General features: G+C 54.0%; 2 long non-coding RNA genes across 4 annotated transcripts; one reads left to right on the top strand and one right to left on the bottom strand.

The window, feature by feature from the left end:
- Nucleotides 1–45162: 45162 nt before the first annotated feature.
- LOC123479879 (uncharacterized) lies at nucleotides 45163–47684 on the top strand. 2 transcript variants are annotated; one of them, XR_008425451.1, is made up of 3 exons: nucleotides 45163–45419; nucleotides 45838–45979; nucleotides 47228–47684. It is a non-coding gene; the product is annotated as an uncharacterized lncRNA (long non-coding RNA). The 2 variants fall into 2 exon arrangements; XR_006655675.2 differs by having other exon boundaries at nucleotides 46988–47684.
- Nucleotides 47685–49515: 1831 nt separating this feature from the next.
- Nucleotides 49516–59902, bottom strand: LOC123479880 (uncharacterized). Of its 2 annotated transcripts, none has more exons than XR_006655679.3 (4): nucleotides 59703–59902; nucleotides 59350–59438; nucleotides 51923–52321; nucleotides 49516–51383 (listed from the first exon to the last, which is right to left on the bottom strand). It is a non-coding gene; the product is annotated as an uncharacterized lncRNA (long non-coding RNA). The 2 variants fall into 2 exon arrangements; XR_006655678.3 differs by having other exon boundaries at nucleotides 52133–52321; nucleotides 59703–59887.
- Nucleotides 59903–70684: the final 10782 nt, after the last annotated feature.

Genomic DNA, 70684 nt, shown 5'->3' with positions numbered 1-70684 from the left:
AAAGTCACTCCTTTGCCTCCATGCTGTTGTGGCCTTGACTTTCTCTGCTACAGATAAAGGCAAAAGGACTACCAAAACGTCGGGGGGTGGGGGGAGCGGTCTGGGGGAGGGGCATCCATCACCCATGTCCAAGGGCTAGTCCAGTCACAGACAATTCACATTCAAGACCACGTTGCATGATAAAGCTATTGCTTCAGCTTCCATTAAATGAAGCAAATATTTATTAACTGCTTGATCTGCTCAAAAATAAATATTGACTCCCTGCGTGAGGCTTATTCCAGCGCCTCGAAGAGCCCAAGACAAGCAAACTCACGTAAGCGAGCGCGAGCAGAGACAGCAAGCTCACAGGCTCCTGCGAAGGTGGGCCGGAGACACACTGTCCAGGCACATGTGGCCACAGCACACCATGGCCCCAAATATCCCAGCTGGCCAGTGGCAATAAGAGCCCCTGTGTGCGTGTCACAAGCCCTGACATGGCAGCGGCCTCCTGGGGAGACCCCGCCGTGGCACCCAGGGGCAGCACCCCCGGGCTGGACTGGAGGGGAGTTTCTGCAGAAGTGAGTGGAGGGGGCTCACCAGGCAGAAAGCGCCCCACAGGAGCAGGGGTGAGAGGAGGGGGTGGGTGGAAGGAAGAGGGGAAGAAAGGATGGTGAGGGCAGCTGTGGAGACCTGAAAGAACCCACTGGAAGCACTGGGCTCTGACCAAACCAGGAATCGAAATCCAAAGCACATTTACCACCTGGCTGAACCCCTGGCCAAACCCAGGGTGTTTGCTCCACTGCACAGAGATTCCTGTAACAACGTCTTTCCTCCGGGCCCTTGTCAGGGGCGCGTGGCAGCCCTGCGAGGCAGAACAGAGACTAGCTGCCGCCGCTCCGGTGGGAAGGCCTCTCCCCGGCCCCCCAGCAGTGGCGCACCGCCAGCATCGCTGTCCTACGCCTCACCTCCTCGCCGCAGGCCCTGCGTCCCCACTTTAAACTGAATCCAAAATTACAGACTTGTGAACCTAAAGAGTATCTAAAATACTGAACTAACATATCGAAACGCTATCCAAACAGAAGATTCCTTTCTGGGAACTTCTACAAAGAAGACCACCAGTAACCCTCTGCCATGGGGGTGGGGGGGACACCCGAGGTCAGCTGGAGGGGGAGCCCCTTGCCGACCAACACACGGGCAGCCCTCCCCGGTGCAGCACCCCCGCTGCCCAAGGCCTTTCTCCAGTGCCAGGGCGTGACATAAATGAGGTCTGCAGGGAGGCAGAGCTTCAGGGTGGCACAGACACACACGCTCAGCCGAGACCTGTCGCCTGTGCAGAACACACACACAGAAGACGCACCCAGGAACTGAGCAGGGCGGACTCAGGGTCCCAGACTGGGGACCTAAAGGAGTGGCAAAGAGTATCTAATCCAAACAGCCCCTTCATTTCGGGAAGGAGAAAACTGAGGCCCACGAAGGTGAAATGACTTTCTCAAGGTCACAGAGCTCATATTCAAGTTCATGGCCAGCCCACTTCTGCCACACTCCAGGCCAGCACCTTCCCTTGCCGGCGGTGAGAAAAGCCAGCTCTCCCTGCTCTCCGCTGTTCCTCTGAGGACAGGAGAAGCACACACCCCAGTCACTGTCCCTGTCCCTGTCCCCAGCAGCCGAGTCAGCCACGAGCTCTCCCCAGGGCTCTGGCATCCAGGGCCGTGGCCACGTCCCACCTTCGGATGAGCAAGGACTGGCAGGTGCGGTAGGAAGCAGGGGTGGGGAGGATGTCGGGGAGGGGCTCCCTGGACAGGTGTCTGAGGAAACTCACTGCGGCAGGGACACCCCGCGTCCTGATCCAGGAGGTGGTTACACGGGTATGTGCAAGTGTCACGGTTTACTGAGCCGTGCATTTTGTATTTGCACGTTTTACTGTGTGGACGCTGTGCCGCAAATAAAATCCGCTGGAAAGCAGAGAACAGGTCAAACAGGAGGTGGTGGCTCTCCTGTCCCTAGAAGTACCGGGCGGAGGCCCTCTGAATGTCAGCAATCCCTACCCTTTTCTTAGTGTCCCAGCGATTTCATTTTTATTTTATTGTATTTTTCCCATTGCCATTCAGTCCCCTTATACCCCCGCCCCCACATTAGCACACTGCTCTCCATGTCCGTGGGTCCTTTTTCTTTTTTGTTCGATCCTTCCACCCCCACCACCCCTCTCAGCTGTCATCTGCTCTCCATGAGTCTGTCTCTGTTTTGCTTGTTAGTTCAGTGTGTTCATTAGATTCCACATATGAGTGAAATTATGTGGTATTTGTCTTTCTCTGACGGGCTTATTTCACTCAGCGTGATGTTCTCCAGGTCCCTCCATGCTGCCGCAAAGGGTAAAATTTCCTTCTTTTTTACAGCCGAGCAGTACTCCCCTGTGCAAATGGCCCATAGCTGTTCTATCTGCTCCTCTTCTGTGTCAGGCCCTTTCAAAGGGGATCTGAGCCTCGGGAGGGGCAGGGGTCACAATGCTACCAAGGATCCCACAGCCAGGCCCTCACAGGGTCCTGCCAACATCGACATCGGTCGAGCTGGGTCTCTCCCTCTACCTCCAGGGGACCGCGGGCATCGCTGCCGTCCTGGGCCGAAGCCTCCATCCCTGCCCCCACCAAGTCACACATGCCCTGTGGCCCCAAGTGGTGCTCCCAGGCTCCTCTCCACCCAGGCCCTGCCTCTTTCCCAGACCTTTCCTGGACCCACAGCCAGTCCACGCCTCCTCTCAACATCCCAGAAGCCCCCTTGTTCCGTGGCCCACCCTCACCCAGGGGAGGGACAGGGGTTCTCTACTGCGGACCCCGAGGCACAGGCCAGCCCACCCCACCCACACCACAGCCCCTCCCCTGGCCTCCTTGGCTCCCAGCCCCTGGCTCAGCCCCAAAGACCCCATGCCTTCTGAGATGAGGCCACACCAGGCTGGACTGACACCCCTACAGGGACCTGCAGGCCTGTCCTGATACCCAGGAGCTCAGATACCCAGTCCACGCTGATAGGACCAATTCTCTGTCTATGGAAACACAAAATTACATGCCCCTCACCCTCCCAAATTCAGCATCTGACCAACTGGCCAAGTGTCCTTGTCCCAGAAAGGAAAGCCATGCCCCATCACTCAATTTGGTGACAGAAGTAAGCATGGGTTCAAAGAATTGAGCCCCAAGGTTGCTCAGTCTGGGCACGTCAGTCACCATGATCAAGGACGCACAGCAATGCAGCTCAGACGGAAGGACTTGGGAAGGACAGATGTGGTGAAAGAGACAAATCAGGAATTAGAGAAGTGACATCAAACACAACAAGGTCAGTCCCTTTAGGAGACCATCCCCATGGACTGGACAAGCCAAGACCCCAGGACCCTGCCAACTCTGAGCACTCCCGAGTGAAGGGGACTTAAATCCCCATTTGCCAGATAAGAAAACTGAGGTGAGACCACCAGAGAGCCACTAAGCAGGGATGCAGAGAACGAGCAGTGCTTGGGGGACCGGTGACTTGGAGGGCATCGCTGTGGACACCTGACCTCATGGAGCATCTTTTAAACGAGCAATCCCAACCCTGTGTGGTCAGTGTGGGAGACCAGAGGAGGACACTTAGGAAAGACTGCCTGGAGGAGGCAACCTTTGAGCCAGGATGAGTGGAGTGAGTTATGGGGACCTTTGTCCAAGACCCATCTCAGCTCCTCTTCCTAATGCCGGTGGGCCTTCCCCAGCAGGCCTCCCCGCTTCCCCAGTCACTTCTGTCACTGGTCAGGGCCCTCTTGGGAAATGACAATGTGTGTAGGAGACAAGGCACAGCCAGAGAGCTGAGGGGTTGGACCCCACACGTGCCCCTTAAGGCTGGCACCCTGCAGGGCCAGGCGGCACAGGGCCCACCGCAGCTCACTTGGACAGGGGTGTGAGCCACCTTCTTATGTTCCCTCACTGAGTCTCACACCAGAGCAGTCGTTCTTAGTCCTGTTTTATTGATGGGGGGAAAAAATGAGACTCGACATGACCCAGCAGGGCCCGAGGTGAGTCAGCACCGAAGCAGGCGAATGGGTCTGTGCCACAGCGCCAAGCACCCAGAACAGGGCGACATGTGTGACACCGAGCTCACCGAGAGGAACACTGGTGATGTGGAGGTGCCACCCTTCCTGGGGAAAAACCCTGCCGTTCTCTTAAATGCCCCCAACTCCGCCCACCTTCCCAGGTCAATGGTTTCCCTCTGAAACCCACACGCTGGCTGCCACGGGCCCTGGGATTCTGAGGAAGCCTGTGAACCTTCCCAGCAACGAACAGCTTGCTTTTCCTCCGAACAGCACGAGCCCGGTGTGTGGAGTGGTAGGCAGCTTGGCAAGACTCGGGGACACAACCGAGGAGCGTTCAACCCACCAGTGGAAGCCAGATTCAGGATCCACACCAGCCTCCGCAGCTGCAACAACCGCCACAGGGAGGGAGGCAGGCCGGCCAGGAGGCTCTGGCGGCAGGGCGCAGGTACGCCCGGGCCGGCTCTGGAAGGAAGCCACTTCCAATGTGCATGTTGAAACAATGCTGCAGTATTTCTTTGTTTCCACTGAATAACAGCTGTCAACAACTCAGGAAGACGGTGGTTTGTTCCAAGCCTTTCTTCTTTGCAAGTGTTCTTCTATAAACACGGGGCTGCTCTTTCCAGCAAGGGGGAGAGAAAGGCACGCACAATTACTCCTGGGGGCAAAATATTTCCGCGTTCTGTCCAAGCCTTTGTTTTGTGCCTGCATGTGAGGGGCCAAAATCCCATGTTAAGACGACAGAGTTCCTAAATATACTGTTGAAGGAAGGAGTTATTTAAAACACCTTCTAGTATCCTGGGGAAGCCTCCTTTGGTCTTTATGAAAGTTTCGGTAGAATAAATGATGCTCGCCAGGGGGTGGGAGGAGGGGGAAGGGGGGAGTATCGAATGGGGACCGAACTTCAGTTTGGATAGAGAAGTTCTGGAGACGCGGGTAGGGGTGGTTGCACAGTAAGGCGCATGTGCTGATTGCCACTGACCTGGATCCTGAAACACGGCTAACAGGCTAGATGTAAGGTAAGGTATACTCTTCCACGATAAAAGTCATGCCAAAAAATGTGTCAATGCAACGTAAACACTGTCGCCATGCCGAAAAGAATCTAAAAGGTTTCACAAGTTTATTCTGATGTCCTGCTATTTAAAATAGCCCTTTTCACTCACTGACCCTGCACTCCAGGCGCCTGATCTGCCGAGCACCCTCGGGAACCGCGGACACCCAGCCCCGGCCAGGCTGTGTCCGAGCCGTCCCACTGCCTGTCTCCCGCAAAGCCCACGGAACTCTCTAGACATTGTCTCATCTGTCCTCTCATCTGGACAACACTACCCACCCCAGAGGGTTCCAGGGACCTGACCTATGAGATCACAGGGAAAGAGTCACGAGCCAGTTCTTAGATCTCTCCGCTCGGCTGGCCAAAGCTTCCGGGGTCGTCCGTCAAGCAGTTCCAGCCAAACGTCCTTGATGAGCACGGGCAGCCAAGCCCAGTGTCTGGACTCAGCTCCACCATCGGCTGCCGCTGGACGATGCCCGAGGGCCCTGCTGTGGGCGCACGTCTCTCACCAGGTGTCCAGAGGAGTGCCCAAGGGCCTCAGCAGCCAGGTGCGTTGTGTGGACAACGAAACAAGAAACCCAAATGTTGCTAGAAGGACCTCTGCTTTCTAGTCCTGACAGCTTTTCGTCTTTCTCCCATGAGCATTTTGAAACAGTTACTTCCGAGTTATCTTTCCATGGGATGAACTATGTTGCCTTTCCAATGCTTTGCCCAGAGACAAACCCCAAAATGATGATAACTACAACTTCCGGTGCCTACCATGTGCCAGGCACCTTACTATAGGTTTCTTACAAAAACCCCAGCAGCCCTGGAAGGATTCTTATCTCCACTGGAGAAGATAGGAAGCTCAGGCTCAGAGATGTTAAGTGACTTTCCCCAGGTCACACAGCCCAGGAGTGGCAGAGCCAGAATCAAACCCAGATTGCCTCTCTCCAAAGCCACATCACCTCCAAAAAGAGGTGAGACGGGAGGACTCCCACCAAGGCCGAGATCATTGGGACGCCATGTGTCCAGATATTTGAAACGCTCTGGGAAGCTGTCTGAAACACTCTATTCCTGGAACAGAGACCGGCCCAACTCTAATACTTCTCAACCCCTGCAGAGGGACTGGCACCCAGGGGCACTCAGGAATGGCAGCCGGTGATAGCACTCAAAGTCAAGTGCTGGTTGTGCTGCTTGGCTGGGCGTGCCCCATTCAGCAATTCTGTGAGCAGGATGGTGAGCCACATGAAAGAAATCAGCTCATCCTCTAGAAAACTGCGTGGCAGAACATGGCAACACCGAGGCATCAGGTTTCCCCTAAAATTAGAGCCACTGCTTGGCACTAATCACACTGTCTGGGCTCAGGCAGAGTGCTGGTTGGGCGCCCCTTCACGGCAGACGTTCCCACAGCCTGCTGGGAGCCACAGGCCCATCCATCCGCAAGGCTCCACGGGAAGTCAGGCCAGAGGACACAGATCGGCACATGCCTGCACACGCCTGCTGCCCAGTGAAGGAAATGGGGATGGGGCAGGGGGTGAAAAGCAAGGCGGGGCCCCAGGGTCCTGGAGCCCTGCTGCTAACTCAAGGCAGCTCACAGGTGTCTATCCCTTTGACGTCCTTGAGAGACGAGGTTTTGAAACATAGTTCCAACTTAGAGGTTCTCCACCTTTGTTTTGCATCGGAATCCCTGGAGGGCATGTGAGGACAGGATGCTGGGCCCCACCCGGAGGGTCCTGGTGCAGGGGCCCTGGGAGGGGCCTGAGACTGTGCATCTCTGCTGAGTTCTTGCTGCTGCTGCTGCTGCTGCTACCAGCCCAGAGGCCACACTTTGAGAACCACTGGTCTAATTATTTAAAGTACACGATTTAAGGGCATGAGAACCTTGCTCTGAATAACCAGGATATTGTCATCGATGCCTCCCATGTGCCACATACTTCACTGCCTTTGTGTGTGTGTGTGAAGTGTGATGTTTACAACACTCCTGCCGAGAAGGAATTAATGTCCCTACGTTACAGACGAGAACTCTGGGTCCCGGGAGTCGGGGGACATGCCCAAAATTGCACAGCTAATAACTGGCAGAGCCAGGGTTTTAACTGAGATCAGCGAGGCTGGAATCCTCCTTCTTTCCACCTTCCTTCTCGTCTCCCCTGGTGACCCCAGGCAGCCACCTGTGGGGCAGGAGGAGACACACAAAGCTGAGGCATTGGACAACGTGCTGGGTACTGACAAAGCCAAGTGCCACCTGAGCGATAGAAAACCCAGCCCACAGATGAGCCAACCCCTTTGAGGGTCTAAGGGTCACGGGCTCTTCAGGTCCCTGAGCACCAACAGAGGCCACAGACTCTGAGCCGGCATGGCCAAAAGAGAGTCAGACAAAAAGTGGACTCTTGAGTCACACCTGTCCTCAAAGAGAGATGGTGCCTCCCGTTTGAATCCGGTCATCAGGTCCCCACTGGACACAGAGGCAGGAGTTCAGACATCAGCCACCAGGCTCTGCTGAGACACCCTGGGCGCCTCTGTGGCACCGCCTCGGCCATATCTTGCCACAGAGTAGTATCCGAGCTGCCCCCTCCCAGACTTCAGCCTTAGCCCTGGAGGGCAAACTGGGCCGGGCCTGCAGGAGTTACCCAGCCAGGTGGTGGAGTCCAGATCCTGCCCTGCTTTGGAGGCGGAGAGGGCCCCCTTATGCTCTGAAACAGCCCACCGGTCCACCACACGGGCATTGACACGTGTCCCGGCGATGACCTTCTGGTCTGAACTTCCACCAGACGGGACCCACAGCAGGAGCAGGAGGTCGGAGACAGCGCTGACACACACCGCGGCTGCTCTCTCCTGCCGCTGTGCTGAGCCTTGGTACCAAGATGTGGTGCGTCTCAGTGTAAATACAATCTAAGGCAGCACACGGCTCACAAGACACCATATACAACTTCACCATGGCACCCGCTGCCCACAGCGCCACTGTGGGGGGACCCGCCTTCCCCCAGCCCCAGTCTGTCGGCTGACCCCACAGATGCGGAAGGGAGGGGGGCACGTGGACCCCAGGGAGACCAGAACCGGCTGCTAAACGAAGTTGAGCATTTGTCCGCAGTGAAACATTGACTTGAAATGAACCTGCTGTTTCTGCAAGAAGAGGTGTTGGGCTGAAGCTGTTTAAAAATAAGATCCAACCGAAATAATCTGTGAAAGAGACACGGGCTATTCTTGAGAACACTGTGGCACAGTAACTTAAATACTCTCTGAACTCATCGTCAGGCAGACCGGATTTCACCGGGCATGAAGCTCGGTGCGGGGAGGAGACAAACGCACAGCGGGAGGTGTCACAGTCCCGCGCTCCCACTGCCACCGAGCGGAACCTTGTCCAGTTGTGAGACTGGCGCCAAGCCTCTCCCAGCGGGGCTGGCCGTCCCGTCCCACCGCTCCTCCCCTGGGCACCCTCTGCCGCGTGCACTGCCCCCAGACGTTGTGTGGGCCTTACTACCACTCACACTCATTAAAATCCTTACTGTGTGCTCCTTCTGGATGGAAATGTCGGCCTCAGTCTGTCAGATCCTCGGGAGCAAGAGGTGCAAGCCTCTTCTCCATATCGTTTGCCTCGTGTCCTCGTGGGTGGGGGGGGGGGGGAGGCGGGGGTGGTCAACCATCATCTAGCCAGGAGAGGAATTAGGAGTGCAGGTGACAAGATCTGGTGGGAGGCAAATGACAGAGATCAGGGACAGGGGCGGGGAGAACACACAGCAAATAGGCAGTGAGGTCAGGAACACAGAGGGCAAAGTCAAGGTCAGATGTGCCTCAGAAGTCAGGATGGAGTGCCACTGAGTAGGTTCTTGGGTGGGACCGAGGGATGGGCTGAGAGCGGGGAAGGGGGCTGTGCCGGGCCGGCCCCTGGCACGGTCGGTGGTCCTGGCTGACAGGCAGACGCTGCACATCAGCCTGGTTCTTCCCTGCAGACCCCTGGAGATGCTGTCGGCTGTGACTGCTGTTCCCACCGCTGCGTCCCTGCATTTGAAAGGGACACAAGTGCCCTGCCATGTGCATTGCAGAACATTCCAGTTCAGCTTTGAAAGCAGCAGGAAGACGGACAAAAACGCAGTGCAGGGCAGTCACCGTGCCTGTGCATCACAGAAGTACCGCACACCCCGTCCCGATGCTGCTCGGCTCCCAGAACCTCCCAGGACGCTGATGCACCCTGCACGGAGGCCACCTGTCCTGTCTGGAGCCTCTCCCCGGTGGTGGGCTGAGCAGAACGGGCGCCAGGCTGCCCCCGGAAGCTGAGAAGGGTGACTGACCCCCGAAGGGAAATGTTTTCTGAGGTCTTGCTCTGCGTGGCTGGCCAGCACCACCAGGAGACTCCAGGGAAAGGGACCTGCCCCGATCCCTGTGGCTGAGACAGCGCCACACTCACAAACACGAAATCTGCAGCCTCCCGGCCGCTCCCCCGGCCCCTTGGGCGCTCGGGCTGCCCAGCCCACCACCGGGGTGAGGCTCCAGACAGGACAGTTGGCCTCTGCCCAGGGTTACAAGAAGAAATCATTTTCTTTCAAATTATATACAAAAGAACTAATTTTATGTTGACATATACTTTTACATGTTTGATTAAAACAGATTCAAATTTTACCTACTCTAATATACTCCCATTTCTTTAATTCTTCAGCTTATTACACTCACTAGAACAAAATTATGTGAAAATGTTCACCTTAACAACAGAATTTACGATCACCCTGAAATGCAAGCAAAAGTTCACTTAAGCAAATAAATACAAAATAATTATAGATTAGATATGTCTTCATTTTTTTCATCCTTCAACCAGAACAAGGGAACATTTAAACATGTGCAATAGTAATTAATTCAGTCATCTTTGACGTCTGCCAACTTTTGGTCATGTAAAAATTATAGCTTTACACATTTTTCAGTTTTGTCTTTATGAATATTTTTAAGAGAACAGAGTATATTTGTGTTAACCATTTTGAGGCTTGATTTCCATTCTTAAATATTTGAACAAATGATGCTCCCCTTTGTACCCCAGCCTAGGCTCTGCAAATTTTGGAGGCTGACCCACAATTTAAAGAGAATTCGACCACCCAAACTTACAAGTCAGGACCCACTGTCCATTTTCCCTTAAGTAACCACCCTGAGCGACCTTCACGCCCCTTCCCCTTTATCTACAGGACTTCCTGTTGCCTTCCTATCAGCCGTCACGCCGTGGTCGGCGTGCCCAGCATCTGACACACGGACAGTCCATGAGTGTTTACTGACCGACTGTGTTTACAAACCAGGGACTGTGCTCCTGCACCCGCCCCTCCACTGCCCAGCTCTTCATCCATCGCTTGTGGGAGGAGCCCAGAAAGCTCAGCAGATTGTGGGTGAAGCCTGGATGGTTTAGCCAAGAGCTATAAGTCCCCCCAAAGGAATGATCCACAGGTCACTCCTATGTCACAATTCAACAGCTACCGCCAGCTGCAGCTGCCACCCTCAGGCACCGGCGGTGCTGTCTCTCCAGAACCAGGGGCCCGCACCATCTCCCGTGACCTCCGTGGGCTGGCGTGCATCACAGGACAGCGAAGCCGTAGCCTGGCCTCCGCTGCGGAAGGAGAAGGGCCTGCCGTGCGTGCAGCAATGCATCGCAGACTCAGTCCGGGGTGCATTTTGTTCTTGTTGCAGTTCTCTGCGGAAAACGCGCCCTATTTTGCCCGCCCCGGAGGAAGAGGACCCCGCAGCCCCACGGCGCCCTCCCCGCCATTGAGGCTGTGTTCATTGGAATGCCTCTCCCCGTCTTCTGAATCTGGGACAGCTGGCCAGTCAGCTCCCTCCTGTGAGGAGGTGGGGGTCACTGAAAGGCAGCAAAGCCCATTGTCCCCTACGCTTCCCCTAACCAGCCAATTTACATACAGGTGATACACTCTGGAAGGCAAAAGCGAAAATCGAAAATCACGTGTCGCTTCCGGTTCCCCCCCCACACCCCGCCCAGAGCTGTGCCCTGGAGCGCTGCAGAATGCCTACCTCCGTGCCAAGTCTGTGCTCCACTTAACCCTGTGGACCCAGGGGGCGGCTCTGAGGGCTGCCTCTCGGATGGAAAACAGACTCAGAGAGATGCAGTGAATTGCCCGCAGCCTCACAGCTAACCAGGGGCAGGACTCTGCGGCCCAGCAGCTGGTTTAGCTCTGAACCTCCCTGGCCTAGGCACTGGGGGTGAAGCAGCAAACTTCTAACCCTCAAGAAAAATTATGTTTATCAAGTTTACTGGGTTCTCCCCCATATGGGAGAGATAAGAGCAGCAAACAGAACTAAGACTGGCAAGAAAGGCTGGCGCCTGCACCACCAGGCACAAAAAACGACATGGGAAGGGGGCATGGGCAGTGCCAGGGCGTCCTTCTCACAAACACTCGCTGAGCACCCTGCTTGCACCAGACACCCCTGATGCCACAGCAGAAACCTTCTTCCTCTGTCCCAGACGGGTCATCCAAGGCAAATATCAGTGGGAGGATGCTGGGGCACACGTGGCCTGGGCTGGGCCTCGGAGGACCATCTGGGAGGCAGAAAAGAACCCATCCAGTGACAGGCTTCCTCCTCGAGAATTCGTCTCCATCAGGGATGCACTTGGCTCTGCAGTTGGCCAGCCCCTGACTCACAATGCTGGCTGGACGGTTTTGCATCAGACTATGGTCCTGATCTAACTTACTTCCTCAGCTGCTCTCACCCAAAAGCACAGCCACTTCCAGAAACACTGGCAGCTGCTCAAGTGCAAGGTCATGAACTTCTAAGATTCTCTGATGTATCAGGCTGTCAGAGTTCCCAGACCATCCTCATGACCACAAGGTCCACGGTCCCTGGACAGCCATACCTTCCAGCAATTGGAACCTTGAGCTTTGGGAGGTCCCACTTGTAAGGTCAAGTCCAGGTTGGCCTCTAGCACAGCCTCCTCCCACAACAGCCTTGGCAGGAAGGCTGTCAGTCCTTCGTGACCAGGTCTGTGCGTGGAAAGTCGTATAGAAAACCAAGGCTGTTGCCTGGGTGAATGCCGGAGAGAATAGCCCACAGGGGATTCTTGGGGATTTTTTTGCTCCCCCTTCAAATGATCCGTCTGGTAACCACGGTTCCGTCTCTCCCTTGCAGAGGCCTAGCCTGGGCTGCTGAGGGATTTTACGTCCCCACCATTCAAAACTCTTTGTAGACACCAGGGCCCCACGAAGGGGCCTCCATGGGAAAGAGGAAGGGCCCCATCTGTCCCTGCCTTCTATGTCCCACAAGTGCCCACTCAGGCCACACTCTGTGCCAGCGGTCTCACCCTTGATCAGCCTAAGATTCACTTTCTGCAAAATCAGCCCTTCCTTGGCCAGAGCCCTTGGCAACCTCCTGTAGCACCCGTGACCCAGGAAAAAGTCCTTCCCATTGGCCGTCCGTGGAGCCCATCCTGCGGGCTGGCTCTAGAGGTGGACAGAGATGGTCCTTGGAGCATCTCCTCATCCTGCCGCTGGGAATCGGCTCCTTTGAAGAGATTGCTCTGTGCCCACCAGCGTGCTGCTGCCAGTGGACTCCCTGGGGAAACTGAGGCTCAGAGAGTAGAAATGACTCATCCAGGGTCACTCAAGCCGCAACCCAGCCCCATGCCACCATGTCCGTCGGTCACATTTGCGTCATCGGTTCAACCCATCATTAGATGTGCCCAGAGTATGGCTTCTACCTGCAGCCTTGACGGCTCCTAGAGCGCCTCCTAACACCCCTCTCCCCTGGTTTCCTCTCGCCTCTAGTCTTGTCAGTGGCTCTCAGTCGCCTCACAGTCTCTTTCCACATCGCAGTCACCCAACAGTTACTGAAACTCGCCGAGTGCCCGGTGCCGCGGAACCCTTGCCAGGCAGGCTCCGTGAACCGTCTACGAAGAAACGCCTCATTTCTGCCTCGCCGCGTTTCCCCTGACCCAAATCTCCCCACCCTTCCAGGCTGGCGCAGGGTCCCCCAGCGCCGTGCTGCCCAGCATGGCAGCCACTCCCCACAGGTGGCCATGACGCGCTGAGATGCACAAGTCACACCAGATTCCCAAGGTCCCATTTCTAGTGACAAGTTTTAAAATTACTTGCGGAGACAACATCTGAGTACATAGGGTTAAATGAGACACATAAAATTAATATCCCCAGTTTCCTTTTGCATTTTTTAACGTGGCTACTGGAAAATTTGAGTGTGGCTTGCATTATATTTCTATTGGACACAGATGCTTGAGGAAGAGAAAGTATTTTTACTTTCTCTGGAGAGAAAGTAAAGTGCAGGAGAAGCAGAGAATCATTCTTTATTCCCCAAAAATGTATTGAGCTGACGTTCATGAGGTACATGGAGAATAAGGCGGAGTGCTGTGTGGCTGGTTATGTTGAGAGGTGCACATTTATTAAGACGGGTGCCTGCTCCCCAGGGGCTGTCTTGTCCTGGACCAGAAGTTCATTCAAATCTCTCGGTTCCAAAGCAGAGCCGAAAGACGGCTCGGATTGTGGCAACAATCACGCCGTTCGGGGATATGGAGGAAGAGGCAGGTGGGGAGGGTTCCGCAGAGGACGGTGAGTGTTTAGGAGATCAGACTGGGTTCTCTAACAAAAACCAAAATCACAGTAGCTTAAAAAGAGAGGGAGGACCGTGGCGTCCTCTCGGATCATTGCTTAAACATCAGAGTCCAGGGCCGATGGGCCGGCGGCACCTTCTCAAGGACCCAGGTGCCTTCCACCTTACTGTTTGTTCTGCCAAGAGACCAAGTGCACGCGCCTGCCAGTTCCTGGCCGCCCAGGCACTTACATTCAAGGAAGGCTGGGAGACATTTTGCCATTAGCCACGTGCCCAGCTCCACCTCAGGGGTTCTGTGACCGCCAGAATGAGGGGAGGCGGACACAGGGGACAGCTCTCATTCTTGGCCACAGGGGAGCATCTGAGCCGAACCTAGACGAATGGCTCAGTAGGTGGAGGAGATAGGAGGCTGAAGAAACAGCGTGAACACCATAGCGTGAAAGCATCTGACAAGTGTGAGGATGACTCAGTGAGACAGGAAGAAGATGCCTGGGTCTGGCACGGAGCGGCAGAACTCTCTGGAATGTCCTCCTTGCAGCCAAAAGCGCCAGCTCATTTCCTGGGTCGTTTCTCAAGAAAAGCTGGATGTTTCTATGGAAGCTCCAGGAACATCCTTTGCCTGGAAGAGGAGCACAGCAGAAGCCGGGGTGCCAGAGCCATCGAGCTCACCAGGCCGGGCGGGCACGGGCCCAACAAGAAGAGAAGACCCAAGCAAGGACCTCGAGTGTGGGCACCAGCAGTCATCCTACTAGGAAAACGCTGACTGGGACGATGAACATCGACTTCCTACGTCACCAGCTCCCTCAGCTGGGCGAGGTCCACTTCGGAATCTCCCTAATGAACCTGTCATCAACCCGCCATCTGTCTGCTGTGTCCTCGCACAGAAGATGGGATCCCCAGGGGCCAGAGCTTTGTTGACTGTGGTGTCTTCAGCACGTAGGACAAAGCAGGTACCCAACGGATATCTGCTAAGAAGAATGGATGAAGAAGTAAATCCTCTGCACCTACGGTGAAGCAATTTGGTCCCACCAGGAAGAGACCCGAAAACACTGTGCTCTGGTGACTTGTTCCCAGAAGCACTGTGGTCACAGTCATAGTAACTGTCGCTTAATAATTTACTGTTAGCCAGCGTTCTTGCCTGGTCTTCCCAACAGCCCTCTGGGAAAGGCATCAATCCCATTTCCAAACAAAGACACTGAGACTCAGCAAATCCCAGTGTCCTGCTGGAGGCCCCTCGGGTAGGAAGAGGCAAAGCTAGGACTCTAACTGAAGTCTTGCAGCTTTGTGACTGCCGTGTTTTCTAGCTGTTTCTCTCCCGGCACAGCATTCGCTAGACTCTCGATCAATTTCTCAACGACTGATAAACCCACAGGAAGGCTTCGGAGTGAACGCCCGCGGACGTGGACAACCACGGCACTCCTCGGTGCGCGCCAGGTGCTATGCTGGCCGCTTTCTACACCGCGTCTCCTTCGATCTCGCGACTGCCCCCTGAGGTCGGGGCTACCATTTACTTCCTTCGGGGGAGTTAGTAGAATTCTGAAATTGCCTTTGCTTTTTCTCTGGGCTCCGAATCCCTGAGCCACTGAGTGGGAATAAGGTAATCCCAGTATTTCAAGCTGGTGAGCAGTTTTGCCAAAGTATGTCTGAGCAGCTGGGAAAAGTGTTAGGAGACATGCATTCCAGCCAAGGGAAAACTCCTGGGGTTGGTAAATAATGCAGGATCTTTACGGCGGGTTCCAAGGGGGGACTTCATTTCACCCCATGCATCTTCTGTGGAGTGCCGCGGAGCACTCCAATCACAGCACCGCAGCGCACGTGTTGTGCTGACATCTGAAAGCATCTAGCAGCGCTACACGCAGTTAAGGAGCGCGCCCAAATCATCGCACGCAAGTGCGGGGCTCATCCGGACTCCCAGCAGCACCCCTCAAGAGGGAGCAACACGAAGGTCCTGACTACATTGCCTCCTTTGTAGCCAAAACCAACGTGGAGGGTTTGGGTGGCTACGCCTGCAAAGGACCGGGCATCCTGGTCTCCAGCCTGTTTCCCTCAGACAGGCTTGATGGGATCCGGCAGAAACCAGGCTCTCAGACTGAAGGGACAGGGCAGGGGCCTGGACAGGCTGGCAGAAGCCCAGTCCAGGGTCCAAAGGCAAATGCTACATGAATGGGGTGGAGGTCAGCAGAGGTCAGAACTGAACAGGCAGCACCAAGCACCAGGCCTGAGGAGGCAGGGGCCAAGCCATGAACTGGGCTCAGCAGGAGCTCGGTGGCTGGGTGGTCAGAAGCGGGCTGGAGGCACAACAAATCACAGTCAGGGCCGTGGCTGAGGCTGCAGCACAGGAGTAGGTCCCTCCCCTGCACAGGTGCTAATGGAGCAGGCTGCACAGACCCACCAACTTAATGTCCAGACGGGGCTAGACATGCCCACACATATACCTTCACCACAGCCCGCTGGCCCTTCTTCCCTGCTGGGCTAGACCAGCCCCTTCCCCTCTGTTTGCAAAACCAGTCTGCTTCCCCCTGGCCGCTGGAGGCCCAAGCTTCATTCCAAGCGTCATTCGCTCCCTGCTCCTGCCAACCCAACGTGGCTCGCCCACTATCTCCATTTGTAATGGGGGTGTCAGAGTCTTGGGAACACTCCGGTGGCCTGGGGTCACCGAAAAGTCCCACCAAAGAGCATATGTCCCCAAGCAAAGTGGAAAGCCGCCCTCTTCCAGCCCTCTCTCCCTGGCATTTGCTCTTCGGTTTCATAGGAAAATGTTGGGACACTGGATACATACTCCGCGTGTCCCTTAACTGCAAAACTAAACGCACACCCCTCCCCAGACTCACTCTTCTTTCTGAGTTGTTCCCAACTCAGGGATTAACTTGGTTCACTCAAAGCCAGCAGCCCAGGGCCATCCAACTCCTCCTCCCCGCCTGTCCCCCCAAATCAAACAAACCCCAAGTCCAGTGACTTTTTTTGTCCTAAGAACTCTTCACAGCTGGCCCTCCTACCTTTATGTCTCTACCTTCTCTCAAACAATTATTACAATAGCCTCCAAGTTGGACTTCTAGCCTCTAATACTTCTGGAACGATCTTCCTAAAACATGAGTTGGAGCGTGAGCTTCTCCTTGGACACCTTCGCTGACTTTCCGTGGGTGATGGATGATCTTCTGTCCTCATTAGGAATACAAGGCCCTGGGAAGCATGGGCCCCGGCATCCCCCCAGACTCGCTCCCCTCCCTCCCTCCTGGCCTTAACCTCCAGATGGAAGGGACCTAACCAAGCTGTGCGGCGCGGCTGCGAAGCCCATGAACCACCAGGATGAAATGAAAGTGCCAGGCGTGTGTATGTTTTCCAGAGAGACTTCCGGTCGCTCTCAAATGCCTCTCAAGAGTCCCTGACTCAACCAGAAGTTAAGAAGCCCTTCCCCCCAGGCGTCGCTCCGTCACAAGCCAGCCTCCACTCCCCAGGCACATCCCCTGTCAGAAGCACTGTAACATCTGTGGCCGTGACCATGGTGACAAGGACGTTGTACTTACACGCACAACAGAACCAGATTTTCACAAAGCAACTCACTCTCACTACATCACATGCACTCTAACCTTCCCTGCTTTAGGTATTTCTTTTTCATTTAATTCCTTTCTATTTCATTTTTGATATATTTTAATTAAATTTATTGGGGTGGCATTGGTTAATAAAATTAGGTAGGTTTCGAGTGTACAATCCGTGATCCACCATGTGCATGCTGCATTGTGAGTTTACCTCCCAAAGCCACATCTTCTGTCGCCGTGTACTTGACCCCCTTTACCCTTTACCACCCCGCCTCCCTCCCTCCCTCCCCTCTGGCAGCCGCCATACTGTTGCCCGTGTCTATGAGTTTTTGTCTGTTTGTTTTTCTTGTTTGTTCGTTGTCGCTTTCAGTCTCATATCCCACATATGGGTGAAATCACATGGTTCTTGATTTTTTTCTCTAACTTACTTCACTTGATATTCTCAAGACCCATCCTTGTTGTCACGTGTTAATCTTTTCTTCCGCCTGAGTAGCTCTCTATGGCATCTGCGGCCCACGCCTTTATCCAGCATCTATCGAAGGGCACGTCGGTGGTTCCGTTCTGGCAACCTCGAATAATGCTGCAATGGCCATAGGGGCGCATACATCTTCGCGGATGAATGTTTTCAAATTGTTCGGGTAGACGCCCAGAAGAGGGATCGCTGGGTCACATGCTAACTCTATTCTTTATTTCTCAAGGAACTGCAATACGTTTTCCGTAGTGGCCGTGCCAGTTTACATTCCCACCGGTAGTGAATGAGGACTCCTTTCTCTCCTCAATGTCTCCAACACTGATTACCTGTCTCGTTGATGATGGTCATTCCAACAGGTGTGAGGCGGTGTCTCATTGCAGTTTTGATTTGCCTTTCCCTAATGCTAGTGAAGTTGAGCATCTTTTCATATATCTGTTGGCCACTTGTATGTGTTCTTGAGAGAAGTGTCTGTCCAGGTTCCCTGCCCATTTTTTAATTGGATTGTTTGGTGCTGGATTGTAATTTGTTTCCTTTTTTAATGCTGATGTTGACCCATTAAACTAATTTTACAACCCAATCACCAGGTGATTCCAACCTGCAGGTTGAAACTTAGGTCTTCATGCTGTGTGGTCTTTGTAGTTCTCCGCTGGTCTTTGTCTTGACTCCCAGCTGGACTGCAAGCTCCTTGGGGACAGGGGTGATGACTCACACGTTTTTGGGGTGGCCCATGGCACGGAGTCAGTGCCTTAGAGGCATGAGAGAATGGCTGGAGCAAATGTGGGAAGACACCAGAGAAATTGCCAACTACTCCAAGCACGGAGATGGGAAGATAATGACTTGATGGGAAAGGATTCCCTGGGTCGCACATGGGGGTAAATGGGGTCCCCCATAAATGAGGGCTCAGTGCAGTCGCTGCCCACACAAGACCACCCCTAGAACAGAGATACACAGACTTAGGCAGCAGGAAATACATTGGCCCACAAATAGTGCAGCAGAACAATAAACCTAAATACTTCCAGGTCTCCCAGTAGATATGAGAGAAAATAATGTTATTAATGTGGAAAAAATGCTGCTTTGCAATGACACGATCAAGGGGAGAAAGCACCTTTTTTTGTTATTAACTCTATCGATGGGTCTCTGAGAACGTGTTGTTTTCTGCAGCGGGAGCTGCACCCTGAGCGCTCCCCTCCAGAGCGTGAGCAAGCAGCTCACAGGTGGAAATGGTCAGACTGTGGGGTGAACGCAAAGGGGAAGGTTGAGGGAGGGAGACCTCCTGCTCGAAGGAGGTCACTTCTTCGGTCTAAGTTCCCAGGGCTCCAGTGCTATTGTCCCCACACAGACAATGTCACAGGAAACCGGGGGCCAGATAAGCTTGGGGACCTTTGTCAACCACAGTGGCTGCTCCCGATGGCAAAGAGGCTAGAGGCAAGTCACTCAACAGCTACAACCTCCTTCTCCTCCTCCATGACTGAGAAAGCACCCTGTCTTTCACGCATGTTGGCAACGGGGCGTCCTGAGACCTTGTGTGCTCAGGACTCAGGACGTGGTATGTGCTCAATAAATGGCAGTCGCTGTGGCTTCAGATTCTGTCCAGGACATCAACTGGCTCGCGGTATGTATGCTCCTGCGTTTGCCTCTCTGGCAGGCTGTGTAGTGTAAGGGCTCAGAGGGAAACTGAGGCAACTGAATGAATAACCCCAGCCCTGCGTGCTCAGCACAGTGCCACACCCTCTGTGAGCTGCAGCCCATGGAGAGGTGGCCGTGGCTGAGGCAGGAAGAGTCCCAGGACCAGGACAGAGCGCTTGGGACAGCGAGTTGAACCGGCACCAGCAGCTCAGATTCAAGGGTGATTTGGCTGAGTCAACAGCACAGTGAACTTCTCTACCAGAAGCTCCTGCTTCACCTCGCCCCTCCTGCCCCCCCGCACTGACCCCTCAGAGATGAGGTGATTCACCCTCTACCAGAGGTGTCCAACCTTTTGGCGTCTCTGGGCCACACTGGAAGAAGAAGAGTTGTCTTGGGCCACACATCAAATACACAAACACTAACGAAAACTGACAAGCAAAAAATAAAGGTTTTAAATAAATGTACGATTTTGTGTTGGGCCGCATTCGTAGCCAGCCTGGGCCGCACGTGGCCCGCGGGCCGCAGGGTGGACACCCCTGTGAGACAGGGCACCAGTTGTCCCTTGGCCACACCCTGCTGGTGTGCTGTTCAGAGGCAAATTTCTGTTCTGTGTTCTCAAGTCCAAACGCATGGAAACAGGGGAAGTGTTCAGCTGGGCAGACGTGAGTAACACCAAAAACACAGCAGTTACGCAGTTACGCAGTTACGGAGCTGGGCTCCGGGGCACAGTCCCCACCTAGACACACCCCCACGAGAATCATGCTTTGAAAAGGGGGATTCTCACCTTTAAATGCAGACTTTCCATCACACACAGGAGGAAGGGCCGGACGAGCACCATGAAGAGCCCCGACCCGCCGCAGGGACAGACACCGCCCCTGCCTCTCTCAGATGCCAGGACGAAGACCACGTTCCAACCCGCTTGGGCATGAGTTCGAGGTGGTAGAACAGACCAGAAGTGTCCTGGGGCTGCACTTTTTGTCTCTCCTTTGTCCCCTTGTCCTTCCTGCTGCCTGAAATGTGGGTCGACCCTCTGGGACCATGAGGACGGGGATCGCTCCCTAGGGAGGACAGAGTGGTGAGCTGGGGGGGCCTGGGCCGCCAGGGACTCTGAATTACTTCTCTCCGGATTCAGTTCACATGAGGGAGGAAAATAGTTCTCAGCATCGGCTCGTGGGAACTAAGTGGAAACGCTGACACACAGCCCACGGCCCACGGGCAGACTCACTGCCCTGCCCCGGCGCGCGGCCTTGGGGGTGGTGCCCTGGGTGGTTCGCAGGGTCCCTGTGCCCCTGAGACTTCCTGGTCTCTTTTGTCCTTCTGATTTGTCAGTGGAGGATGTCTTAGTCAGCTCAGGCCACCATAACAAAACACCCCAGGCTCGGAGGCTCAAAGAGCAATGTGGATTTCTCACGGGTCTGGAGGCTGGAAGTTCAAGAGCAAGGTGCTGGCCCTTCAGGTTCCCAGTGAGGCCTCTCTGCTGGCTGACAGACGGAGCCTTCCCTCTGTGCCCCCACACAGCGGGGGTGGGGTGAGCGGAGAGGAGAGACAAGGAGTTGTCTGAGATGTCTCTTCTCACGGGACACTAACCCCATCGGATCGGGGCCCCACCCTTATGACTCCGTTCAACCTTAATTACCCCATAAAGGCCCTCTCTCCAAGTACAGTCGCATTGGGGTTGGGGTTCAACACATGAATTTGGGGGATGCATTCAGTCCACAACCAGTGAGAGGACTATTGTCACTGCGATCCCCTGTCCATTCTTTGATGAGAACTGAGGACTGCCCGCTCCTGTCGCCTGCCTTTGGCCCCTGACTCCTATCTCCTCCTTGGTGCCCGATGACATCCTTGGTGCCACCAGCCTCTGCTGGCAAAGGGCCTCCCTGCAGCTGAGGAGGCTGAGGGCTGAGGCAGGCAGGTATGGTGGGAAAGGCCCAGGTCACTGGGTACAGGCAGCAGCGGGGTGGGGGGCTCAGACTGTGATGACCACCAAGACCCGGTCCAGTTCTGACCCTTCTGGACCCGGGACAGTCCCTTCAGGGGCTGCTGTGGGAACGCCATTCCAGGACCCTAAACCGGGCACCAAGCGCCCGGAGCATGACAGCCGTCACACGGGAACGTCATTCAGCGTCGGTCACATTGCGTGCCCACAATGGGGAATGTTTGACTTGGCTCCGAGCGTGATCTCACCGGCTGCACTTCCTCTGTACTGAGCTAGTGTTGTTCAGCGGGGCCGTTGGATTGTTCGGCAGATAAGCACATATTTGGAAAGGGGAGGGGTTTGTGTGAGTTGATTACATTGGCCAGCTTCCTTTACTTTTTCTGGGAAATGCTTCTTCCCGTGAGTCTCGATGACAGGTCCCACAGAACCACACAAAGTGCATGGCGTGTGAGACCCTCACCCTCGGCAGCTTCGGGGGTCCTGCCCAGGGGTCCCAGGAGGCCACAGACCAGGGGCAGGAGCTGAGTCAGTGGCACCTCGAAAGGCAGCACTCAGAGAAAGCCATCGGTGTGAGCTGGCCTGCCTGCTTTCGTACTGGAGACCGGGAACTCGGATATCACCTTCCAAGTGCAGTTTCGAGGCCTGGGTCACTGCGGCTGGCCGGTGTCTACAGCCCTCCCTCCCTTCCTTGCGCTGCCCCCGCCCTCCTCTGGGAGGCCTTTCCTCTCTCCCTGGAGGGCGGCCTTCAGTGGAAGAATGGCCATTGTTCCTTCTGGGAAATTGAGGCCTCCATCCGCTCTGTTCTTCTCACATCCTGCTCCTGGTTCCTCAGTCCCACTTAGGCCACCAAGGCATCCGCCCACCTGAGCGCCTGCCCTACTGCTGCAGACAACTCCCCCTCCACCGCCCCTGCCCGCACCACCCAGCCCTCCCGTCCCCTCTCCCCCACCTCTGGCTCCTGCCTTCTCCTCTCCTGCCTCTGGCCCTGTGTGGTCCTCCCTTGTGTCTCCCCACTTTTAGCCTCTGTCCCTCATGCAACACGTTGGCCCAGGACCTAGTTTGGAAAAACACCAGCATCCTCTGTCCTCTCAGCAGCCTCACCTGGCATGCAGACTGCAGAAAGCTTGGTGACCTGACTGGGTGGGAGGTGACTGTCCCCCATGTCTTCACGGCAGAACCAAGTGGGGAGGCCATGTTCTGTCTCAGACTCACGAGGTCACAGCTTGCTCACCAGACCCCACTTCCTGAGCAGCCATTTCTTTTGGCAGATTAACACCTAAGGATGGGCCCAAGGGACACCTGGGGACAGGCGGTGTCCTGTCCCGCCCTCAGGTCCCATGGAAGCAGTGCTGGCTGGTTGGAAGTCACATCCTGTGTAACTTTCAGCCACACGTTCTGTTGACCATCTGGAAGCTCGGTTCCTCCTGAGCCCTGAGGGTGGTTAAGACGATCCTTCCGCACCAGGACGTGTGTGACCACAGGCACGGAACCCAAGAGCCTCAACCTGAAAGCATCACCACTGCGGATCACCCTGGGTCCATGGCCCTGCTCTCCGACCCTCCACCTGCTCAGCTCTCTGCCCCGGGCCAGCACGGACGGCCGGAGGGTGATGGGAACGCCTCCTTTGCACGTGGCCTCCTGGTCTCCACCTCTTGTGTCCCCATCCTCTTTGCCAGAAGAGAGAGAGAAATGTGCTTTGCGGGTTTTGTCGTCGAGTTTTCTGGGCATTATGAAATACCCTAACAAGCCCACACGTTACCCAACTTCAAAGGAAAGTCGGTGTCTGTGTACCTGCTGTAGTGGGTGGAGCTCCCTGCTCAGGTCCCCCGACCACGGCTGCCACCTTGCTCTCTGGCCTGGCCTGTTGGTCTCACCTCCAGCTGTTCTGCTTTTGGCTGGGCTCGGCCATTCTGCCCCCCCAGAGGGTCCCTGACCTAACACATGCAGCTCTTTCCTGCTCAGCCCCCATCTGGCTTCTTGCCACCACTGCAGTCACCGCTCACACCAGCTCCTACACCCACCCAAAGTGTGCCCAGAGCCAGGCTGCTCCAGCTTCTCAAAGTGACGAAGGTCCAGGGCAGACACGCCTGCCTTGGCCAGGGGATAGCCCCTACCTCCACCTGTCCCCATACCTGCCACAGCTCAGGGGGGATCCTGTTGTCCTGGGGGCCCCTCCACAGACGGGGACCTGGTTAGGTGACACCATCTCCCCAAGACAGGACCATGCTGGGCAGCAGGGACACAAGGCAGTGGCCATGCAAACTGCCCGAGGTCCCCCCTTACACCTTCAGGGACAATGTGTCAATTTGTATCAGGAGGCCACTGGGTCCCTTCCACTAACACTGGGACACACACACGCACAGGACCCTCAGCCTCACTCCTGCAGTGAGTCATCGGGGTGACACTCGGGTGACATGGTCTTTACAAGTCCCAGTGTCCAAGGCGCCTGTGCCCGGGCTGGTCCCCAGGACCGGTGCACGCCAGGAGCTCCTCCCAGAACCTGCCACACATGGAGCCCACACCAGTAAATGGAGGCTCGCCATTGCTTCTGTCCAGCCTCTGGTGTGACAGCAGCCTCTACCAGCCAGGGCTGCCGGGAGGACTAGATGAGAGGATGGGCCGAAAACGCCAGAGCCCCGAGCACTCACAGGTGTGTACTAGCTGTGGTTGCCATGCTGGCCCTCCAGGCTGACGCAGGTACAGATGTGTGGGCTGACCACACAGCCCACAAAAGCCCCTGAATGCTCAGCCCTGTGTCTCTCAGGCCACGGCCGGCCTAACCCGGAGAGGTGACCCAGAGAGGTAACCCAGAGAGGTTCGATGGGTCCACTGCCTCTGAACGAATGTCCGCATCTTGCTGAGTTCCTGAATCTACCTTACTAGGTGAGGCCTTTCTCTTAAAGAGCGGACTCCCAAGTGGGACAGTCAGTGGTCAGCTCCTTTGTTAGGGTTATCCGTATGAATTATCTGTGCCCTCTGCATGCTGACCCTCCTGGCCCGAGAAGTCTTGAAGAGCTAATTGTCTGGCTCTTCCTCCAGATCTGGGCCCCTGAGGGCCTCCTCTCCCCAGCCACCCATGTCCCATCTCCCTTCCTCCCCGGGGGACCCACCCATCCCTGACCTGCACAAGACACAGGCTGTCAGGTCGACTGAAGCCAGGGGTCTTGGCATCCAGCCACAGGTCAGAAACTGCACTGGCCAGAATATCTCTTAGACCCAGAAGAGCTGGTGGCCTCTCTGTGACGTAAGGGTCAGCGGGGAGCAGCATGCAGATTGACGGGCTGTGGGTCAGAGGTTTCACCCCATCCACAGGGGCGCATGAGCAGCCGGGAAATACGCCATGTGGGTGCTAGGCAAGGCTATAGTTTCCAAGCACCACGGGATCTGCTGGTGACATTCTGAAAGTGGAGCCTGGGGGGGGGGGGGGGGGGATGGGTAAGGGGCAGTGGACCAGCGGGGGGCTCAGCACTGACTTGTCCTAGTGATTCGGTTCCTCAGTAAGATTACAAACAAAGGTTACCTCTGCATTGTTTTCCAGAATTGTCTGGTCCGATCTCCTTGGGTTTCTTTCCTTTCATTTTAAATTTGTCTGTTTAGCTTCATTTTCTGACCCCCAGATGAGGACGTCCCTGTTCCTTTCCTTCAAAATGTCTACGGCCACTTAGATTTTGATCATCAAGCTCATGGAAACAGTAGACACGTCTCTGCCTCTGCACTGTAAACAGTCACCCAGGACCTCGCACCTGCAGCTGGTTTTCAAACGTGATCTGCAGCTCACGGGCAGAGACGACTCTGGTAAGCGGTTTGCTCCGAGCAGTGGGGGCAGGAACGCCCACCTGCCAGAGCTCCGACATTCCCAGGTGAGCCAGGGCATTCTGAGGCTCTCCAGTGCCTACAGGGTCCATGACACTAAAAGCCCACCTTAGTTTGACATCAGGAAAACAGTGGCCCTATTTCCTTACTGGTTAAGGGAGCGAGAGGCCTGGAGAGAAGCCCAGGGTTAACCCAACCAGGAGTCACGGCTGGAAGGGAGAGACACCTGGAATTGAATGGCCAATCTTCCCTTCTGTCCGAACTCACGACTGTGGCATATCAGGGACGACGCTCTAACCACCTGAGCTACCCAGCCAGGGCCGTTTTATTTTATGTTTTATTTTCATCTTCTCTCTTTTTTAAACAATCCTCACCCAAGGGCGTTTTTTTGTGTGTGTTTGGTTTTTTTCATTGATTTTAGAGAGAGAGGAAGGGAGAGAAACTCCGATGCAAAAAGAGAAGCGAGGTGCCTCCCATACACGTCCAGACTGGGGATCATACACACCTGGACTAAAGATCAAACCCACAACATAGGCATGTGCCCTGACAGAGGATTGAACCCGCAGCCTTTCGGTTTATGGGACGACACGCCAACCAACTGAGCTGCACGAGCCAGGGCTCATCTTCACTCTTGAAGGGTACTTTTGTTGAGCAGAAAATTCCCAGTTGACAACTATTCACTTTTATCATGTCAAGGCCATTCCATTATCTTCCGGCTTTCATTGTCTCTGTTGAGAAGACTGCTGTAACTCTCATTTTTGCTCTTCTGACAGTAACCTTTCTTATTTTCTGGCCTCTTGTAATATGTTTCTCTTTGCTTTGATTTTCAACAATTTTGTTATGATATATATCGGTGTGGACATTTTTATATTTCTCATGGTTGAGGTCCTGAAGGTATTGAATCCGTAGCTTTATCTATTTAATCAGTTTTGGGAAAATTTTAGTCTTTGCTTCTTCAAATATCGCTTCTTTCCTTACTTTTCAGGATTTCAATTACATGTACATTACTCTTTCATACTCATTATTTTTCTCTCTCACCTTCTTTGGGCTTTTCCATTCTTTTATTCTTCCATGCTTCATTTTGTATGTATTTTTCTGACCTAACATGCAAGTTGCTTCAACTTTGTCTAGTGCGCTATGAAACCCAACCATGACTTCTTAAATTTGGTTGTTAGATTTTTTTAGTTCTAGAATTTCTGCTCAGCTCTTTGTCATGGTCTCCAATTCTCGTTGGATATTTCCAGTTTTGTCTTTTGTCGTCTTGAACGTGGTAAGCTAAGTTTTGTCTTTTGTCTTCTTGAACGTGGTAAGCAGACTTATCTTGCAGTCAGTGTCTGTAACGTCGATATCTGGACACCGTGAGTTTGTTTCTATTGTCCATTGTTCTGCTGGGTTTTACTTTTGTTATCTTTTCTTCTTATTTAGTTATTTTTGCTTTTTAGATTGGACATATTTGCAAAATTAATTGTGGAAATAAGTTGAGGCCTAGGATGATGTCACCTTTCTCTAGGGAGGATTTACTTTCCTTTCTCAGGGGCTCAGGGACACTAGCACTCTGGGATTAACTTAGTCCAATTCCATGAACTCAAAGGATTTGAAGGTGAGCTACAGTGTCTGCAAAGGCCTGGCTGCTTCTGGCTCGTGTTTTCTCCTATGGTGCAGTCCTTCAGGGTTCCATGTCAAGGTAGGGGTTTCCCTGGACCGCCCACCTCGGCCAGGCCGGGACCCCAACCCCTGATTCTCTAGCCATATGTGCCATCAGAAGTGCTGCCCACCTCCCCGCCCTCTGCTGCCTGACCTGTACTTGGCCAACAGTTCAGAGGGAGAGCAGCTTTAGATTCTAGGTTTACCTCCTGGGCCTCCATTTCCCCCAAGTTCTCGGCTTGCTCAATCTTCACTCTTGTGTTCACTATGTGATGCCTCCAGGCAGATGATTTTTATATTTAGTGCAGCTTATATGTTTGTCTTCATTGGAAAGGTTAGTATGAATTACCTAGTCTTCCGTAGTCCTCTACCTCATTGCCAGCTGTCTTGCTTTTGTGGTTTTACGTCTCTTTAAAGCAAGCCCTTACTTGTATGACTTGGTCTCCTTTCTCTGTATACTCATCTAGAATCGTGAAGAATCTGCTCTCTCTCCCTTGATAGTAGGCGTCCCTCTACAGACAGGTTCAACAGTCCTGTCTACCAACAAACCCACACTAAACCCAAACCCTGCAATTCTTGCCAATCACCAGCATGTGTGGTAGCGTTTTTGATGATAATTCTTGCTAGAACAGTGTATCAACTCCTTTTTTTCCAGAATAATACTGACAAGTCTGCTCAAATCAGTGTTCCCATCGTGAATGACTCACTTGGCCAAAACAAGTTTACAAGTCAGTGGAGAATAGTGGAGGAGAGTCAGAAAAAAGGACAGAAGCAAGAGGAAATTTATAGTGTTTGATATTATGCAGCCTGGCATGTAATTTTTTATGAGTTCTTTCTCCCTTGCTCCTATTTTTTTCTCTCTCTCTCCTTTTTAGCGTCCGTTCAAGGGGAACCTGTTCCTGCTGTTTCTGTGACCCAAACATACATTCTTATTTGAAAGTCACCAAAAACATCCTAGTGGCCTATTCCATGGGCCTCTTCTCAGTTCCCATTCTCCTTGATCTTTTTGTAGAGTTTGCGGTGGTTTCACCCTCCCTCTTACATTCTCTCCTCCTTTAGGTTCTGGGGTGCTTGGCTTTTTATTTCCACGATGACTCATTCTTTGTCAACTTCCATCCCTTTCTTCTACTTCCTAAAGGTAGAACTTTCTAAAGGTTCTTTGCCCCCTTCTCTGCTGCCCTCCTGTCTTCTCCTCTCTTCCTAGAATCTTTGCCTTTGCAAATTCATGGCTTCCACCATTCCTGTTGTGTGATCTAAATATCTGGCCCGAGCTTCTCTGCAGAGCTCCAGTTCTGCATGTTGGAATGGCTGCTAATGTTTTCTATCTGCATGTCCTAGAGGCCCCTCATAAATATTTGAACAAATGATCTCATAATTTCTACCAATAAACTTCCTCTTCCTTCTGATTCCCCCATTCATGGGTCCCATGATATATGTATCATGACTACCTCCTTATACCCATTTTTTCCTCTACATGATTTGCCCTTCCCTTCATCGCAACTTGTTCAAACCCATATAGCTTTGAAGGACCAGTTTAATGCCTCCTCTTTCAAGAAGCCATTGAGTCATGTCCAAAAAGTATGGGTTTCAGCACTCAGAGATCTTGTTCGAATCCCTGTGTGACTCTGTGTAAGGTTTTAACTGCTGTGAACTTGAGTTTTCTCATCCATAAAAATGGGAGTAAGAGTGACTAACTCACAAGTTATTAAAGAGATTAGGTGAGTGACTTAGGAATGCATTTTATTTCTCTTACTCCTGAAGAGATTCATTTCTAATTAGTATATCCCGGGTACTTATTAAATAGTTATCAAATAAGTGAATATTGCACAGTTTGCCAAACGACATGGTAGCAATGTCAGCATTTTATTTACCAGTTTAAAAGATCAAACCTACTTCATTTTGTTCAATGGAATAGTACTTGACCAGATGCAGTCGTTGCTTTCTGTCCACTTGAATGGCTTGACCTGATGTCTAATCCTGTTCAGGTGGGCGAGATAGTCGTCAGCTTCTAGAGCCACTGAAGCCCCCGGCTGGTGTTGCCCTCACTGGGGCAGGGACGTTGGGTGATTTCTAGTGGGTTGGATTATGCAGACAACTGGCCTTGCTGGAAAAGTCCCCAAATCCCATCACCTGGTTTTATTTTTGCTTAATTCATCCAGATAACTGCTTCAACTCTTCACTTCTCCTGATCTTTGTTGAAAAGGCTTTTGAGTCTGGGAAGCCATCAGTTCCTACTCCCCTACTCTCATTTCTCTCTGACTTCCTTTCCTCCTCTTTGGCCTTGAAGGTGGGCAAGGCTGGGTGTAGCTGTCCTGGGAAACCAGCCCTTGGCTGGAAAGTGGCCTTTTTCCGAGGGTTCATCAGGCCCAATATACCTGTCTGCCAGGTGGGCACGCCAAGCACCTGTCTCCCTCTCAGTCTATCACATACAGCTGAACATGTTTGGCTGGAGCTCCAGCAATTTGGTGACTCACTTTTGCTCTTAGCTGAGTGTGGGCCATCTGAGCAGAGTGTGGCTCACCCACCTCCTGGTTCCCTTGGCTGGTGGTGTCTGGCAGCCATAGTAACATCGTAGCTCCTTTCCTCTCTCTGCACGCCCCTCATTAGGTGAGTCCTCGGGGGGAAGAGTACATGGAGGTGAGGTGTGGTGAGGTACAGGCACACACAGTGGAATTCCCATGGAGTAATTGGGAAGGTCCTCGGAACAGAGATCTCTGGTCACGGCCAGTGCAGGAGGCTGAATAATGGCCCCAAAGACATCAGGCCCATCCCTGTAACTTGTGTGTGTTAACTATTTGGGAAAAAAGAACTCTGCAGCTATGATTAAAATAAGGGTCTTCAGATGTAGAGATTATTCTGGATTATCTGGGCGGTCCCTGAATACCATCACAAGTATTCCTACAAAAGCAATGCAGCAAGGGATTTACACACACACACACACAAATGAGAAGGCAGTGTGGAAATGGAGGTAAAGAGCAGAGTGATGAGCGCGGGCATCCACCAGAAGCTGGAAGAGGCCAGGAGGGAACTCTCCCCTCGAGCCTCCACTGGGAGGCTGATCCTGCTGACACCTCGATTCTGGGCCAGTGACGCGGATTCTGGACTTCTGGACTCCAGAACTGCGAGGGAATAAATGTAATAGTTTTAAGCCTCCAAGTGTGTGGCGATTTGTTAGCACCGCCCCGGGAACACAACGCAGCACGATGACGGGGACCACGGTCATCACTGAAAGACCACTTCTGGGTGGGAAGCCCCCACCCGCAAGCCCGAGTCTGGGGTGCTCCAATTGCTGCGTTGTGGGAACTCGCAAATAGGTATCGAGCCACGTTCTGACCAGTGTTCTGCAGAGCACAGGGCTGCCCTCGGTGGCTGAACCAGGAACTCGAGCTTGACTCCTCCATGTGGGAAAAGTGATCCTGCCACTCAAGCCATGGGGAGCCAGGGCGGTCCCCACCTCTGGGGTGGCAGGTCGGCACCAGCATTCGCCACAGACTTCGTCAGTGTCTTGTAGCTCCTGTGACAATCATCTGAGAGGTAGCGTTTTGAGGAAGGGGGAGCTTCTTCTGAATTTGAAAATGAACTGGCAGGAACCTCGATCATGGGCCCAGGAAAGGACAGGAAACAGCAATCTCCTAAAGCCTGAAACTGCGTACTGTCCCCTATAATAATGCAAAGGGACAGCCCAGGCAGTAAGAGCAGCAGGACGTGGGATAGAGGAGAGATGGTGGTGGGCGGGCCAGGAGAGGTTACCGCCAGGAGCGGGGCTTGAACCGGCTCTGACTGGGAGCTGACTGACAGGCCAGAGTGAGAGGGAAGTCCCAGTGGGAGCCAGGGTGAGAGAGAAGGCATGTCCACAGAGCAGTGGGGACAGCAATGGCGCCTCTTCTGGTGGCACTGAGGCTTTTGAGTTAGAAGAAGAGGTTGGAAAGGTCATCTTGGCAGCTTTGGAAAGGCCAGGCCAGATGAAGTCTAGGGGGTGGTGGAGGAGGGCCCACTTGGGGGGAGGGCAGCCAAATAGGGGGCCTCCTGGGAGGAGGCTCGCATCAATGCAGGCCCCGCACAGTGGGTGGCGGTGGGGTGTGAGGGAGGTCTGGCTGAGGACACACTGCAGGGGAACCCACAGGACCCGAGGGTTGTGGGGACAGTGAGGCTGGAAGAGCATCAGAGGCGGAAATACCAGGAACAGGGAGGCCGGAGGGAACCATCATCGGGACCGCAGGTGGCGATGTCCAGCAGGAGCTGACTCAGGCCCTTGGAGGACAGCAGAGTGGTCAGGACCGTGGGGGCATGTCCAGGGTCATCTGCACAGCAGCCACCCTGTCTCCAGGTGCCGTTTCAAGTGCAGCTTCTCTGGAGAAGGAGGCTCCTGGGGCGGAGGCAGGAAAGACCGGGGAAGCCTCAGTGGGAGGCCGCAGGAGCACAAAACACGTTCTGGAGGTGAAGCAGTCAGATGCCTGGCTCTCGGCCTGTGGGGCAGGCTGGGGGTTTCTCCTCCTCCTGTGATGCCGGTTTCAGTTTTGTAATGAGTGTTCCCGAAAATAAGTAGCAACCTGAAAACCAAAAGCCCTCTTGAAGTGGCAGGATGGAAAATGAGCTCTGAAGAACCGGCGTGCTTTCCATCCCAGAAGCCAAGTCTTTCTCTCAGGGCTGGAGACCAACCTGGAGCTCCACGTGTCTCCACCCGCCCCGCAGCCTGCAGCTGGGCCTCCCTGACATCTAGGAAGGCGGCTCACCTCAGGGAGATTTCGCAGGCAGCTCCGGTGATTGGCCTGTCTGTCAGCGCAGACTTTTTCACAGGTGCTGTAGGGACGGTATTTTTCTCAGGGTGCACCCCCATGCAGCAGCTGTGTTTCCGGGCTGGTGACTCAAGATGACTGGGCGGGTGAGGGGGACGTGATGACTTTTGGGGGCATGAGGTCTCTTCCAAGTAAGCAGCTACTTTGAAACATGGGGAGAGGACAAAGGGGGGGGAGGAAACTGGGGCAACTGCAATAGCATAAGCAATAAAACAGAATTTAAATTGAATAAAAATAAAATGACCTTAAAAAAAAAAAGAAGAAAAACTGTGCAGTGGGCGGTCACCGTCATGAGGTTTCGCTCTGAGCTCTGTGGCCCTTCTGTGTCCCCACTGCCCTTTCTGCATCTCCGTGCTCCCCATCAGGGTCTCCTTCCTCCAGCGTGCCCCCAGCTGATTGAGAGAACAATGAGAAGCATCAGCCTTGGACCCGCCACACTTCCTACCCCCAGCTCGCTGGCCAGAGTCAGTCACATCAAGATAAAGAAAAAGGCGCTCCTTTGTCTGGCCCACCGGCCAGCGCTCCACGCAGCCTTGGCGTTGAATGGAAATTCTGCTTCCGTCCCCCCAAACACACAGCCTGTGTTTCCTGCTTTCCTGTTAGTGCTTACTCTCACCCGAGGGCTCTGACACTTTGACTGATGGATCAACTGATTTTTTTTAAAACCACACTTTTTAAAAAATTAAACACACAGACACACACAGGGGAAAAAACATACAAAAAAAAAAAAAAAAGCCTGCATAAAAGCTGACTAAGCACTAAGGTTTGCCCCTTAAGAGCGAGAGCCAGGACAAAACACTCACTTTAGCTGACTACTAACTAACACAGCTCAACTGGCACAAGCTGTTAGCACTTCGTTGTCTTAGGGGCGAATACCTCCCACAGCGCTTCCGGCAAGACACGTCTCGCCTTTCGGAGGAAAGCACCCAGGAGCGCGCAGGAAAGACAGTTCAGTGGCCCATGAGTCCGTGCCTACACCAATCAGCCACGGCCCCGCATCCAGGCGCGGCCTGTCCCGCCCCAACCTTTGTCCCACCTTCCTCTTCACCTGGGTGGTACTAAGTGTCCAGAGAAAAAGAGTAAGACATCTTGGAGGTTGTCCTGGACACAAATTCCAAGACTATCGTTAACTCAGCTGGTGGAAGGGTGAAGGTTTCTTACGGTGGAATTTTTGATTTAAGATAAGGCAGCGGGGGGTGCAGACTCACTTCTCCGCGGGAACCTGGGTTTCTGCTCCCAGGTCTCAGGATCTGCTCGACTCGAGCCACACACCCTGGGTGAGCTTCCTGAGTAAGGGGAGATCCCCGGAGGGGTCCACACGGCTGTGCAGAGGTCGAAGATGCCTGCTGGATACTGTGCCGCACTGGCTTGGAGGAAGAAGTACAAACTTGGTAGATAACAAGGAATGATTCCCACCCGCCAGTGAGCCCAACTCCAGAGAGCTTCTGGGGCCTCGGGAGCGACTGCTGGGCGTTCACCAGCGAGCCAGGCACCGTGCAGTCAGTGGCGGACGAGGCCAGGGCCTGCCCTCCGTACCTGCTCTCCAGGCCAGGACCCTAAACGTTTCCTGCAAAGGGCCAGGTAGCAAATGTGTCTTGCTCTGTGGGCCATATGTCTCTGTCACACCTATTCCACTTAGTCCCTGGTGGGAAAGTAGCCACAGGTGAATGGCACGGCTGCGTTTCAATAAAACTTTATTTACAGAACAGCTCTTGACAGAATCTGGCTCACTTGTCTCCTGCCCAGATTTTGCCTCTGAGCTTCTAAGGGGCAGAAATGAGTTCTTACTCACGTCTGTCTCCTTAGTGCCGACTGTGGGGCCCGACGCATGCTGACCAGTAGTCCGTGAAGATCCTCCAAGGAAAACGCTGTGTCTCCACGTATATTTACAATTTGCACCTGGAGCTGCACTTGGAGACTCGATACCAGGTTGTTTAAATCAAAGGACCCTAGTGTATCACACACAGACACACACACACACACAGATATCACATCCACGCACATTTGTTACATGTACAATGAGACATTTGCCTTCAAGGAGTTTATAGCACAGTAGCTGAACCCATGGGGGGGGGGAAGAGGAAAATAAAGATGAACACAAACTTTGATGAACTAAAAATCAAATATAAACCAAGAAATACAGTAAAATCAAAAGTTGGATTCTTTGGAAACTGACTTAATAAAACCCTGCAAAATTGAGCAAGGGCGGGGGAGAAGAGAAAGAGGTAACAATAATCAACGTCAGCCGTGATAAGGAGACATCCTAACATAAAGAATATATATATTATAAAGAATATACTGGAATATAATTTCCATTATCCTGGAAATTTTAGACAAATGTATCAAAACTGACACAACTAAAATTATGAATTGTAAGTAGTCCAACAACTATAAATAAACTGAATCCGCCATTTAACACCTTTCCACAAAGAAACACCAGACGTTCTCAGGAATGCACCAGGCCCACCCGTGCACAAGCGCTCGGGGATCCCGCAGCTCCGTCAGAACCAGCCCTGGTCGGGGAACCGCCCGCTGCCCTTCGAGAGTAGGACAGATGTGTGTCACCCTAATGAAAGGCGACACTGTCCGCGATGAGAACGTACAGACGACAGCTACGCACAAGAGCACTGGTGAGCTGGCTTCTCAAGGATGACACGGCAGGACAGGGGCCTTGCGAGGACGAATACACCCTGCGTCTTTACACTCATAGGAAGGTATAAAACAGGCAAGCCTAAACGTCAGCATCTAAGGACACGTATTTTGGTGATAACACTATACAGAAAATCAAGGGCATTTCAGCAGGAATGTCAGACAGTGGTTAACAGTGCTGGGGAGACAGGGGTGGAGGCGGGAAGGGAGTTGGGGGAGCTTCTCGAGGGTGGCAGGCATGGCTGGTAAGAACACTCATGTTGACTTTGCGATAAATCGTTGAGCTATAGGTCTTTGCTGTGAACACTTTTCCACAGGTACACTTTATATTATAGTTTTAAAAGTTATGAAAGAGAGAGAGAGAGGAGGGAGGGAGGAGGGAGGGAAGGAGGACAGAGGGAGAGAAGGAAGGCTAGCAGTCCATTAGAGACCAGGGTCAGGATTTCTGGACAAACTCCCCCGAGCAGGGACAGCAAACTCAAATGCCCAGAAGAATCGGAAGACTCTTCGAGAATGAGCTGGGGTGGGGGTGTGGGGGGACAGGGAGAGAAGCCCACGGTCAGCAGTGCTCGTGTCCAGAAAGACAGTCATCAGTGTTGTGGAGACAGTGGCCCCTGGACAGCACGCGCCACGTGTCAGGGTGGCTGCCTGTCAGGTCCAGAGTGAGCAAAGGCCCTATCTGGCCAACTCTCCAGCTTTTCAAGACAAGCTGACAATCTGGCTTTTCCTGTAGTCTCCTGTTTCTTAAATGTTGGTAACTAAATCAAATTATTTTAAATATCATTCGGACCGAACAGAAGCCATCCATGCTCCTGATCAGGCCCCTGGGGCCTAGATCTGTGGGTGAGTCACTCAGCATCCGGCGTGGAACCCCCCAACCCCACAGCATGGCTTTGCCCAGCACGTCTCAGGAGGCATCCAGCAAGCCCATGGCAGACTTGGGGTGTTAAGAAGGCTGCAAAGCGGGAAAACAAGAGAGGCAGGAAATCCAGGGGGGCCCTCACTGGAGGGCTCATTTCACCATCCGGAAAGTCAGCAGGCCCCCTGGACCAAGGGCAAGGGAGGGAGCAGCGCCCTAGAGCCCAGGGAACAGCGAGTTAGCAGAAGTGCCAGAGTCAGGGGTTTCAGAATTCAAGAGCTCCAAAAATAAACCTTTCCCTTGTATCACTTTTCTCTTTTCACTTTAGTTGCTCTCAACTTGCTTTTTTCTTTTTAATTCTAACAATTCTCCAGGCAACCCGAAATGTGAAGAAAATCAAGCAACCGTAGGCATGAGCTGCTCCGTTCATTCCGCTTTTAGCCCACAGGTTTCAAAAGCAGGCACACGCACACCGCCTCCCAACGATCCCATCGTGGCTTCAGACCGCAAGCCCAGGCCACAGGCAACTGCGCCTGCATCCCATCTGCCTCGGCCCGGCGTGCCTGCCAAGAAGGGCGGGAACCGCGGAAGCAGCTAGCAGCACATGAGAAGTGGTCAGCAGTTGGGGACAGCTGGAGGGAGGAGGCCCAGTGAGCCAATATCAGAGTTTGGGAAATCGGGCTTTGGCTGAACAAAGTTCACTGCTGTTTTCCAAGAAAGCAGAGCCTTGTTGAGCCACCCCAGAGAACAGGGCAAGGAGCAAGGGACTGAAGGCTGGCTCTCGACCCCTGAGGCACAGTGCACTTGGCTACCCAACAGTGACCAGGCCCTCTGTTGCTCCCTGGAGGCAGGGGGCAGGCAGCGGCTCGGTGTGAAAGGGGAAAGGTGGACAGGCAGTCAGAGCAAGCCCAAGACAGTGGCCAGAGAGCAAGATGAAAGGAAACCACAGAAAGGCCTTCTGAGCTTCCCACGAGCTATGCAAGTTCCCTGAAATTAATCTCCCTCTCATAATTCCATCTCGAACATTCAGAGCTGCTTGACCCGACATGACCCTACCTCTTAGAGTAGTGAGCTCTCGCCCTGGCCAGTGTGGCTCCGTTGGTTGGAGCATTGTCTCGTACACCGAAAGGTTGTGGGTTCGAATTTCCATCAGGGGACACACCTAGGTTGTGGGTTTGGTCCCCAGTAGGAGCACATGCACAACCAATCTATATTGATGTCTCTCTCTGTATGTCTTTCTATGTCTGTCTGTCTCTCTCATTCCCTCCCTTCTGCTCTCTCTAAAATCAGTGAGTATGTCCTCCGATGAGGATAAAAAATATTTTTTTAAAATAAAGTAATGAGCTCTCCAGTGCTGGCAGAGTTTGAGCATAAGCTCAACTATTACCTATCAAAATTCTCTTACAAGGACAAAAGGTTGGACTACCTAACTTCTAATTCTCAGAAGTACAATGGAACAGAACTGGACAATCCCTTCTGCGCATCCGCGTGTCAGAATTTGAAGAGCACTTCGGCAAACCAGGCTGTTGGCAAACAGGTCTGATGATCTGCAAATTAGCTAACTGAGGCTCTCAGTTAGGAGAGGTGGAACTTATTTTAAGAGATTACATTTATTTATGTAATAGTCTTATTGAAAAGCAGTGAATTCAAAAACAATTCGAAATAAGACAGCTTCCTCTCTAACTCTGTACCGTTTTTGAATTGTTGCGAGTAGACCACCTGTTAGAGAGGCTCTTTGGAAATGAGTTAAATATTCTTGGAAGTCATTGCTACCCTTTAACTTAATAGAAGTATTTTCTATTTAATAGCATATTAATACAATTTAATAGCATATCAATGCCTGTGCTTATAACGTTTGTACCCCTATAACTCCCAGCCCTGAACCTGGAACATAATAGGCAATTAATGGATGTTTGTTGAATGAATTAGTTGCAAAGACAAAACACACAAATTCTTCATTTCTGCATGTTGACGACAATAATAGCATTTTGAAGGATTGCTCTGTGGTTGATGTGATTGTCCCCATTTTACAGATGACTCACTGAGGCTGGGGAGTGGCAGAGCCAGGTCAGAGCCAGGCCTGTGCCACTCCTGAGCTGAAGTCTCAGCTATCGGGTTAAACAGAATTTCTCCTCTGCTCCGTGTATATGTGTTAAGTGCCACATGTGGTGTGTTCGGGCAGATGTAAACTTCGGTGTCACCAGGCTGCAAACCGCCCGCTCCCCCTGGATGTACCTGCCTCCCCAGCTGCTTCTGCGCTGCCAGCAGCCTGCCCCACCCCCGCCCTAAATCACTCCCAGGCCCTTTGTTCTCCCCACAGCTGCTCGACAAATTCCTCGATTTGAAATTATGATCACAGGTTGGAGTGCTCCTTAAAATAATTTTGCCAAATGTTCCATCTCTCTGCGTTGATGAATATAAAGGCTGAAAATTTAAAGAGTAAAACAAAAAAAAAAAAGTAAGAATTCGCTTTGTTGAAGACAAAAACATCATGGCCGCCCCCACAGCCCTGGCTGGGACCTGAAGGGTTCTCTCCCCCTACAGGCTGGCCAACTGCCGGACCTCTCTGAGGCCTCAGCTGGGGCTGGCGCGAGTGCGGGCTTGGAGCAGGCCAGCCACAGATGGAGGGGGCAAAGGTCAGGCGGGTGTTGGTTTGTTTAAGCAAGTGGAGGCAGAGTGGGGGTAGACCCTGGTTTCCAATTTCCAATTTCCTGTGCTAGGCCCTGATTGGCACTCCTGCCTGGCCACCAGCCTTTCATGCATGCCGCTCCCTCCACAGAACAAAGGCAGATTCGGGTCGCATAAATAAGCCGGACAGACAGGTCTTCCCTCTCTAAGGTAGAGTTCTCTCCAGAATTCCGGAGAGTTCCAACTCTGAGATTGGCAGGGCACAGGGCAGACCACCGTCTCTGGCTCCCGGCTCCCTCCCCTTGGACATGGCCTGCTCAGGGTCCCATAAGCAGGGGGGCTCTCTGGGTGCCCATGGCTCCAGGGCCTCTGGTGGTGGGCCTCAACCAGTCAGAACAAGAGGGGCTCCACCACACCAGATTCTGTCCCATCAGGTGGAATCCACTTAAGGCATTCTCCCCGTTTCCTGAAGTTTCCCCTCTGCCCAAGAAGTAGGTGGGGAGAGGTGAGCAAACCCCTTTGGGCAAGGAGGCCTCAGCCAGCAGGACCCTGGCAGGCCCGCCTCTGAGCAAGGGTTCCAGGAACCCGGGGAGAACATGTGCCTCCAGGGCAGCTGTACAGCCACCTAGGAATATTGCCAACATGGAAAACAAGCCCCTCTGGAGCCAGGCCCTGCTTCTGGGTCTGTCTGCCTGGCACTGCCCCTACGAGGCCTCTCAAAGGTGATCATCAGCCCCACTGAGCCTGGGGGGACCTCCATGCATTCCCCCCAGAATGAAGAGAAATGGTCGCCTCTCAGGGGCACCCTCAGCCTAAGAGCAAGGAGGCATGGGGGTGGCAGACCCATCTCTTCCCAACTGGGTGGTATTGGGGAGGTTCCTGCCCCTTTCTAAGCCTCGGTTTCCTCATCCGTTAAATGGGCACAATCCTATGCACTTCACCAGGTGGTTGTGCTGGTTAAAGGGACCCACCCTGTTGGGAAGTAGAAGGCTTTAGAGCTATTTCCACCACACGATCCCCAGCCCAGCCCCATTGTGGGCCCTGCCTCCTGAACTAGTGGGGCAAGGAGAGCCAGCAGGGCCCATGTCACCATGTCACGGACCCTCACTGTCCCTCCCTCTCATCGTTCCTTTGACCTCAGATAATGCCTAAGCACCTGGCTCCTCCAGATTCTTTTGGAGAAAAGAAGTGTCTTGGGCTCCTGTGGGGCTTCAGGCCACACCATCCCTTTTCTACCCTACCCCCCAGTGCACACCCAAGGGGGAGCAGAAGTGGCCGCCCAGTAGAAGGAGAGTTTCCTCACTGGTATTGATCACAACGGCTGGTACGGGGTGATTAAAGATTTAAAAAGTGGTAAGCTCACTAGAGACCCCTCGTGGCCACCCCCCGAGGCACCAAGGCCTTGCACCCGGACCCCAGGGGGACCCTCCCTCTCTTATCACCAAAGGTGATCTGCACCTTGGCTCCCATCTCCACCACCGGAGCAGTTCGGAGCCTGTCAGAACTCCAAAGGGGGTGCCCTGCTCCCAGAAGTTGTCTTGGGCCCTCGGGGCAAGCAAAGAAGTCTTCATTCCCAGAGATCAACGGGGACCCAGAAGCAGCCCTCAGCGCCTCCCTTTTCTTCTTGTTCTTTTTTTTTTTTTTTTCCTTTTTTGCAGATGGCTGCATTTAAGGAGGAAGTATGAAGGAAAGGAAACCTTCACCACCCCACTCCCAGGACCCACATCCCTATCAGCAGTGAGGCAAGAACATCCTTCTGCTCGAGTCACTGGAGGGTAGCTCCATCCACCACGTAGCAATGAGTGGTAAGGCAGAGAGGATGGGGTCCTATCTTCTACCTCATACAGGTGACTTCCTGCAGACACTTCCAGAAAGAGAAAACAGAAGTTATACTCCACACAATAAAATAAAGTGAAAATGACTTAAGGAATACATAATCTTAAGACTACATAAGTCTTCATATTGAAACCTTCAGAGGGAGATACTTTTTATCCCCATTTTACAGATAAGGAAACTGAGGCCGAAGAAGTGAGGGGTTCCCCAGGTCTAGAGCCAAGACCTAGACCAGTCTGGGGCCAAGGTCACTGTTGATCTGGTCACATAGCCCCTCTAGAGTTTCAACAGCAGTGTGGCCACCCTGTTATCACGCCTTGCAGCTGAGGATGTCACAATTCGTCATCCATGGAGAATTGTCACCTCCTTGAAAACTTGGGAGCTGACACTTCTCAAAGCAAATATGTTTCCAAACTTGGGGTTAATGATAAAGCTGGGAAAACGCAAAAGACTCCCTGTTCCCTCGCCTACGTTATCAATGTGTGACTTAGATTTGGGTGCCAAGTCAAATTTCTCCAGAACTATATCCTTCGTGGTGACTTATTAAAGAGTAAATCAAACTTTGCTCTAAGAGAAAAGTAAATACACCCGCTTTCCATGCGATGCTGGACCCTGAGTCCACTTCCTGGTTCCACTGTTGACTCAACCTGTAGCCAAGATAAGTGACCGTATATGCACTCGCTGCACCCCCCCCAGGGCTGGGGGTGGGCAGCCCAGGTGGGCCCCCAGGAATGCTAGGACCTGGAAGCACCATCTCCAGGGGCACCTGCGGCTTTGCAGAGGGACATCAGACAGAAGGTAATGATACGGGTGAAGGTGGTAGCTGCTTGTCCTGCTTCTCTCCTTTCAAGAAAAGGGGTCACTTATTTGTCACATTGCCCATAAAACCCTCTCTGCCGTTTTTTTTGGCCTTGATCTCACCCACAGTGCTTGGGACTGAGGTGGGCAGGGCTGCACTTTTGGACTCAGATGGCAGGGAGGATAAGAGCAAAGTCGGCGAGAGTCCACGCTAATCACACAGCCAGCATTTTCAAGGAAACAAATAAAAATAGCCAGAAGTGGGTCAGCCCTGCACACGAGGTTAGAGACAGGAAACTGGGGCAGAGTGCTGGGCAGAAGGATAAAAGTTTATTTTATAAATACAAATTCATACTACCTTTCTGCCCCGACTCCGTTTTCCCTTTTTGCTTCACCTCTCAGTCTCTTGGACACACACAGAACACACAGCAAAAAAGAAGTGTGATGTGGAGTCATCAGTCCATCTTCTCAAGCCCAAACTCTTCCCTTTTTGCTGAGGCTGAACAAAAAGATGCTTTAAAAGAACCCACCTGAGAGGCAGGCTGCGAGGAGAAACAGAACACGCACTGGACCTGTGCTGAGGCCTTCCGCACCCTCGGAGCCAGCTGCTAAAGAGACGAGGGTGGCCAGCCAGGAGGAATGGGCTTGGTCCTAAAGTGACTGACCCCCCTCGCTGCAGTGCCCTCCCGGTCCCTGCCCTCCTTGACCCGTGACATTCCATGTTTCTCACACACAGTGCACATACATGTGTGCACACAGACAATACACATGCACACCTACACACGTGCCCAGTGCCCACGTGCACACACAGCACATGCAACACGCATGGTTCCCACGTGCGCACATGGCATTCACACACACACACACACCAGAGACACGCACACAGTTCCCGTGCAAGCACGGTACACAAGCACACGCAGTAGACACGCACAACCCAGAGAGTGGTGGCAGCTCTCCCTGTAACCGTAGTGAGCCCCCACACTCGGCAGGATTTCATTCCTCCTGGCCTCAGTGACGTGATGGGGGAGGATTTATCGGCCTCACCAAGAAAAGAGACAGCGGGAGAGGGCAGTGAAGCCTGACTCGCAGTGGTCCCAGGTCGATAGCAGGGCCAAGACGGGAATCGGCAAGGTGGGTTTGGTTGGTGAGAATCCATGTACCTGCCTGGTGCTGAAGCACTAACATACACACTTCTTCCAATGTTATTTTCCTAGAATTCACTGAGAAATTTAAAAAGCTCCCAGACTGGGCAAAACCGCATAAATGGCACCCAGACATGAATACATGCATGCACAGACATGTGTCCTCACACATACTTAACATGTGCAACTGTGAAGAGGGGACCCTGGCATGCCCCTGTGCGCCCTCTGTTCCCTGATGGAGAGCGCGAGGGGCGCCCCCTTCGGCTGCCTGCCCCCACGCCGACCTTCCCCGGGGCTGGCGGGAGCGCAGGCCGGGTCCTGAGGTTCAGTTCTAACGCAGACTGTGTTTGAGGCTGGGACAGCCCCACCCCGCACATGCAGACGCAGCGCGCCTGTGACACGAATGGCGTCCGCTTCCCCCGTCTCAGCGCCAGCGTGGCTGCTGCGCGCACCGGCCCGGGGCTCCCAGGCCCACGGGGTCAGGTTTCCAGAAGGACGTGGCGTTTGCCTGGGCTCGGAGCTCCCGGAAGGCCAAGGGCACGCAGAGCAGTTTCCAAAAACCGTACAGTTTTTAAAGATCTGCTTGTTATAAACCCGGCCCGCAGGCCGATTAATCAAACACAGACCCACTGAAAAATCTGCACGAATAGATGATTTTTTTTTAGCTTGGGGTTTTCAGGGTGGGATTTTGGGGGAGTGGGAGGGAAGCTGCCCTGTCAAGATAAACTCCGTAAGAGCGTGGGCAAAATTCCCTTTTTGATCACTAGGTTTAAAAAAAAAAAAATGACAAAGTCACACAAGAGAGGAAATGAAAAGGGAAATTTTTAGACTTCTCATCCGTCCAGAAAGCCCCGGCGGTTTCGGACCCCGCGGGGTAACCGCCGGGCCTGCGGCCGAGCAGCACTCCCAGGAGGCCTTGCGTCACAGCCGTCCGCTCAGCAAGGAAGTACAATCACCGAACCGCAAGCCAGCTCCCTCCCGGGCCCGCAGGCTGCTGCGGAGCGCTTTTAAACAAGAGACTTTCCTGTTTTTGAAACCTGTGAATCCACAGGTCTTACAGGTTACTCAAAGGAACTTATCACTTGCAGCAACCATGGGCGTGAATTTCAAAACTGCTTACTCGAGCCTTGCCCTCCCTCGCTGCAGACATGCATTTACTCACCAGAGGCGGTGCCAACTGCTGACACCGGAGGAAAACACTCTAGTTATACATTAAGCTTTACAGTTGGAGTATCTGAGCCAGACCCTGTCCGAACGACATTGGCTCAGATAACCACACGGAAGAAAACTCCGCAGACATCAACACGCAGTCGGACCCGTGGTCCTTCCTACGGTGGGAGTATTTTTCATGCACACACACACGCGTGCCAATGTAGTGTACAAAATCATCACAATTCATAGGAAACTATTACATTCATCCTAGGATGTGTGGCAAATCTATTGGAAAATTTTAAATGCAGCCAAAGGCATCCCAAACCACTAATGAGGCTGCTGGGAAATGAATGTATTATACAAAAGCATGGGGCATGGGTGAAAGACCCAACCTATCTGACCCAGACCTTCCACCGTATGCAGGGCGGGCTTGTTTTTTCTCTTGAGCAAATAGGAGTCCAATTAGAGAGGGCACTACAAAACTGATGAGCTACATCCAACGTCCCTCCTCCCTGCCCAGGACAGCAGCTCAAGAGACAGGCCAAACCTAGCGACCACATGGGACAGCCGCGTCCTGGTTCAGCTTCCACCCTGGCTAGGGGCGACGTGGCACGGCTCAAGCATTGCCTGTGGCATTGACCCTGGGCTCCCTTGCTGGCAGCGTCCGCCCCCACAGCGCAGAGCTGAAGTTAGCAGAGAGCTTCAGAAGTTGGGGCAGCTTCCGTTTTCAGGAACTGCCCAATCAGAGCGCGGATGAACAATCCGTGAACCTGATTCTGCAGCCGCCGCCACCGACCTCTACGCTGACTCCGCAAAATCCGCGTGGCAAAAGGAATCCACCAGACACTTACCTTACCTCACACTTTTTGGTCTTTTGGGGTCAGAGTCAACGCTTAGCTCATCCAGAAAAACACTCACATCTTCCAAAAACAACCTGCTCTCAGTTGGAGCAGCTGGTGTTCTGTTTATCTTGTCTTATTGTTCTGCATTCCAATAAATCCGCTAGCTCTGGCACGTCGAGATGGACACTAGAAAGTCACTTTGCTGTGACTTTTATGTTTGCAGGGGGCGGGGGGGGGGTCCCTCCACATATTCGAACTTCTCTCTCACGTGAAATGCGAGAGAATGAATGGGACGATGGCAAAAGTGTCAGAAGTAGATCCCGCAAAGATTGTGACTGGCCTACGGTGGCCTAGCACAGTGAATCCTTGGGGAAAAGCACAATGAAACAAAAGAATTCCCGAGAATTCCAGCCTTCCCACACAGGCCATTGTAACACTCGTTGGCAAGTCCTCGTGTTGTATGGAAGGCATCCTGTTCTTCAAAAATGTTTTTAAAATCACGTCTTTTCCACTCTTCCTTTGGAAAAGACATTGCTACAAAACCAACAGAATTGAGAGCAGTTTGCTGACCTCTGCGGACTGTGGTCACTCAGGAATCTTGGGCCTACCCGCTGCTGCCTGACTCAGACGGAGCTTGCGGGACAATTGCCCAACCGCCTCGCCTTGGCCGGGTCGACCACGGCTCTGTGCCCTCTCTCCAGGGGAGAAGCATTGCCCAATGGAAAAGGCTGCCTCTCGGGTTGCACGCCACCACTGACTTGGCCCCCCCGCCTGTGCCGCCAGGCCTGCTTCCAGAACCGCATGTCCCTGCTGCCCTGGGCCTTGCACCCGAGATGCCAACGAGGGCACTAGGTAATAGGCACTTTTGACAAAGGACACGGCAGTAGGTCTTCCCACCACTCATGGGAAGCTCTCCAGGTGGGATCATTACCATCCCGCCCCTCAGACCAACCAAACATAGAGGAAAACAGGACGTATGGCCAAATGTGTGCCCTCATATGTGTGTCTGTTAAAAGTTTCCTCCTTACACAGAGGGTTCACTCTGCTACTTTATTTTGAATAACAAAACACCCTGAAAGGAATTCCATTAATGCTATCTAGGATGTTTATAGAAGTTGCCTGAAAAGATAGTATTTTTTGAATCAAAGAAATGTTTTAAAATCTTGTAGTTATTCTTGAAGATATGACCTCCAATGGCAAGTGTTAGGTATTGTAAGCAAGTCTTCTAAAGGTTGTTTTTTTTTTTAATTCTTACGAAAATTTTCAAATTCCTCACAGGAAAAGCATAGAGTAAGATGAAAGTCCTTATTCCCATCACCCAGATCTGGAATGACTCAGATTTCTCCACATTGTCTTCTCTTGTCATTGTCCTGGGCCTCTTCTCTTTTGCTCTTCGCCAAGTTGTCTGGAAGGAAACCCCAGCCTCCTGCCCTGTCGCCCTCTCTACTTCAGTGTGCACGGTCCAAACGCAGGGACTCTCCTTGCACGGCCAGAGCCCCATTAACACCGCCTGCAAAGGCAGCACAAGAAGTCCACTTTATGGAACTCGCACATGGTGTGTGGACTTGGCTCATGAAGTAGCGTTTGCAGTGACCACGACCTACAAACTCAAAAGGTACGACATCTCAGAGATACTCGGGCAGAAGCGAGAGGGTGTGTTCCGGAAGGCTGAGTGACATCACTCAACAAGGGCTTGACTGATGACAGAGAGTCTGAGTCAAAATAGGGCGACCTTTCTAAATACGTGTACTTATGCGTGCAACTTTAAATGTGCACGTGATTAAATCAGTAGGTTAACTTTATAACTATTTCACTTGCATCATTAAAAGTGTACATAGTCAAGCTGGCCAAGGAAAGAGACACACAAAACTTTTGTAACCTGCTCGTTGGGAAATGGGGTGTTGCTTCAGATCTGCAGTTACATTGTGGTGCCTTTGACCCATTGCCTGCCAGCCCCTGCCAAGCCTGCTCTTTCTAATGAGAGCATTTGCGTGTCTCCCGGCTGCCAAGCCCTTTTGTGCATACCAGCCTTCTGAAGGACGGCCTGCCGCCCCCTCATTGTTACGGGGGAGAAAATGGAGGTTTCGAGAAAGTGAGTTCATCTCTGGAGGGGGGAGAGATGGAATAGAGGCCTGACTTATACTCTGCTCTATGCTGCCGCCTCGGCAAGCTTTTTCCCCTCCCTTTCCCCAAGCAGCCACTTCAGGTCCACCCTGGACATGTGGCAACATCAAGGTCTCTATCACAGCCTCAAATGGAGGAGAACGGGGAGGCTGGGAAGGCTCAGGCCTGCGGGAGTCACTGTGGAGCCCCTTGCTTTGCCTGCAAAGCCCAAGCATTGTTCTGGCTACAGAGGGCTGGTGATAAGCGATGGATGAACCCACCAGATAGCCTCTCCAGTTCCGCTAAGACAACACGAGTCACAGCATCCGCCGGAAAGCTGGGTGGTTCGGGCAGCTGGGCGGCCAGGGGCTTCCATCACCTTTACGTGTTCCCCTGGCTCCTCTCAGCTGGTGTGGCAGCTGCCTGTTCAGAGTTCCTGCTCCGTCTGACAGCTCTGCTTGGCCACCTCCACTGGTATGAACTCCCACAAAAGGAGGAAGAGAAACTCCCCGAGGGCAGCTGTGCGGGGCATGTGGCTGGCACACACAGGTTAGTGCTGCACGGGAAAACAAAACTAAAACTCAGGGCCTCTGTTTACCACCATTTCTGAACGGCCGGGGAATCCCCAACAAGAGGCTAACCTTTCTTCACGGCAGTGCTTTTACCATTAAAATGAGATACAGGAGGATCATGGCTGGAAAAATAGCCAAGTAATATTATTCACTTAAGGTGAAAAGCGCCATATAAATGCTCCTGAGGCCGGGCCTTAAACAGTCACATATGGTTTCAGGAAAAGCACCCCCGTGCATCAGCTAACAGTAAAAACATGCAGGAGGAAAAGGATCTGGCTGCAAATGAACTGCAACTTGATAAACATTTAGTTGCTAACGCCGTGTTTATTATTTTTCACTAGGATAAAAATTAACTCGTGTGGCCTTGGCCAGAAAGCAGATTGAACTCTACCACGTGGGTGGTGAAATCGATATTTCTTTAGCCTCGAGTTACACACGCCAGCTCCGATTATGCTTGTCAACAGGCCCTGCGGTCTAGACCACAGAGCTGGGGGTGCTTCTGGGAAGCGGGGTCACGGCTTCAGAAAGGGCAGCCTTGGGCGGCCAATGCACCAAAAGGGTGGCTGTCTCGCAGAAGCTTAGGAGATAGGGCCGCCCCCGTCCCTGGGATGCTACATTTCCCAAGAAAGAAGTTACCGCGCACCAAAGCACTGCTGTCACCCCGGGAAGCCAGCGCGGGCTGCACGGAAGCGGCCTGGGGCAGAGCAGGGGGCGCGGGGGCGCGGTGGATTCCGGCGGGACAGGCAGGGGCGCGGTGAACTCCGGCCCCCAGGGGTGGGAGAAGCGCGAGGAGGGGGGGGCGCGCGGACGCGGGGGCTGCCGGGCAGGGGGCGGGACCCAGCTGCCCGCCCCGGGCGCCCCTGGCCACGTGACGGCCTGTCCCGCGCCCTGGTCTCGGCCGACTGCTCCTGGAAGGTTCCTGCAGCGCCGCGCCCCGCCCCAGCGCGGGCTGAGTTATGACTCATGGAAATCCCCTCTGTTTCAGGGAATCAGGTAGCTTTCAAACGCCCCACAATTAATGGCCCTTTGGTCCGGGGAGAACGGCCCAAAACAAAACAACAGGCTGCAGGCTACAGGTTTCAAAACGGGCTGCCGGGTGGCTGTTACCCCGGGGCGGGGGCCCGGCCTGACGTCAGCAAGAGGTCGCTCTCCCTCGGCTGCGGCCCCTCCTGCTCCCTCTCCGCCCACACTCGCCTCTTGTTCCTCCCTCCTTCCCCCTGGCAAGGAGACAGCGGACACGGGGTGGCTCTGGAAAATGGCTCGTTGTCTTACAACATAGCCCACAGACTCCGCAAATTCGGGGGACCCTCAGCCACCGTCTCCACTGGCAAGCCAAAAACACATGTGACTCCGGAGGAGGGGAGAGGCAGCTGGAAATCGAACAGGAGCCACCAGGGCGCATTCCTCCTCGTCTGGCGGTGGCACGGCCCAAAATAGACTCCTGGAGCTGGCCTTGCCCCACTCCATCCGGCCCCTCCCCTGGTCCCCTCACTTGTGCCTCCTCCACCTCCACTCCGCAGAGGCGGCAGCAGCTGCCCCCGTGTGAACGCAGAGTGATCTGGAACAGCGATTTTCAACGGGTGTGCCCCAAGGATTTTCAAAACATGCAATACCTGACTTGTTAGTCAGCCTCGCTGACCTCTTTTTCCCTTAGCTTGTCGAATAAAGAATGACAACAGCCAACCCAACCATAGCTGTCTGGTGTGAATGAATCAAAATTATACCTGGTTTGGGGGGGTTTTTGTTTTTTGTCAGACCCACAAAATATATATACATGTTTTTGGTGTGCTGCAGAATGTTGGTAATGTGTTTATGTGTGCCGTGACGTGAGAAAGGCTGAAAGTCGCTGCGCTGGAACAAGGGTTCCAAGGCCAGGTCAGCGTGTCCAGCCCGGCCCCGCAATATTTGTGTTTCCCCTCCGGCTTGTTTTCACTGGCACCGGGTCCAGCAGGGCCACAGGAAACCGTCCCTGGCAGGGCGGCTGGCAGTGGTCACGGGTGTGAGCGCTGGTGGAGAGCACAATGCCCCTGCGGCTCTTAACTGCCATGCAGCCTCAGCAAGCCCTCTTGGGGTGGAGAGTCCCCTGACCCTGCCCTGCTCTGTCCAGGGAAGCTCTTTAACAGCAGAAATCTGCCCCAGACCTCAGGTCAGGAAGTCTGCTTCCAGGAAGGGGGGCGGGGGGCGGGGGAGCAGGCCCAGGCCCAGGAGTGTGGTGGCTCCTCCCTCATCCCTTCTCTGATTGGGACAGCAGGCAGCAGAGGACCTTGGGGCAGGGAGCACTTGGTAAATCGGAGCCTCCAAACGCTCTCTCCGAAGCATGAGCTTCCTGTGAAAAGCATATTGGCGACGAAAAAGAAAGCACACCAAAAACCGAGTAAATTTACACAAAACCCGAAAGAGAGTCCCGAGTGTGCGGTGGGCGGGTGGGGTAGGGGGTCGCGCGTGGAGTGGCACGAGCAGGTAACTGCGCTTCAGCCGTAGCACAGGCCGAGCACACACAGCAGGTCTTTAGCAGAAATGTTGGAAGGATGGCTGAACAAGCAGCTGAGTGAATAAAAGGAATGAAGTTGTTTAAGCACAAAGGAAGCAAAAATGAGCCCAAACTTTCTGGGAGGTGAGGAGGATGGGGTGGGAGCATGTCCGGGATAAAAACTATTTGCTTTGAAAGAGAACAGACTTCTGAAGCGTCCATGCAAACCAGGGGTCTGACGTAAGACTCTGTGATGATGACAACACTAGATGAATGTATTAAACACGTCCCACGTACCAGGTACTGAGGGTATCTGCACAGCATCCTCGAGGTCAGTTCCCAGGGCTCCCTCAGAAGGCAGGAACTAGCTGGAAGGTGTGTCAGCTTTTTGGAGCAGTGAAGAAGAGAGCCCTGGGCCCCAAGGCTTTAGGAGGTCTGCAATGGGAACAACCCAGGCATGTCTCCAAAGTTGGTCACAGTGGGCCTCGTCATGGCCCTGCCTGCCCCATCTCGCCATCCAGTCGTTCCTGCCTCCATTGGTCGTTGCTGAGAGGGGACCCTTGCTCTCCTGCTGACTTACGGGCAGAGACCCCTAGGGCAAGATGGAGCTTTGCTGTCCACGCAGCATGACTGGTCACCTCCCACCTCCCTGCTGCTCCTCCTCCCTCAGAAGCACCAGACCTTCGGAGGAAGCCCCATAAGCCTCGTGTCTGCTCCGCAGAAACCACCCCAGACCAGCCTTGCTGGGCCTTCTCTGCACTGTCTGGGAGCATAGTCCAAACTTCTAAGACATTAAGGGACCTGGATTAGCAGAAGCGACACCAAGGGGCCTGTCCTCAGTGGGCCTGTGGGCCTCTCTCACCTTTGAGAGAGGAACAAGGAGCAAAGGTTTCTCCCGATCGAAGTGTCCGTGCTTCTGCGATGCCCCGGCACGACGGAGATCCCTCCCCGCACCTCACATTTCCTCCCCGGGAGACACACGTTACTCATTTTGGCCACCTCAAGGGACTTCTTTCTCCTTCAAGTTCTGCACGTCACTCTGCTTTATTTATTCGTCTCCTTTATTTCAAACCTCCACACAGCCCTGACACCACAGACGTGCATTAGTAATGTGTCCCATGTGGGCACGCGTGGGAATCCTGTCGGCTCCTGTGAAAGTCTCCCGGGAGAGAGGTGGGCGGGCTCCACTGAGTGGGCCCCTGGGGGAGGAGCTCTTGCTTGAACACGGCCCTTGTCCTGCCAGGCACCAGCACTGAGAAGGGTGACTGTGCACCTGAGCTCCCTTCCCACTACTCAGGCACCCTGGCCCCACCCTCAGCAACCCCACACATCCCAGCAGACTGGATTCCCATCACCCACCCACTGACGTTCCATTAAAAATCAGGACTGTGGACAGGTCCCGGAATACCACTCTGCACCCCAGCAGGTGTGTGATCTACCTGGACAAAAGGGTAGAACGTGAAGCCTCTGCCAACTGCTTGGGCAAGAGCTTTGTGAGCTGTTTGGCTAACAGCACGCAGACCAGTCCGTGCCCACATCATGGATACAGAGACAAAGCGGATGCTCCCGTGTCCTCCCGACACAGCAAGGTGCCCGTCTCTGCTAAACACCTCTGTGTCCCTGGAAGGTGGCACAGGTAATAGCCAGCACATGCTCTCCACGGCCACAGACACCTGGTTCCACTCCTGGCTGGCTGGACTCCTGAGCCTCTGGCTCATCCTCTGTAAAACGAGGATAAACAGCTTCTTGGGGGGCTGCTGCAATGCATATAGACGTCAGACTTACGGTAGGTCCTTCATAACTTGAATCCACGCCAACGCAAATTGTTAGCAGCATCCATTTTCACAGGGACTTGGTACTAAAGACAATACCAGCTACAACTGACTGAGCAGTTTTTATGATTCGTGTGTGTGTTAAATGCTTTATCTCGATTCACACTAGCCCTGCAAGGTAGGGATTGTTATCCTCATTGGACAAATAAGAAATCTGAGGCTCAGAGCACTTAAGTAAGTTGCCCGGAGTCACACAGCCAGGTCGTGGCAGAGATGGCTCCCGTGGAGGTCGCACCTGCTTCCCTGCACGCTTGCCCCAGTGACGCTTCCGTCTCAGGCTGTGCAGCTTCCTGATGCGTCGGTACCAGCGGGGCTCAGATCTCACAACGGCAGCACAGTAAACGCCGAGTGATTTTGAGGAGGGCTACAGACGTGTGCACGACCCCTTGACTAAGGGCAATGCTGTCAGCCAGCATACCAGTCTGCCAAAGACTCAAGTTCAAAACCTGCCAACTGAAAAGCGCTGATTTGGCCAGACGGACCCTCAGCCCAGAGCCATGTAGGAAATAGACAAGGGCCATTCAAAAGGACTGTGACTCAGATGGGAAGTTCCTGCCCAAAAATAACACTCAATAAACCAAACAGCCAGCCCATCGGAAGGCATCTGTGTACATTTGGGTAATGATGCACTTATTCGAAGTAGTTGGAAAGGGAGGGTGAGAGACAGAACCCATTTCTGCACAAGCAGAGATGCACCCTGTGCCTCCTTGGAGAATGGCACCCACAAGCCCAAGGGCGTTGACTTGATTGGAGAGGCCGCCCCTGGCGGAGGGGCGCCCATGGGTGAGCTGTAGCACAAAGGTGCCCACAGGACAAGCAGGAGTGAAAACGTCGGCGCGGAATGGTGAGAAGTACCATTCTGCACCTTAGCCCTCCGTGCCTTCTTCAGTGTCTCAGCGATGGTGACTGCTTTGGAGCAACTCCTCATTGGCAAAGCCACGGTTGTTAAGAAGCCGGGAACCTGGAGCCTGGAGTGGCCTGGGAAGCCGTTCGTTCTCTGTTGCAGCAGACCAGACTGTCCTTGCTGACTCAGACCCCATCACCTACCAACCGTGAGTCACACGCAAGCAGTCGAGCCACTATTGGGAAGAGAGATAATGGGGTGATGTTTATCAGTGGCTGCATCTTAGCAAAGGAGGAGCATTGCCTAATCGCTGGTCGTATTCATACACATTCCCTTCCAGATCACTGCCTGGTAGCTCTTGGGATGATTTCTAACTGTCAATATTTACAGAACCAGGCACTTAACAACAGCCAGGCAAGTTCAAGGTCTCCAAGGATGAGTCATGCCCCGTGAAGCCTTTTATCTGAGGATCGCAGCTCTGACTCCATTGGCTGGAGCAGCCGGGAGTCACCAGGTCATTGAAAACACATGCCTGGTAACCAATATTTGTGAAATCAAAGTACGGGGGGAGAGGGCCTGGGTTTGGAAGCATACAGAGCTGCCTTTTCTTATCTGCTTTCTGATCAATATAGTTCTGGGACTTGGAGGGAGCGGCGGAGAGGTGGCACCAGGAGCCCAGGTCAGGCTCCGCTGGCAGCAAGATACATCGTAACTATCCTGGGTGACACTGTGGCCTTTGCTGGAGAGGGCACCTGCCTCATGCCAGACACTCACCAAGGAAGGAGGACTTAAGAGACACTGGACTTAGAGCAGGCTGACCACTGACTGGCCTGGTCCCCTGAGCAAGCAAAGGAGACCCATCTGCCCAGGTGGAAACCCTCAGCTCTAGTCATGCGCTGGAAGACCGTTTCTTTGGGTTTTGAAACCCCAGGTGTTCAGCAGTCACTCATTTAAAACACAGACAACCTCCCGAGCAGGGCACACCTCCAGTCTCATCAAGTGGGGGATCCTGTGTGGCAATACGTGGGGAGCGAAGAGGAAGAGGGCAGGGACGAGGGCCCACCGAGGAAGGCTCTGCAGGAGGAAGTGGGCAGGAGGGGCCCCGCACAGGGCAGCTTTGTGACACCGTTGCTGCGCAAGCCCTCGGCCGGTCCCTGGAATGTGGTCGTTTGTCTGTAGAGAAGAAAGGAAGCTTGTTTTCACATCAACATTAAATGAAGAAATGCCACCACACTTCAGAAAAGGCCACTACCAGTACGAGTGACCGTGCGCAAACTCCCCTCCCCAGCTTGCACACAGAAGTTGGTTGCAACCACGTGGACGGCCATGTCTTTGCCAAAGACCCTTGGGGACCCTGTACTACGCAACAGGGGCCAGTTGGTCAACAGCGAGCTCCAGACTCCCAGTTGCCTCTGAAATCAATGCGCTAAGCTTGGCTTGAGAAAAGGAGCTCTTCAGGGGACAGGATTACTATTCAGTTGTGTGGTGGAAAATGTCTTTGATCGGAAATGCTAGAGGAATGAGAAATATCAAAACAAACACACTGGGCCCTGGCTGGTGTGGCTCAGCTGGCCTGCGAACCGAAAGGTCAGTGGTTTGATTCCCGGTCAGAGCACATGCCTGGGTTGCAGGCCAGGTCCTCAGTTGCGGGTGCACAAGAGGCAATCGATCACTGTTTCTCTCAATCATTGATGTTTCTCTCCCTCTCTTTCTCCCTCCATTCCTCTCTCTCTGAAATAAATAAATAAAATCTTTAAAAAAAAAAAAAAAACTTTGCATACTGGGTCCTTGAAAATGGGTCTGACCTCTTACTAGGCCCAACAGGTCTGAAGCTCAGAGATGTTCCCAGACATTTCCAGATTATTCCGAGATGAGATGAGCTTGTGGTTCCTACAGACGAAGAGATAACAGCCCCACAGCCCGCTCCAGGCCCACAAATCAAAGGCCGGTCTTCCTGCAGCAGCTGTGTGGAAACACAATGTCGGCATCATCTTCAGTCACGAAGAGCAACAAGGGATGTACTTCAGGGTCCAGCGACCAGCTCAGTCCTGGCCCCTTCCAGCCACTGTGTACCAGGATGCCAGGGCTGGGGACACATGGAGAACGTGCCGCCAGCTGTGGGCCCCGGCCGTCCTCAGACACACAGATGTGGGCTATGTGTACGCACACAGGTGCTGAGTGAGAATCTGGGGGACGAAGAGGCAGCCAGCGGGGAGAATGGAGCTTCTGAGTCTCTCTGAAAGGCTCCAACATCACAAGAGCTTCTGTGGGGTGGCGGCTGCTGGGGTGGCTTCTGTTTCATTTCCCCTTAAGATCCTGCTCTCCTTCGGGGGTGGAGGTAAGGAGAGGCTGAGCAGCGAGGGGCTCCTGAGAAGTGTGGTGAGAGGCTGGGCCCATCGCTGTTCCCCTTTCCCTGCATTCTCGAGGAAAGCCTGCAGACTCCCTAGCACACTGCAGGCCATTACATGCTCCGAAGGTGTCGAAACCTTATCTCAGGCAGCTGAGGCTGCCACAACCAAGTGCCTCAGACTAAGTGGCTTAAACAACAGAAATGTATTTCGTCACAGCTCTGGGGGATGCAAGGCCAAGGCCAAGGCGTTGTCAAGGTTGGTTCCTTCTGAGGTTTCTGGCCTCTCATCTTCGTTTGTCTATGGCTGGCTGCTCCCTGTGCGTCTTCACACCATCTTCACGGTGTGTCCGCATCTTCCTCCCCTTTTCTTATAAGGACACCAGTCAGATTAGATTAGGACCTCATTTTAACTTAAAACTAACTCCTTTTAACTTAATTACCTCTTCCAGGTCCCCGAGTTTGAACACAGTCCCTTCTGAGGCCCTGGGGGTCAGGACTTCAGGCATAACAAAGGGGCAGGAGGAAGAGGGGCAAAGTTCCTAGAGCCCCTGCTTGGGCTCAGCTCCGCACCAGACAGCAGACATCAGAGATGAGAAGACAATCTCGCTGTGACTGACTGACTCAGTGGCAGCCCCAGTGAATGGGTATGTGGATGGATCAACAATGAATGAACTGATGCACAAACATCGGAACCGGCCCCGGAGCCCAGGGCGCTGAGCAAGGAACCGCACTGGGTCCGGAAGCGTAGATGAGCCAGGAGCTGGCCATTCCTGCCCACCACCACCTACGACAGGGTGTCAGAGGTAATTAGGGAAGTTTAGCAGCGAAGGACCACTACTCTATGTGCCCCAGGGAAGCCTGGCCAGCTCTTGTCCAAAACTGAGAGCAGGAGCCCCGTGCACAGAGGTGCAACGCCCCCAGACGGAAAGCAGACTCTCCTTTATGCTCACCCTGCTGCACCGCCCCACCGGGGGCAGGGAGACACACTCCACTGTGGGTCACAGCATCCCAAGGCCACAAAGCAGGTGGAAAGCCCCCGCGAGCAGCACCTAAGGTTCGCTGGATGAGGCTACCTGCCACAGGCCCCCACCAGCTGCTGTGCAGTGACAGGGTGATGCTCTGTCCCTGAGATCTTGTCAGACCCGTTCAATGAGAGTGAAAGTGTCCACATCCTCAACTCCATCCCCTTAAAACAGTGTCTGATCCCGAAACTGCAGCCGTAGCAGGGAAGCCGAGCAGAGGAACAGAGAGACAGCAGGCCCGCCGGCTGCAGCGTCGGCGCGACCTTCCACTTCCTGCGAACGCCTCAGCTGTCGCTCGGTTGTTATTATCTGAGCTGTGAGTGTTTACTTAATCAATCTTCACAGACATTTCCAAACGGGTACTTTTGTGACTCCACGAGGCCAGAGTTCCTGCCACCGTCACTCAGAGCTGGCAGGGGCAGGCCAGCTGACTGTCATCTGATCCCACCGTGTGTGCAAACTTTGAACCAGCTCCTGCCCTGTCTTCCAGGCTCCCCGTGAGCCCTGGTCAGCTCTCGATCGAACAGCTAACGCACAAACACACAAGTACCCGCACCACCCGACCTCCCTCACGCTGGCTGCCAGCACACCTCCCTCGGTGTGCACACGGCGGCCCCAGGACGGCCTACCCTGGAATCTCTGCTTTGCAAACAAGCATGGGGCTCAGAGCAGTGAGCTGCTATTTCCTCTGCCCTCGGAGGGGTTTTTATGGGGTTTTCATTCGGTTTCATTTTTGCCACCGTGCTTCTGAGAATGGCTCCTTTGTTCTTCCTTCCCTTGTTGCTTAGACCCTCCAAGGCAGTCTGCTCAGAAAGCCACACAGCTGCGGCCTCAGACATGTACCCCTACAAAGACGTACCTGAGAAAAACCCCATCTTTCACGGATTCTCAAGTACTGGCCTTTAGGACAGAGGACGCACGTCCCCAGGGGGTGTCCCTCACCACCGGCCCAGGGGAGGCAGTGCAGGGCCCAGGGCTGGTGGCCTGGTGTCTGTCTGCCTAGGACAGGAGTCCCTTCTTCTGGAAAATCCTCCCTCCCACACTAATCGTAGGGTCCAGATGTGAGCTGCCATCTGCTCAGAGACCCTCCCCCAGCCACAGGGATTGAGCCAGTGACAGTCACCTGACCCCAGGGAGGGCCATCACAGCCTCACCCTGGGACTCGCTCCCACTCTCAGTCCCTCTGGCGAGGGAGCAGTGAGGAGTGATGAGCAGAAGCTGCCGTTGGGCACACTCCCTGCCGTGTGGAGAAGGCATATCCAAGACATTGAAATTGGGAGCTGGTGGAAGATGATGTGAGACTAGCGAGAGCACCAGGCAGGGCCGCATCCCCGGGACAGGTGCCCTCACAGCCTCTTCCCCCTCGCAGTTGTTACACGGAGCCCCCTGGAAGCCCCAGCTGGTGGAGTTGCATTTCTCTGGCATGTGGCTAATAATAGAGTCTCGTTGAAACCCTGCCGATTGCATAGCAGCCGTCCTGCCTGAGCTGGACCAGCTGACCTCTGCAGTGACCATGGAAACAGGAGGGGACAAAGGGACAGGAAGGAGGCGGGCAGAACTGACCTGGAAGAAGACCAGTGTGCCAGGTTATTAGGGCACGGAACACAGAGGCCCTGTTGCAGTTTTGAGATGTCCAAGTCCTCACCAAGTCAGCCCCTTCCCGACCATGTTCTCAGGGGCAGAGGCAATTATCTGCATAATGGAAGTGTTTCTTAGAACAGGTTTCAGATGGCAGCCCTTTGGCAGCACACTAACAACAGCCCCTTGGAAAACTCCATGCTCTCGACTAAAAAGCCAGCCATGACCCCTGGAGGGAAGGTGGCAGCTGCCCCTCCCATCATATCCTTGGCTAAGGGGACAAATGGCCTCCAGGAGAGCCAGCTCAGCTGTCCGCTCCCTCATCTCACATCTGCCTGAGCTGAGCCCCTCAGGACCCAGGCACTCGCCTGAATATGACTCCCAAACAGGAGGGAGCCCCCGAAGTGGGTGCAGACCGAGGAGGTGCCTCATGAACCAAGTCCCTGCTCCCTGAAACTGGAACACGGGAAGGCCTAAGTCAGAGGGTCCGCCCGATGTGCAGAGAGGCCGCAGAATCCAGCTGAATCCCCTCACTCGCCCGAAAGGGTCAAAGGAGGGCCAGCAACCACAGGGGTCAGAGCCTCCGTTTTGACTCCAAGTTCAAAGAAGCTAGCTAAAGCCACATGGGCCCCTGGCACCACCCTAAGAAACGGATTCAACCCTGAGTCAGAGAGGAAGCCGACACTCACTGAATCACCCGTCTACTTCCTCCCGCCCACAGCAGCTCAGCCAAGACCCGCCACCACTTCCGAGGGGCGACTTCGTGACTGCCACTCGGAAAAGCTGATGCCCTGAAGAAGAGCAGGCAGGGCCACACTCACACGGCGCCGGCAGCCCCCACCGCCTTCACCGTGGCTCCCCAGCCCCCCACGTTTTCCAGAGCGAGGCTTCTCATCTTGTGACAGCCCCTGACAGGCCGGCACTGCCCTGGGCCGTGTTATTTTTCACTTCCCTGTTCAGAACGCGGACGCCCTTCCCAAATGCCATGAATCATCACCATGGAGCAACGGCCACTCAGCGAGGCCGGAAACCACTGCACGCCAGACCGAAAAGGAGCAGTTCACCACTGCAGCCCTCTCTACCCCGCTGGTCATCATGGCATGAGGTCACAGCCAAGGCTGCCGGACAGAGCTGCTGGGTCGGGCACTCAGCTTTCCCGCCACCTACTCTCCAACCTGTCCCACACTAGGTCATGGGCAGCACCAGGCACCTCCGACTCCTCTAGCGGCTTCCTTGACTACACGGGCTAAAGCGAAGCTCTTGTCTTCCAGTCCTCGGAGGGAGAGAAATGGTAGGTCCCTTCAGGACCGAGGGCGCTGAGGTCAGGTGCGTGCGGCCCAGAGCAGGGCCGCCACCAGGTCAGGGGAGTAGGCTCTCTGCCTGCAAGTAGCCTTGCAGTCATGATACAAATGTCATCCCCTTTGTGACCAGGACCATGTGGCCTTCTAGTGGCCACTCATCAAGTGCCCCAGCGTAGTGGCCAGTGAGTCTGTGAATGGAAAAATCAGTGAAGGAGCTTCGGTCTCCTCTGCGCCTGGCCCCTCGTGGAAGGGGGAGAGCCTTGTGTGACGCCATTGTTTCTGCTCCTGTGTAATCACAGACAGCACCGTCCAAAAGGAAATGATCTAGGAAATGCAAATCCACCCAGCAATGTCACATCAGTTTCAACCTGTCAGATTGACCAGAGCTTTAAATATCCACAGCGGCAGTAGCCAGAGCTGGCCGGAGAGTGGGAAGCGGCCGGTCCTGCACTGTTGGGACCGGAGGCGGAGGCGGTTTGACCCTCTGCATTTCCATTAGTGAGTAACGTTTGACTCCTTAATTTCAAGACTGGAAATTTACCTTTGGCCGATCAACCAGAAAAAGGCACCAAGTACAAAGACCATCACAGTGTGAGAAATAAATACAAACAAGAAACTGAGATAGTCAGATGTGATTGAGCAGTAATTATAATACATTTGGTAAAATACTACGTAGCCATTAAAAATAATCTTGGAAATCTATACCCCCAGCCATAGAAGAGTATTTGCATGGATCATGAAGAAATATTTAGGCTTTTTTTTTTTATTTTATTTACTTATTTTCAGAGAGAGGGGAAGGGAGAGAGGAAGAGAGGGAGAGAAACATCAATGTGTGGTTGCCTTTCGCACGCCCCCTACTGGGGACCTGGCCCACAACCCAGGCACGTGCCCTGACGGGGAATCAAACCTGCGATCCTTCGGTTTGCAGGCTGACAGTCAATCCACTGAGCCACACCAGCCAGGGTGGAAATATTTAGGCTTTTCAAGCTATATGTTCTCAACTCTGCCCTTGTACCAGGGGAAGCAGCCACAGACAGTACACAAACAGGTGGGTGCACTGTGTGCCAATAAAACTTTATTTATAAAAACAGGCTGGGAGCCAGATTTGGCCCAGGCAGTAGTTTGCCTACTAGATGATCTGATCAACTACCTTTCCCGTAGGTCAGACTCTACTTCTGGTTGTGTAACTGCTTCCCACACACCCCCCTCTCAGGGGAGCTGACTGACGGCCATACTCCTGCAGTGAGTCCAACTCTTAGCCAGGGACCACCAAGGAAGTGAAGAAACACAAAAAAGGAATTCGTTTCACTTTTTCACTAAACAACAAGTCCTTTGAATTCTTAATTGGAAACTTTCACACATGAGTTAAGGTTGCTGCAACTCATTTCCTGCAGTCCTGCTTGCCTGTTTAAGCAAAATAGTTGTTGACCGGGGAGGGTGACCTTTGACCTCTGGCAGCTGCCTACAAAATACTTTACTGGCTCATTTGCATACACCGTGTTACAAACACACTGACACATTCTTCTCTTTTCACGTAAAATTCTGACTTCCTTGATGAAGTAGGTACCAAAACAAGATCTCAAAACAGAACATGGCCAGGAAGAGACGGGAGATTTTTGTTTCCCTCCTGCTGTGGGCAAACAGCCTCTTGGACTGAAGTCAGGAAGCACGCACTGAGCCCCCTGCTCGCCCCGAGCCAGCCCTTTGGGGAGGGTTGGCCACAGCGCAGATCGGACATCTGCCTCTGCTCTTGGAGGAGAGCTGAGATTTACACACAGCAATGAGGAGTCTGTCCTCTGCTGCACCAACCCCCAGCCAGGACCCATCCCTCCCTGCCCGAGTCTCTCACTCACCGCCTCTGAGCAGGCAGAGGACCTCTGAGAGAGAGACAACCGTGTCCTAGAGCAGACCGCCGCGCCCTGATCACAAGGGGGGAGGGGCGATACTCACCCTGGGAACGCATCCCGGAGCAGCCTCCCTCAGCCTCACCCAGCCCAGTCTCCAGCCTCACCCGCTCCAAATTCTGGTAGCAAAACATCCTAAAAGTGAGAGGTAGGTAGAACATGTGTTTCCCATTTGTTCTAAGCACCCTGTGTCCACATATACGAGATCCTTACAGGCTGGATGTGTTTTCTGGGTTATTCAGACCTCTTTGCACACTTCAGCATTAGGACACATGTGAACACACTTCTCTAAGGGACACAGAGATGACAAACTCTCCCTCCGAGAGAGGGAGGCAGTGGGAAATCTGCTGGCATGCCAAGGACAGCCAGTGCTGAGTCCGGGGCCCTGGGGGGTCCCACCTGGGGAGCCTGGTCCTCCACGCCTCCACGCCTCCACCCAGCGGGATCCTGCTGGGACTCCACTCCCTAGCATCTCAAGCGGCTTCCCAAAGATTCAAAGGTCCCGTTTTTCTTCCTTGTCCTCCTATATCTAGACATGTTTCCCAGCCTTCCCACGGAAAATCCCGGAGCTGGCCACTTCCTGTTTTTGTTTTGTTTTGCTCCCCCGCGGTGTGCCCTTCGACCTTTTGTCCTTTGTCGTGAACTTCCACTCAAACTGGGAAGCATATCACCGACCCCAAGCAGCGCCCTGACAACCGGAGATCCTATCTCAGCTCCCTCACTCCCTGTGTGCACCCAGCACATCCTTTCTCTTAAGGCCCGAGCTGCTCCCTCGCCCAGAAAGGGGAAACTAAAATGACAGAGATTTGCTGTTGGAGATCTTTGCTCCACAATTACTAGTATAAATGCAAATGTTAGTAACGATTGCTTTTGCTTTCTGATGTACTTTTGTTTGGGGCTAAATGTATCCTTTTGCTCTGTTTTGACAACTAGACTGGCGAGGAGTGCGCCCTGGTGACGCACTGTTCTCTTCCCTTCTTTCCTCTGTCTGTCCCCTCCTCTGGGCCCAGCATTCCTGGCATTCTCAGAGAGCGTAGGCGCCGGCTCCGGGCCACTTTTCTAAGTTCTTCTCGGCTCCACACTCCTGTTTCCAACACAGTCTCTTTGTCTCTTCTCTTGCTTCCCACTCCTGGGCAAGTACCCGGTGGCGGGGGCAGGCCCAGGGAGACCACCCCGCCATGACCTGCCAGAGCACCAAGCCACAGGCTGTGGCTCCAGGTCGCACAGGTTGGAAACTCCAGCGGCCACCAGCTGCAAAGGGGGAACATGTGACCCAGACAAAGGAGGTGTTAACCACGCGCCGGCTGTCGTGGGGAATTCCCCCAAACCCGCGTGGCACAGACGAAGGAGAAAGGAAGAAAGATACCAAACAATAAGCCCCCAGGGCCTTTGAAGACTGCCTGTTCGGAGCAGTTATCCCGCGCAGCAGAACGAAGGGCTCGGGGTTGAGCACCCGCTCCCCAAGTGACCTGCGCTGAGACGCAGAACCCGTCTGGGCTCCACTCTGCTCTCGCTGGGGGTGGAGTTTGGAGACCTGCTGACAGCCGCTCCGTCACCGTCTGTGGGGCCGACCAGGTCTCCCCTAAATCTCACCTCGAGGAAAGGTCAGAGGAATTCACATCACAGGAAAATCTTAAGTTTACTCTGTTCTCTAAATTGTTTTCAGTTTCCCCTGGGGGAAAGAGATTGATTCATGTTGTTCATAAGCAAAGGCCTTCTTTTTCCACCTTCAGTCGTATAAACGTCAAAGAAAAAAACCTTCGTGCTCAATCACCAAACGGTTCCAGCATTTTTGAAAAGTCAAGGGGAGATAAAGCAGACGATCCTCTAGTAAAAACAAAACAAAACAAAAAAAGTGGCCTAACTCCAAAACCATAACACCCGGAGTTATTTAACACCTCGCTGCCTCACAGAGGCCTCATGGAGATGCTAACGAACAGTCGAAGGCACAGGCTGTGCGGGAGCCCACGTGATGCCAGCTGCTCGGACCCTGAGGTGAACCAAACCACTGGACTAAGAAGAAAGCCAGGGTCAAAGACAGGATGCGTGGAAGTGAACCCAGAATATAAAATGCAGAGTTCGGACTACATCCTCATGCCCCAGCTGCATTATTCACATTAGCCAAAGGGGGCAAGCAAGCCAAGTCTCCATCGATGGATGGACAGAGAAAAATGTGATCTGTCCGCTCAATGGCGTATCATTCAGCCTGAAAAAGGAGGCAGGTTCTGGCGCGCAGATGCAACATGGAGGAGTCCTGCGGACGTTATGCTAAGTGAAATAAGCCAATCACAGGAGGAAACTACTATGTGAACCGTGAAACGTGTGGAGTAGGCAAATCCATAGCGACGAGAAGAAGAACGGTGGGTGCCAGGGGTTTGGGGCGGGAGGAGGGGTGGGGAGGTAGTGTTTAATGAGGGCGCAGTTTCCGTTTGGGAGGATGGAAGGTTCTGGAGACAGACAATGATGATGGCTGCTCAGCAAGGTGAATGAGACTAATACCACTTAGAAACAGTGAAGACGGTAGGTTTTGTGTTGGGTGTGCTTTGCCACCATTAAAAATGTTTTAAATTCAGAGCTCAGAATAAGTCATATTGAGACTGAGCCCGCCTCCTCCCTGCACACAAACAGACCAGCTCTTCTTGGAGAAAGCCCTTCGCCGTGCCTTTCATGCACAGCCCCCGCACGGTCACGCATCCCCCACCTGTGCTTCTGTCTGAGCGCTGAGCCGGGGCCACAGCCGCCTCCACCGTGGGGCCGAGAGTACGCAGGTCTTTGCTTCATGTGACTAATGGAAAAACCAAGGGTGGCGGAGGTTAAGTAGCTGCTCGAGGTTACACAGTTCACAGGGTCTGCCCCAGTTTACAGTTCCTGGGGGAGTGCCCCCGGATTTGTAGCCCCCCGGAGCACTGGATACACACGGAATAAACCCAGTGCTGGTCTGTGGAGACCGGAGTGTCCCAGCGCCGATTTCCCGAAACAACTTCTAAAACCAGTGCCCCGTGCACACACAGAGTCCAGAAGGACTTCACCTTCATTTGTTCAAATCGTGCTCCCGAGTCCCCTCCCATGTCTGGGCAAACGTCCGGAGTCCTGGTCCCTCACAGGGCGCCGGGCAGGGGAGGACAGAGGATGCAGGCGGTCCACGTGAGTGATCGCCAACCGGCGTGCACAGAGCAGAGGTGGGGAGTGCGGCTGGGGCTGGGAGGAGAGCTCCAGGGCCCTTTAGAGAGGCAGCCCCCAGCCACAGCCTAGGCCTTGGGCAGAGTCATGGGGGGCGGAGGGGACCTTGCCTGTGAAGGCCCAAGACCCTGGTTTTTCTGGGAACTGTCCCTTCGTTCTTACACATCCCCCACTTTTACCCTCAACCCTGGATCCCTCTCGTTTTCTTACCAACGCGACGTTCCGTCACCCCTCTTAGAAGACCTCTGGTGAATCCCACATCTACCTCCCCTGCCTCCCTGGGCTGCCCTAACAAGGCACCACAGGCCAGGTCACGTAAAACAACAGAAATGAATCATCTCACAGCCCTGGAGGCCAAAAGTCCGAGACCAAGGCGTCAGCAGGGCTGGTTGCTTCTGAGGCCTTGAGTGAGACCCTGCTCCAGGCCCCTCTGTGTGGCTTGCAGGTGGCTGTCCTCTCCCTGCACCCCTTCACATCCTCTGCCCTCTGCGTGCATCTGCCTCTGGGTCCGAACTTTCTCTTCTTATAAGGGCACCAGTCTATTGGAGCAGGGTCCACCCTAATGACCTCATCTTAACTTAATCATCTGCCAAGACCTTACATCCAAATAAGGTCACATCCACAGGTACTGGAGTAAAGACTTCAACATCTTCGGGGGGGAGCACAATTCAACCCACAACTCTACCCATTCTCTGCTTTCCTCCACAGCAAGAAGCCCTCAAAAGTGTCCTCAAGACTCAGGACCAATGCTGGGCCCAGTGCTCTCGTTCTGTGGCCTTGAACGCCCTCTGTTCCCAGTGACCCTCTAATACGTGTCTCCAGCCTCAACCTCACCCCAGAGCATCAGACTCAGTTTAGTAAACGGCATTTCCGCCTCAAGGAAGCACACTGGCCCCCCTGACTTTCTCCTTGCCCCTTACTCTCTCATCCTCAGCATCTTTAGCTTCAACATCTGTCACTGATGCCCTGCTTCTGGCCACCTCCCTGCCATCACCTCCCCTGAGCACCTCCTAACTGCATTCTCCACTCAGCCGTATACTCACCCCCCACAGGGCGGCCCAAGGGCGTGAGAATGAGTACTGAATTCACCCCAGAGGAAGGTCTCTGCGATGTCCACAGAGCCACCGTCCTCCAGAACATGGCCGTGTCTGCTTCCTCTGGCTTCCCGAAAGGGCCCCCGTGGACACTCAGTTCTCTTCCAGGTCAAATCACTGCCCCTCGGTCCCACTGCCTCATTCTGAGGGCTCCCCTGCAGATGGGCCACCAGCCTGTCTCTGAGACCCTGTGGCCCACTCATGGGCAGCTCAAGCTTAGCACCTTTCCAAGACAAGAGCCCACGTTCTCCCAAACATCAGTCCTGCCTCTCTCAACCTCATCCCCCACCTACCCAGCGCCTCCCTCCAGACTATGAGCCAGGGCACCTGCTCCTCTCCATCCACCTGCTTTTGGGCGGGCCTTTCTCCCTCCCACCCCCTCCCCTCTGCCACCACTCCCAACCCCTTTTCAGGATGCAGACTGGATTGAGGTATTGGCCATTCCCCTGCCTGGGTTAGCTGCCTGGCCTGTTTCTTACCCTAATTACTCAGAAGTTGTCTTAGTCCGGCTGGGCTGCTGTAACAAAATACCAGACTGGGTGACCTATCAACAGCAGACATAACTTTCTCACGGCTTTGGAGGCTGGAAGGCCTTATGAAGGTGCCGGCATGGGCCGGTTCTGGTGAGAGCCCTCTTCTGGGCTGCAGACAGGTGACTTCTCATGTGCCCTCCCAGGGTGCATGGCGGGTGGGGCAAGGGAGCTCTCTGGGGTCCCTTTTATAAGGGCACTAATCCCATTCACGAGGGCTCCACCCTCGTGATCTAAGCATCTTCCAGGGGCCCCACCTCCTAAGGCCATCTCACTGAGCATGAGGATTTCAGTGTACAAATTTGGGGGACACCAAATAATAATCAGGGAGATGCAAATGAAAGCACAATAAGAGATCATCTCACACCTGTCAGAATGGCTGTTTGCGGGGGGGCGGGGGGGGGGGGAGTGCTAAAGACAACAAGTGCTGGTGAGGTTGTGGAGAAAAGGGAACCCTTGTGCACTGTTGGTGGGAATGCAGACTGGTGCAGCCCCTGTGCAAGCAGTGTGGAGGGTCCCCAAAAAATTAAAACTAGAACTAGCACAGGATCCAGCAATCCCACTTCTGGGCATTTATCCAAAAGAACCGAAATCAAGATCTCAAAGAGATATCTGCACCCCGTGTTCACTGCAGCACTGCTCACGTCAGCCAAGACACGGAGGTGACCCAGATGTCCTTCGACACATGACTAGAGGGAGGAGGTGTGTCTCTACATGCAATGGGACACCACTTGGCCTTAAAGGGAAGGGAGCCGCCCCGGCCGGTGAGGCTCAGTGGGTCGTGCGTCGTCCTGCCAAGCAAAAGGTCGCTGGTTCAACTCCAGGTCGGGGCACAAGCAAGAAGGCCCTGTGGTATGGGACAGGGCTGAACCAGAGGACACTCATAAATTGTCCTCGATGACAGCTAAGAACTAGTGTCCTTTGCAAAAAGCTTCCTGCTACCTAGTGAAGCGTCGATGTGGATGCTGGTCCCAACATAACGGGACAACAGGACAGGCCCCAGGAAACTTCTTTCCTTTCCAGAGCTGAAAGCCAGAACGACTGACCGGCCGCCAAGGGGGCGCATAACCCGGCCAGCCGTGGGGAAGAGGAGGACATGGGTGCGGGGGAAACCTGCAAGGCTGTGGGGGGCAGGGCAGAATGCGCACCCCACCAGGCCTAGCCCCCACCACTCCACGGAGTTTTCACTCTGAGTCCCCAGATCCTCTGACACTTTTTCTTCCCCCTCCTCGAAGGGCAAAGGTCACACCAGCTGATCTGAGCCTTCGAAGGCTTCTCAAACATTCAAACTGAGCAATGCATCTCCCTCCCAGGACCATGAGTTCTACTTGGATGGGGCCCAGGAGGCCTTGCCGCTGAGCCCAGGGGCCCCAGGTGAACCGAACTGTGTGCAAAGACCCCCCGGGCCCGAGAGCCCAGGCTGCCCAGCACCTGTGCATGCCACCGGCCCCCCCAGGTGTCGGGCACGGCACAGACGAGGGAGGACCCGCACGTGCACCTCATGCTAGTTGATCATGAACAAAAAGCACTCTGTTTCTGCTGCACACGTGTGCTCATGGGCATACGTGCAGACGGGTGTGCACACTGCTCGTGTGCATGTGTGCGCGTGCCCGCACACGTTTCTGCCTTCATGTTTTATTCACAGACCCCTCCTCCGGGCCCTGTCATTATGGATGAGGACACTGAGGCTCGAGAAGCTCCGTGACCCATGACCACCCACGGTGTGACCTCTCTCCTTGCTCAGCGCCCCCAAACGTCTCCTGCTCCTTGTCTTTGGCCAGCGCGTGCTCATCAGCGTCTCTCCAGAACGCTAGGCTTCCTTCCGCCAGCACCAGCCCTCGGGACCAGCCCACGCTCACTCGGGACAGGCCCCTCAGAGTGAGCCCCACAAGAAAAGGCTGTGCTCCTCCTCGGAACGTCGACAGAGCAGGGGCCTCCCGGGGGCCGGCCCCACCGGGGACCCCTTCGTACCAGGTCTCTGGGAGGCTGCTTGTCAGAGCGGCAGGGTCACGCTTCGCAAGGGTGGCTCTGCTTCTCGTCCTAAAGAGAAAACTCCTGGAGGCCAGATGCTGTCCTCCATCTCTTTGGGCGGGCCCCCGCCTTCCCTGGGTGCTCCGTAAAGGCATGTGCTCTCACGGGCCTCTCGCAGAGTGGCAGGCTGGCTCCTCCAGGGCAGTGCGCCCGGAATCCCCACGAGAGCGCTGTGTCCTGGAGGGAGAGACTCCCCCACACTCCTCAGAAGCCACTGACAGCTGGCAGAACAAGAGTTCCCGGCAGGCTCCTTGGAGGGGGGGGTCCTCTGACAGAAACGCGGTATTTGCAGGGGAGACCTGAAGGACATGCCTCTCAAAGCCCAGTTTTCGGTCAAGGCCTGGTCAAAACACGGTCATTAGCAGAGCCCGAGACGGAAGCTCACAAGAGCAGAGAGAGCCCACACCTGAGTTACAATCCCTGGAGTCCCAGAAAAAAATACATCCTCTAACTTACCCTCCACATGTGTGTGTGTGTGTGTGTGTGTGTGAGTGGGCTCTCGCACACACCAAAACCAGTCCACGCGTGGCCTGTCTGTATAAATTAAGGTGAGCTGGGACATAGCCACACCTGTTCATATCCTGGACCACGTGGGGGCCGTAACCGCAGACATGAGTAGCTGCCACAGAGACCGTCTGGCCGCAAACCAAAAACATTTGCTGCACAGGCCGGCCCAGCGTCGCTGGCCCCAGGTGACATCAGGAGGCCTCTCTCCGCAGCCACACCACGAAGTAAGAAAACCAGCTGGAAAGTGTCGACCTAGCCCCATTCTTAGTCTGAATGTTTTTTATAAAAAGAAAATACCTTCGACCAAATGTGCATATTCGTGTGTGAAATATGTTTCAACTAGAAAGGTTTGGGAGAAGGGAGATAGAGGTGATTTCTTAATTTCTTCCTCATATGTTCGATTTTTCTTAAAAAATAATGAATACTTTACCTTTCCATTTAAGAAATAATAATAACGTTTTTTTGGGGATGAGACTGCTCACAGTGCCCGCCAGCCCCAACAGCTGGTGCGCAGTGTCGGCGTTCGGAGGTGCCAGGGGTCCACGGCTTCTGTGGGGGGAGCAGCCCTGGGGGAACAGCCCCACTGACCCCCCAAGGGGCCCCGGCCTATGCAGCTCCTTCTCCTGCAAGCCCTGAGCTGGGCTGAGCCCCAGGGCGCCAGTGGGGAGGCTCACCACCCCGCCAGGCCTCCTCTGTGCCCTCCCTGGCAGAAAACGTCAAGGAAACATCTCCTTCCGGAGCCCATCCCTGGCCTCGACCTGCAGGGTGTCACAGGAGCCAGCCTGGCGAGAAGTGCCCAGTCTCTGAGGACGCGGCGGAGCACAGTGCCCAAACATGAATGGCGTATTTTTAGATAAGTCCACCCTCGTGCCCTGGCCCCACTCCAGGGAAAGAAGTGGCCTTCCCTCTGAGTCACTCCCCACACAGACTCAGTTGCAGGGACCTGGGGGGTGTCCCCTCACTGATGTGCACCTTAGGCCCTGCCTATCCTTCAGGAAGAGCCCCACGGAAGCTCCCAGGCCCGAGGGCCACGTGCCCACAGCCTCCAGAAAGAGCACAGCAGTTGCCTCCACAGTGTCTGCCCCGGGGCAGGGCACAGGGCCTTCGGTGCTGGGCTCCTGGGCCCCCGTGTACCCAGCAAGCATGTGAGGGACCCCAGCCTTCCTCTGGTTGGTCTGCCTGGAGCTCCAACCGACCCTGGCAGTGACCCCGGGCCCACTGGCCTCATGGGGGTGGGCAGAGAATGGGAGAGCGAGGGATATCGCTGTCCTTCCTGAAGTAGAGTTTCTAACATTCCAGAGGCAGCAAGGACACAGCTGTCCCTGCCCAGTTGTCCCCATGTGACTGGCGTTGCCGGTGTCAGCTGTCTCCAAGCACGGAGACCCAGGGTCTGCATGCACACAGATCTCTGCAGAGAAGAGGCCTCTGTTCCCTGGGCCAGCACGTGGCTTCCAATTTGGGGCTTGCTATCTGCCACGTCTGCCTCCCCTCTGGACAAGCTGGGACTTCACTGGGTAAGGTCAAGAGCTTCTGCTGGCCTCACACTGTTAGTGGGCACCCGGCATCAGCCTTTGTTCCAGCCCTATGAAGTCGTGGCCTTTAAGATTGGTCTTCTCCACACTTATAAGTCTCCACCAGAGCCATTGGCCACGGAGAAAGAGGCCTCCAGCAGACAGAGCCCATGAGCTCGGCACGGCTTCCTCGGGGCCCTACCCACCCACGGGGGGCCACCATTTAGCAAGCACATTTGGTCCTCAGGCTGCTCTGGGACACAGGAGAGCTGACCAAGACATGCCTGTGCTCACAAGTCCAGGGACTTTCCACAGGGAGTGGGAGCAGCGGAACCCTGAGGGTCCACGCCCTTGGCCTTTGTTCCTCACGAGGGCTCCGATCTCTTAGCTCCACCGTCTGTTGTCCGGGTTGCCGCTTCTGCTATTTCAATGGGCAGGACTCGGCACCCCCTGGCCTGGCGAGGTGCTCCTCATCTGGGGTGGTCGGGAGTCCCTGAACCCAGTCATCACCCTGCTCCGGGACGTGGCCCCACAGTGAAGGACAGCTGCCCCAGATCCCCTCCCAGGCTATTCCAGTGGCCCCGGCCCACCCTTCAAGCACCTCCCCTTCTCCAAGACTCAGTCCTGTATCTGTCCAAGGGGACGGCTGGAGTAAATATTTGCCGCGTTGCTGTCCAGCTCTAGCATAGGAAAGTGTATGACTCTCTGGGTTTCCACATCTCCAGGCAAGGCCCGGCCCGCTCAGCCATCAGATGAGCCACCCTCTAAAGCCCCCCGGATCAACCCGAGGTTTCTTCACTCCCAATCACCTTGCCCACAGGAACCTCACCGTGCCTCGCTGCTGTGGACAGTGCCCATGGTACACCCCCAGCAGGAGATGAGGAACAGCTTGCCCAAGGCCACAGAGCTAAGACCGGCGGAGCCGGGCTGCTCTCGCTCTCCCGACACCAAGCCCAGGGCCCCTTTCAGCAGCTCTGCATCTCCCCGGGGCGTGTCCACACAGCAGGACACAGCACCGTCGAGGGCAGCACCCCACCTGCTGCCGCCAGCAGGCGCTCAAGCGTACCTGCTGGACTGGAGACCAGGAACGAGCAAAGCAGGGAGGCCTGTCTCTTCCCCATTTGGGCAAAGAGGGGGTCGAGCAGATTTCCTTAACTCCCAACCATCTGAGGACTCCCAGTTAAGCTCAGTTCTCTCGTGCTTTCCCCTCGCTCAGACTCAGGGGCCCGATGGCTGTGGTGCCTGATCTGGGGATACTTACGGGCTGTCCACTTGGGTCAGACACATGGAGTTTAAAGTAACAACGGAGCCTGAGGCCACCTCCCACACTTTTGTCCCCACCCATAAAAAAGGATCAAGGTATAGTAATAATGTAAGCCATTGTTTGGATTTAAATTGGGGGGTCTCTTCTAGCTCTCAGTCCCATGTCAAAATGGGCCACAGTCAGGAAGAAGGGGACGTTATCTCCATGGCCCTATAAACCAGGTGTCTGCTGAAGGACATGTGGGATGGGGAGAGGGGGGATGGGGGTTATCTGTGTCTCGTCAAAGTTAGAAATTTCCCAGAACATCAACACACCCCATCCACCCTTCACCCGTTGGTCCCCCAGTCTCTGCAGCGGCTCAAACTCACGAAGACACAGCCTTCCCAAAACATTTACATTTCTGTCAGGCAAAGATGCATGAGACTCTGAATCCCAAAGTACACAGGTTTTCACGGGAAGATTAAAAGAGGATGCTGGTCACTTCGTGACAAATTAACCAGTCTCGCCACATGTCACTGGAAGAATAAAAGGATCCTTGCGTTGCCTGTGTGGGTTTTCTTTCTGGAATCCTACATATATCCGTTTTATAACTTCACTGACAACTTTGATTGGAGCTCAACTAAGAGGAAATAGAGAGAATGTCAGCTGTAGTCCCCAGTTTCTGCAGGAGGTGCAGAAAGAGGTCACCAAGGGCTTGCAACAGACCTGCAAGACTTGGCAATAGGACCGAGGCTCATGGGCGGTTGCTGAGGTGCCTGCGTGACTCCGTGGGCCCTGCAGGTGCTGAGCAGGACGTCCTCTCGCGAGAGTCCCGCTGCAGAAACGCTCTCGTATCTGTGCCAACAACACACCCACCACCCAAGGCCCCGTCCCCAGCACATGGCTCATTCTGTCCTTCACGTGCCTGAGGACAGTCCTCAGCGTGTCCGCCCATTAAATACAGTTGCTAGAAGCCTGAATCCATGAAAAACATATTTAATTATTCACAGTTCTACCTGTTTTGTTAAATTTGAGTCAGAACAAAGCACGCACCTTCCATATATGTGCGTATGTTACTGAGTACGATTCTTTTGTGCCATTGGCCTTGACCTACTGATATTACTAGCATCTTCTTTTACCCAGGGGGAAGATCTAAGAAATTCTATTTGGCTTTTGATCATTGCTGCCCACGGATGTCATCACGACGAGGGTGGGTAGGTCTCCCTGACTGATGGGTGAGGGAGAGGGGGCAGGAACTGCAGAGGATGCTGGGAGTGTGATGGAG

The sequence above is a fragment of the Desmodus rotundus genome, chromosome 10, assembly GCF_022682495.2.
Source record: "Desmodus rotundus isolate HL8 chromosome 10, HLdesRot8A.1, whole genome shotgun sequence".
In the NCBI taxonomy this organism is placed as follows: Eukaryota; Metazoa; Chordata; class Mammalia; order Chiroptera; family Phyllostomidae; genus Desmodus; species Desmodus rotundus.
This window is presented reverse-complemented; position numbering and strand designations above follow the sequence as displayed.